Source organism: Eurytemora carolleeae, unplaced genomic scaffold (genome assembly GCF_000591075.1).
Source record: "Eurytemora carolleeae unplaced genomic scaffold, Eaff_2.0 scaffold622, whole genome shotgun sequence".
NCBI lineage: Eukaryota > Metazoa > Arthropoda > Copepoda > Calanoida > Temoridae > Eurytemora > Eurytemora carolleeae.
The window spans coordinates 131,410-196,405 of NW_019396518.1; the positions used below are offsets into that span (position 1 = coordinate 131,410).

General features: G+C 31.7%; 2 protein-coding genes and 1 long non-coding RNA gene across 4 annotated transcripts in view; 1 reads left to right on the forward strand and 2 right to left on the reverse strand.

Annotated features, from left to right (window-relative positions):
- LOC111704755 (uncharacterized) overlaps positions 1-3,328 on the reverse strand; it is an 8,493-nt gene extending 5,165 nt beyond the window's left edge. The window contains exon 1 of the mRNA XM_023477090.1: positions 3,175-3,328. Within this exon, the coding sequence (XP_023332858.1) occupies positions 3,175-3,284 (110 nt within the window). The 5' untranslated portion in view covers positions 3,285-3,328. The remainder of the gene's footprint in view (positions 1-3,174) is intronic.
- A 17,082-nt stretch (positions 3,329-20,410) lies between these two features.
- LOC111704759 (inactive dipeptidyl peptidase 10) lies at positions 20,411-48,041 on the reverse strand. Of its 2 annotated transcripts, none has more exons than XM_023477093.1 (17): positions 47,915-48,041; positions 46,477-46,559; positions 45,251-45,316; positions 43,987-44,084; positions 43,646-43,769; positions 38,765-38,854; positions 35,579-35,659; positions 34,234-34,274; positions 32,280-32,457; positions 31,117-31,250; positions 30,268-30,372; positions 28,724-28,835; positions 27,349-27,422; positions 25,668-25,828; positions 24,231-24,330; positions 22,834-22,945; positions 20,411-21,878 (listed from the first exon to the last, which is right to left on the reverse strand). In XM_023477093.1, exons 6-17 carry the CDS (start codon positions 38,819-38,821, stop codon positions 21,669-21,671), a joined length of 1,365 nt encoding a protein of 454 aa, XP_023332861.1. In that variant the 5' UTR covers positions 38,822-38,854; positions 43,646-43,769; positions 43,987-44,084; positions 45,251-45,316; positions 46,477-46,559; positions 47,915-48,041; the 3' UTR covers positions 20,411-21,668. The 2 variants fall into 2 exon arrangements, with proteins under 2 accessions (XP_023332861.1, XP_023332862.1); XM_023477094.1 differs by lacking the exon at positions 20,411-21,878 and adding an exon at positions 21,903-22,147.
- On the forward strand, positions 36,820-39,530 carry LOC111704760 (uncharacterized). Its single transcript, XR_002765876.1, has 2 exons — positions 36,820-37,491; positions 39,256-39,530. It is a non-coding gene; the product is annotated as an uncharacterized LOC111704760 (long non-coding RNA).
- Positions 48,042-64,996: the final 16,955 nt, after the last annotated feature.

The window sequence follows — 64,996 nt, forward strand, 5'->3', positions numbered from 1 at the left end:
GGAAACCAGTTTTATCAAAACAATAATATGAAAAAGGTAAACAAAGGTTGGAAACCAGTTTTATCAAAACAATAATATGAAAAAGGTAAACAAAGGTTGGAAACCAGTTTTATCAAAACAATAATATGAAAAAGGTAAACAAAGTGATCTTACTCACTTAGATATTTGGTATGATTTCATTAAAAATAATTAGTTCAGATTTTTCTTTTGCAAATCCAACTTTTAGCATAGTTTCCAATTTAAATGCATTAAAGAAGGTATTTCTAAAACACTTAAAGGAATCCTATATTATCTCTGTTTAAACTGTATCGACTAGAAGCATTTATATTTCCGCTCTGGGGGGATTATAAGCTGAAACTTGGAAAGAGCTTAAAGTGTACAATTCATGTTGTAGATAAAAATGTATCTTTCCTTGCTTAGGGTAGGTTTATTTAGAACAGGAGTAGGGTTTTATTTAGTGCATAAGTAGGTTTTATTTAGAAGAGGAGTTGGGTTTATTTAAAAAAGGAGTAGGTTTTATTTAAAAAAGCGTAGGATTTAGTCATGATTATCTTAAACTGATCTTGTTTAATGATTATCTTGAACTGGATAATCTTGAACTGATCTTGTTTAATGATTATCTTGAACTGATCTTGTCTAATGATTATCTTGAACTGATCTTGTTTAATGATTATCTTGAACTGTTCTTGTTTAATGATTATCTTGAACTGATCCTGTTTAATGATTATCTTGAACTGATCTTGTTTATTGATAATCTTGAACTGATCTTGTTTATTGAGTATCGAATAATTGGATCCAAGAACTGAATAATTTATCTTGCAGAGTAATCAGATGATAAACAGTTGTATTAGGATTATCTCCGAGTAGAAACCAATAGGAAGTATCCGGGATATCCGGAGAATATATATCCACAAAATATCTAAGCTTTAGAAAACCATTGGATATCAATAGTTTCCTGGGGATACACTACACCAAGGTACTAATGCAAGGAAAGTTATTTCAGAGGTGTACGCATTTTGTGTACTGCAGTGTAGACTGTCTTTGGGCGGAAAAGTAAACACAAGAAGGATGTCACTGCCTGACACGGAATCAATTTTCACAAAAATAACTTATGAAATATTCTGGTCAAACGAAACTATTATGTGAATTATCAAAATTATCAAAATTTAATGCTTTTAACCTCCTCGGATACTAAACTAACACTAATGCATCTATTCTTGTTTACAAATTCCGCCCAGAGAGAACTGGTTTCAATATGTACGCAGAGTATACGCGACCACAATCAACTTTCCTTGCATTAGTACCTTTCACTACACGGTAAACTAGATGTCCTGGTTAAAATTCTATAATCCAGTCTCAACATTTTAACCCATTTTCACCCATTTAATGTAGATTTTTAGTATTAGCTATTTTATACTTTGGCTTTGTATTCGAATTATTCAAGTACGGTGGTAGGTGTTTATATCAATATAATGAGGACGAATTTCGATTTAAATTTTGATGTTTATCAAAACAGCATGGATTCACATAAACATTGAAACATAGCGAAGCTGTCAAATAAAGAAGCTTCTCTTTAAATATTTGTAAACTTTAAATTTGAAAAAAGCTTGATAACAATTAAAATTTAAATACAAAAGTCGTCTTCATTACATTGAAATAATCGCCTACTACCGAAGATAATGTCTCTAACGCTAATTTTGATGGATTTTGAATGAGAGATGCAAATTATGGCTGAAAATATTCTGATATAGACAGGAGGGTTAGTTTTACGTGACTTAAGACTATTGCTTACACATACACATACATAAATTCATCTAATGATATCCAGTATTGAAGGATATCCAGAATTAAAGGATATCCAAAATTAAAGGATATCCAGTATTAAAGGATATCCAGCATTAAAAGATATAGAATATTAAAGGATATCCAGTTTTAAAGGATATCCAGTATTAAAGGATATCCAGTACTGAAAGATATCCAGTTTTGAAGGATATCCAGTATTGAAAGATATCCAGTTTTGAACGATATCCAGTATTAAAGGATATCCAGTATTTAAGGATATTCAGTATTAAAGGATATCCAGTATTCAAGGATATCCAGTATTAAAGAATATCCAGTATTAAAGTCTATCCAGTATTAAATGATATCCAGTATTAAAGGATATCCCGTATTTAAGGATATTCAGTATTAAAGGATATTCAGTATTAAAGGATATCCAGTATTAAAGGAAATCCAGTATTAAAGGATATCCAGTATTTAAGGATATTCAGTATTAAAGGATATCCAGTATTCAAGGATATCCAGTATTAAAGAATATCCAGTATTAATGGCTATCCAGTATTCAAGGATATCCAGTATTAAAGGATATCCAGTATTAAAGGATATCCAGTATTAAAGGATATCCAGATGTGAATTGTTTAAGAATGTCTGTATCCACTTATCCTGATATTTATCCATATTATCCATGGATATCAGGGAGGGCATATTTGAGAAGGGGAGAGAAGGGGGGGAGTTGGCTTTTCGGGCTGAGCACCCTGGAAAGAAAAGAAAGATAAAACTCAATAAAAATCTGGAGAAATATGTGAGAATATAAAAAGTAAAAACAAAATAAAAACTGTCAAACAACTTTTTTTATTTAAAAATAGTAATTCTGATCTCTGTAGGAAGAAAAAATGAGAAGATTAAAATGTTGTAAAAAATTGAATAATTGAAACCATGCATCAAAGTGACTGTCAAGGATATTTTAAGTGACATTCCCGATCCAGAGAAACAATAATAAAGTTATGCTTGGTTTACTATCTGAAAATTGATAAGTGCCACTTGTGGTTTTACTGGAAAAGTGGCATGCGGATTTATGCAACAGAGAAAAGGAAGGAAATCGTCTTAATTCAACACTTCCAGATTGAAAACCGGCAACATCTTCCTCAATGTTTATCAACTAAAGGTTAGAGGGTAAGATTCCGTATTGGGTTTGGAACTTTTTATATGTTGGGTCACGAGAATAATCCCTTTAAAGAATTCATTAAACTTTCTAAAGCTTGACAGTCTGCATTGTGTTGCTCAGTAATTTGCACTGTGCACTGTATAGTGTATAGTGTATAATAAAACCGCAATGATGGAACCTAAAATTAAGATTATTGTATTGTACTGCCTGCAGTACAGTTTCTTGTTTACCTGTAATGTTTGTAAACATCAACCTGCTTCTCCTTGAGCAGGGTGGAGGAGGAGGACCAGGAGAAGAGAAGGTTGGAGCAGAGGTACAGGAGGACAACCTCAACCTTCATATTGAGGTCGGAGATCACATGACTTGTTCACTGCTCAGAGGATTTCGAGCTACTAGCCTCGGCTTTTACAAAATCAGCCTCTTCACGGGGGGATGCAAAGGTTTTGTAGATTGGGGATTAAAAAAGCTTCAAATCATGAATAAAATGTAAAATATTTAAAATATAATTGTTTTTGAGAAAGAAAATTAAAATAATAATACATTTCCCTTCCCCTCTCGTGTGGAATAGCTTCATTTTAGATATTTCGTTTCATTTCATCTCTCATTATCTTAGATACAACCATCAAACAGATTAAAAACTTCATAAACAGAGAGATTAGACGATCTTCATGTTACATCTTGCAAAACATGGTTACTTATATTCTTTATGATTAAAAATAGCATTGTGTAGAAATTGGGTTAATAAAAAAAAATAACGGATAAAATATTTTCATACTCATTTTGTCTACAAAACACATCTCCTATATAAAAAAGGTTCCCGGGGAGTAACAAGGAATAAAATAATTTCGGCATTTTTTAAAAATAATTTTTTTTTAAATCAATTTTTTTTTCAAAAATCAAAATTTTATTTTTCTTTAAAATTCATCTTTTTCTCATTAATACGTCCTCATCAGTTCTTCATCATTAATGTGTCCTCATCAGTTCTTCATAATAAATGCGTCCTCATCAGTTCTTCATTATTGAATAAAATCCAGACCATGTTTCTCAAGTCTGTGTTTCTGTGACTTTGTGACTTTTTTATTTTTCAATCATTTTTGAATTTTTTTCAGTCCGATCTGATTTATATTTGCACTGCGCAGAGACGCAGATTTATTCCCCATTGAAAAAAATCCAGACCGTGTGTCTCATGTCTGTGTTTCTCCGACTTTGGGACTTTTTTAATTTTCAAGTATTTTTGAAATTTTTTCAGTCCAATTGGATATATTTCTACGCAGCGCAGAGGCGCAGACTTAACCTTTTTTTGTCCACACAGCATTTCTTTTCTTTTTATATCAATCCTATACTGCAACTACTGAGCTGGTTGTTTTAGAAGCTACATTACAAATTAAAATGTTTGAGTGGGAAACATTAAAACAATCGGTTTCGACTTCCGTGAGGAATTTGATTTAGAACACGCACCTCTGCTTCTTTAGTAAAAGTATATTCAGCTTATATGAAGCATAAAGTCTGACTGCGTCAACCTTGTTGCACCGACTAGTCCTGTCCATAGAGCTAAGTACAGTACAAACTGGGACTGGAAAGGTTGACCCGGCTCGGAAATTTAAATGTACTGCGGCTGCACGTGAGAAATGTTCATAAATTGATTGTGCTTATTACACCAAAAAAAAAACTTAAACAAATATGATTATATTTTTAAACACAAACATCGATATCTAGTTCATACAAGATCAGACAAAGCTTTCATGAGTACTGTTTTGAATCAGACATTCCACTCTGATGATTCCATTAATATTAAATATCATAATTCCTTCAAATAACTTGAACAGGGTGTACATACGAATAATCAAATTGAGAATTAGTTTTGATCAAATTTGGAGTTATTTATTTACAGTAATCCAAAATACACTATAAAAGTTATGGCTTTCTTAATATTCATTTTAACAAAATTTTCCAAACTTAGCTTTATCTTGCTCTATCTATCTCTTTCTAGTATACCATATTTTGCAAGGAGGCTGGTTTAAGATCTATATTGAAAAAAGGTTTTAAGAATAGTGCAAAGTATTGAGACATGGCGATCCTTATAAACCTTCAATTTGCACTGTGCGAAAATTTGCATGCCTACATATACTGATCTAAACATTCAACACCAAAGATATATTTAGCATATATTTAATGAAATAAAATATGTTGATCAGCAATATAATTTAGGAAAATTAAATTTACATGCTGACGCAAATTGTAAACTTTTTTGCCTCAAAATCTCAGATGGGGGGGGGTGCAAAGTACCACTGCCCCCCCCCTGTGGCAACCCTTTCCTTGTGGAGTAACAATAAGAAGGAATGATAATTGCCTTCATACATTTAAAATAATAAATATGGCTAAGGAACTATATTTTTGCAACAAACTTAATTTGTATAATCCCTATATCTTTGCAACCTGATGGTGTAAACCTTTGTATGTCAAACATAGACTATTGGATCACAGAATTCCTAGTTTGAAATAGCAAAGGTCTACGTAATCGGGTTGCAAAGACAAAGGTGTTCAAAAAACGTTGCTTCTTCTTTTCCTATTCTCCTCTAAAAATAAATTTTTTTAACAATTTTTCCCTATTTAGAGTTTTCAATGTTTCTATTTCTGGTTTATATTGATTTGAATGTTATTTTATCGTTTAAACTGAAGAAGGTTAAACGAGAAAAAGATATATTGGGATTGGACAAACATCAAAACCTATTCTGGAGTTTGATCTAAAACTTAATTTTCTAAAGGAGAGAATAGAAAGAGCAATAAAATAAGACATATCAAGCGAATAGAATGAGAAAGGAAACTAGGACGGATTAAGAAAATAGAATGAGAAAGGAAACTAGGACGGATTAAGATAATAGAATGAGAAAAGAAACTAGGACGGATTAAGATAATAGAAGGAGAAAAGTAACTAGGACGGATTAAGATAATAGAATGAGAAAAGAAACTAGGACAGATTATCATAATAGAATGAGAAAAGAAACTAGGACGGATTATCATAATAGAATGAGAAAAGTAACTAGGACGGATTAAGATAATAGAATGAGAAAAGAAACTAGGACGGATTAAGATAATAGAATGAGAAAAGAAACTAGGACGGATTAAGATAATAGAATGAGAAAAGAAACTAGGACGGATTAAGATAATAGAAGGAGAAAAGAAACTAGGACGGATTAAGATAATAGAAGGAGAAAAGAAACTAGGACGGACTCAGGGATTTGATGGAAAACAGAGGAGAGATGAAGAAGCACTTCTAAGACAGATTAAAATGGTATGAAGAGGAAAACTAAACTAGAATGGTTTTGGAAAATATGAGGAGAACCAAATATGAGTAGAAGCAAAACTGTAATGGATTACGAGGAAAGATGGAGAAAATTAACTGGGATGTCCTAAGAAGTGAAAATTGAAGTGAAAATAGTTGTTTCTTCATTTGAAATCCTTACATTGAGGTAAGATTTCAGATTAGGTATATAATAAATATGAAAAGTGAGAAGCTTCTCTGATTATTGCTTTATAGTATATGTATATCTAAATATAATAAAGCTGGAATCTCTGTTTGTCTGTCTATTGGTATGTCCGATCCTAACTCATGAACTCATTGACCATTTTGCCTCAAATTTTGTTTGGGGAACTTTGGAGAACCACTGAAATGTTTTTAGCTTAGTTTTAAGATTCTAGATTCACTTTTATTGCAAAAATTGTAATTTACGACCAAGCGCGAGTAAACGGCGGGAGATACTATGAGTACTCTGGGTTCCCAAGCTAGTATAATATATAATTATCTGTTTCTGAGATAGGATTCACTCACTCTGATCCTTTACAGGGCAAATTGGTCTTTATAATCATTTCTACAAAAAATCCATGAATTTTTATCTGAACCGGATTTGTGATTAATCAATAATCACGAGAGGATTATTTAGGAAAAATTCTTAAAGATTAAAAAAGTCAAAAAGTCGCAGAAACACAGACATGATACTCATGGTTTGGATTTTTTTTTCAATGTGGTTCAAGTCTTCGCCTCTGCACGGTGCAGATACAAATCAAATAGTATTAATTTCAAAAATTCTTGAAAATTAAAAATGTCAAAAGTTGCAGAAACACAGACTTGAGACACATGGCCTGGATTTTTTTTAATGTGGTTTAAGTCTGCGCCTCTGCGCGGTGTATATATAAATCAAATTTGATTGAAAAAAAATTTCAAAAATTCTTTAAAATTAAAAAAACAAAGACGCAGAAACAAAGACTGGAGACACATGGTCTGGATTTTTTTCCCAATGGGGTTCAAGTCTGCGCCTCTGCTCGGTACAGATATAAATCAAATTGGATTAAAAAAAATTTCAAAAATTCTTGAAAATTTGAAAAGTCAAAAAGTTGCAGAAACACAGATTTGAGACACATGGTCTGGATTTTTTTCCCAATGTGGTTAAAGTCTGCGCCTTTGTGCGGCGCAGATATTCATAAAAAGATCGTTGCTAACATCTGCAAAAAGGGCTGAAAGAAATTGATTCTTTATGAATTCTGTTAGGTAAAATAATTCCCTTTAATCCCTATACTTTGAAATATCAAAATATAGGGATTAAAAACTTGAGTTTATGACAAAGACTCAATGATTTAATTGTGTTTTTATTGCAAGATTTTAAATAAATTCAGCAGATTAATGAATATTTAAATCTAAAAACAATACTGTAAGAATTGAATAACAAAGTTTCTCACATAAAGTATCGAATTGACTTAAAAGGAACTGATGATTTGTTTATAAGTTTATGATCCCATTATCTTTAAAACCAGATTAAGTGAATTTTTGTTATTTAAAAATTTGAATAATTCATCCATACAGAATTGGAATTATAAAAATTTTACATCACCAGAAATTGGAACAATTGTGTTGAATGCTTGATCTTTATATCTAATGTAGGCACTTTTGAATTTGAGGATCAATGCTTGATCCCTCATTCAAAGTTATCCCTAAATGGTATGACGACTATAACATAAAGTCAAAGATTCATAGATCTGCGTGAGATGGAGATCAATGCTTGATCCGGAGCTTCACGACCACCAAAGTTTTGAATACATGTTGCAAAGATATAAGGATTTAAAAATTAGAGTTTGAGGCAGGTTTTTTATTCCTTTGTAGGAAAATAATAACACAAGTAGATTATTTTCCCTTGATAGCAAAAATGGTTAAATTTGTTACATCTATTAGCACAGTTTGAAGTGACCCTCCATGCAAAGAGGGCATTACCTGATTTCCAACGGAACCTTTGACTGATCATCGTACAGTGTGAAGTTGTGAACTGAACACAGCTGACGTTAATTTATATTCCTTTCAAATCCAAAATATGCTTCGTTCAGCGCGGTTTTCAAAAATTTGAAAGTAGATATTTATATTCTGTGATTTTAAAAAGATTATTAATATTGCTGAAGTATAAAACAGTTGGCAAAAAAAGTCTTTAAGTGTTTCCAAAGACTTTGCTATAATTAGCAAAGTCTTTGAGTGTTTCTGATAAATAAGAATAAGTCCGTCATCAATATCAGACAAAAAGTGAGATGGTACTATTATGAATTGTGTACGCCACTTTACATAAATGGAGGGTCACTTGAAATTACGCCTATTATATGGTGTCTTTCTATACTTCGATTTGTTTGTGCGCCATCATAATTTCCTCAATTTCTATTGCATCCGTTTACAAGGAGACATTTGGGGCTGGATAATGTAATTAATTAAAGGAATTGAGTTTTTGCCACAAACTCAAATATTCTTATCCCTATATCTTGGCCACCCAATGTCGTAGACCTTAGATATTTCAAACTATTAATTCTGTAAGATCAAATAACCTAAGTTTGAAATATCAAAGGTTTATACCCGCTGGTTGCGTAGATTTAGAAATTATAAAATTTGAGGTTGTGGCAAAAACTCAATTCCTTTGATGTATTTCATAAATTTAATAAATCTATTGAAATGATAAATGATGAAAATGAAGATAAATTGAATGGATTTGAAAGAGCAGAAAACCCAACCATTAAACTTCTCTTCTCCTTGGTTTAATTGCCACATTAATTTACGCTTCTTGGCTGCCAGCAAATAATGTGATAAAATCTCATCAGTGGTAATCTTGAATATCTATACCAACCCCTCATTTCTTCCATACAAATTTACTAGAACCTTTTTTAAAATCAGTTCCTGAGAAAGATTTATTTGAATTTATTTCATTTAAAACACTTCATTCGGCATTTCTTCTCTTTATTCTAACATTTCCTCTAACATTTTTATGTTTCCTAAAGTAAAATGTAAGCCTATACCCCCTTTATTTTTTCGTGAGCACTCCCTTAAAACTACACTATTTAAAAATGTATGTATACCTTTGTGTGTGTGAATACATCTTTATAATATAATAATATTCTTGCAGCATAGTTTGAAATATCAAAGGAGTATAACAATATACAGGGATTATAATATCAGAGTTTGTAGCGAAGACTCAATTTCTTTCTGGAAGAAAATGTCGCACAAAAATATCTTGGGAATTGTGGTAAAAGGTACTAACCATGAATAATTATTAAGCTCTGATTCTTTTTTTAATATGAAGAGCCTAAAAGTCGTCTTTAATTGTATCAGTTTTCCCGAAAATATAGATTGTTAGGAAGGTGGTTGGACTTGTTGGACTTTAGTGAATGATGTTTTTCTATTGAAAATTTTTTAATAATAAAGAAAAGAAAAACGCTGGAATTTGGAGATTTTAGTGAAAGTATATATTTCCGTTTTTAATCCTTTTTTATTACTTCATGCACTGCACAACCGTTTTGTGATTTTTATTTATTAAAAGTGTGTTCATATCATTCTTTAACTTATTTCTTTTTTTACTTCATGCACTGCTTCAGCACTTTTCATATTTCATATTTTTCATATTTATATTCAACTGCAAAGCACGAGATATTACAAATAAATTTAATTGGTTGGCCCACTATAAATTGCAGATAAAAACAATGTACATTGTACATTTTAAACATAAGAATGATAATAAATCAGGAAAAATGTAAGGAGGGGGTGAGGGAGTATAAGGGAAAGGGAGGATACTCAGTGTAAAGGTTGGAACAGAGGGTTACATTTGTTATTGAAATCATGTTTATGAACTACAGGGTGAAGAAGATAGTAAAGACTAAGTTTATCCACATGATACAAATGCCCTATAGGATAGACAATACTTTCAATTATTTCCTTCAGTAGCTTGGTAGAAATATGTCCTTACCTGAACTGTTTTTTGGTTTAAGTTTACTCACTGTTTCAAGAATAATTTCTGGTGTAATATTTGCAAACACAAAATTTTCTTCGGATGGCTCCTTCAGATATGTTTCAAAATTGACATTAGAATCCGGAATATAACTAGACAATCTGGGTCCAACGCTCACAAAAAAGACCCTCTGCTATTTCAGCAGATCCCACAAAACTTTTTTATCATCAGTGAAAATTTCAGGAACTGAATGACTTTTTTTCTTAGAAGATATAATAGAGTTTAGTAAAGATCAGGTCTTTTTGATGTCTTTTGAGTATTCTGTAAATTTTGAAGAAAAATAACTAATCTTGTGATCTTTATTTATTAAAAGTGTGTTCATATAATTCTTTATCTTATTTCTTTTATTACTTCATGCACTGCACACCCGTTTTGTAATCTCTATTTATTAAAATTGTGTTAATATGATTCTTTATCCAATTTCTTTTACTACAATGCACTGCCACAGCAGTTTTGTAATTTTTATTTATGTTTGATATTAATACATTCTTTTTTATTTCAAAGTTTAAGCTAAGATATTCATTTTAAAAATGTCTTATACCATCTCTATAGTATAAAAATAATACTTAATAAAGCAATTAAGTCTTTGCCACAAAATCAAATATTCAACTACATATATCTTTGCAACCTGATGGTGTGAATTTTTGAAATTTCAAACTTAGATTTTTTATCTCACAGAATTCATAGTCATATCTAAGGTCAACAACATTGGGATGTTCAGAATTCAAATATAGGGATTAATAATCAAAGCTTGTGCCAAAGACTCAATTCCTTTGAAAATTGGGAGGGGGAATTTAATGGCACTTGCAACGCAAGGTAATGGGACCTTAATGTGTCCTTAAAGTATTTTAAAATTAATAAGAAATACATCCTGTTTAATCTAATGGTTACTAAGGTTAGAAGTGTTTTTGATTTTTTAAATTTAGTTCCTATTTTATGTTTTCCAATGGTGATTTTATATTTAAAACATATTTCCTTTTCTTTTAGAAATCTGTTGTGCACAGTTGGGTTGTTAAAAAAATTTATTTTCATTTTAGTTTTTTTTCTATTTTCTATATCTTCTGAGCTGAAAACTTTAGAATGGTGGATATTGAGATTAATGCTTACTCCTCTCTTTTTCTTAATTTCGAGACTAACCTAATCTTGTACTTGTATCCTGAAAAGTGTATAAAATTCAACCAATCAGAGTCGCATGAAGCCGATTAATTTGAAATTTTGCGCGCCATTTAAGATTATGTACAGAAACGGGAGAAACTCCCTAAATTAAGAAAATCGTTTTTTTTTTTTTTTCTCTACTATATACAAGAAAGAACAGTTGAAGAAGAAAATCAAAAGTGTGTCCATTGGATACTCATATTAAGTAATTGGGATATAGGATATTTCATTCTTAAAGGGAGTGACCGTCTATGTAAGGTAGTTGAACTGAGTATGCAGTGTTGCGGAAAACTTCTTTCGAATTCATTTGAGACATATTAAACTTTTAAAAGATCTGTAAATCCTGAGTTTGAGTGCAAATTCGACGTTCAAAACTCCTACTTTGGGGGTGGATACTTTTTCAGAATTAGTTTTTTTTAAATTTTTAAATAATGACAACGAAAAATAAAGTAAAAATTATACGGTAATCTAATTAGATGGGATGGGAACATATATCTGATAAGACGTTTGTCAATAAATCAATGCTAAAATCGATTATTCCGTTTTCATTATTATATTGAATTTCTTATTTTCTTTGAATTTATTCGCAGATTTCTTCAAATTCTTCAAATGCCTTCTTTTCAATAATAATTCTAGAAAATCTGCAGAAAATCTTTGTGAATAATGAGAAACAATGAGAAACCAGAATAATGAGAAATTATAAACTAATAATTGAACAAAATTACTAATTTTCGATGATAAGATTAATTTTTATTTTCTCAACATGTTCCTATACATGACGTCTGTGTAGTTTATTGTAGAACTTTTTTTACATTTTATGTCGTCGTTATTTAATAATTAAAAAAACTAATTCTAAAAACGTATCCACCCCCAAAGTGAAGTTTTAAACATCGAATTTGCGCTCAAACTCAGGATTTACAGATCTTTAAAAAGTTTAACATGTCTCAAATGAATCCGAAAGAAGTTTTCCACAACACTGCATACTCAGTTCAACTACCTTACTCAATAGTTCAGACCTCTGGAAACTTTTTCTTGCTTAAAGTATTTTAAAGTTCGATCATGATTAACATTTGGAAAGTATCAAAATTCACAATGAAATGCAACTGACAAAATTAAAACCATGTTTTGACCAAAATTATAATCCAAAAATATAACCATTAACCAGCTAAATATATTATTTACCATAAATTAACTTTTTTTAAACAAAAATAAAACAATTTATTTGAACAAACATCTATCTGAAGATTTTCTTTTATCTTTTACTAAAACTAGGTTATTATTAATTCTTTTTTGTTACAAGATTAGATCTTTGGTGATAATTACAATGTATCATCCCAAAATATCCATTATAGAATAAATAAGTTCAGTAAACAAGCATATGTAATTACTCTCAATTGCAACAGTACTTATTTATCTTTTCTAATGAAAAGAATAATTATTTTTTCAAATTTTGATTTTATGAAGAAAAAAATTACAAAGTTGGTTCATGGAGTGAGAGAAGTTTTATGCAACATTGCAGGTACGGTTTTGTAACCTCGTTGCTCGTCTAGTATTGATTTTATGCACAAGTAAGAGAATAACAAATTTTATGGTTAAAAATGGAAAACAATTTTTTTTCTTTTCAACACAATGATGATCACATTCTTCGCCTCTCGGAGAGGGGGTAAACATTTCGAATGGGCAAAAAATGTTACATTTTCAGTTTTAAAAATGTTATATTTTTGGTCGAACGTGGTTTCGTCTTCAAATTAGAATGTTTTATTTTTATTTAAAAGAATAGGTTATATTTTCTGTCAAAAAAAAGTTTTTTACAAGAAAACGGTGGCAAACAGAATTGTATTTTTGATTAAAAATTGATTTTTTGATTAAAAATTGACTTTATGTTTGATAAAAATTGGCTTTATTTTTGATAAAAATTGGTTATATTTCTGGTAATAATGTAACCATTTTTGTCAATTATATTTTAGTCAGTTATATTTTTGGTCGAAATATGTATTTTTGGTCGTTATAATTATTTTTCATCGTTATTTGTAATTTTGATTGTTATAAGTATTTTTTGTCGTTATTTGTAATTTTGATCGTGTTCAGTATTTTTGGTCGTTATATGTATTTTTGGTCGCTTTAAGTATTTTTGGTCGTTTAAAATTTTTCGTCGTTATTTGTAATTTTGATCGTTACAAGTATTTTTGGTCCCTACATAGTATTTTTGGTCGTTATATGTATTTTTGGTCTTTATATTTGTGGTAGTTATATCATTATTTTAATATTTCCTTCTTATATTCTCATCCTTTGTTGGTAACCCTGTACTTTACTTTACTGCATGAAAACTGTGATTTCGAGAATTGTTTTTCTGTATTTTCTGCAACACTGCAATGTCTGACCAATGTTCTAAAATATTGATCAAATACCAATAACAGTCTCAATTCAACCTGAAACTTATATCTTAAGTTTGCTGCAGTTTTTAAAATTATAAAATAAAAAATTTGAAAAAAAAGGAATTGAGTCTTTGCCGGCCACGCCCACAAACTCTGATTTTCTAATCCATGTATCTTAATTAGATATTTCAAACTTTCTGTCAGATCAAAAGATCAAATAGTAGAAGTTTGAAATATAAAAGATTTCCAATATTAGGTTGCAAAGACATAGAGATTAGAAAATTTGAGTTTGTGTCAAAGACTTAATTTCTTTTCGAATTTAACTCAAAGAAAAATGGCAAAAGTTAAGATCTTACAAAAATTCATCTTAGTTTTAAAAACAAGGATGGCGTTTAAAAAAAGAATTACATCAACATAAACGTATGTATAATCTGCAATATTTCATGGTTAAGTCTTTTTTGCAGAAACAGAGATTTAAATTTAACAAAAATCTTCATTTTCATCGTATTCACTAAATACTTCGATATTACTTTGATTAGAATATATCTATAATCATCTTTTTATGATTTTATTAATCTTATTACTTCTAAGAAATTCTAACTAAGAAAAGAAGTTCCTGCTAAAAGTTGCTCTATATAATTTCTATCTCTAATATCTGACGTAGCAATTTCTTTGATGATAAAAACTACTTAATATTTGATTAGAAATCCCATTAAATATAACAAGAATTAAAACTTTTCTTTTCAAATATCTAATTTCTAAACAAAATATTTTGTTAGAAGGAATAAAAAACTTTTCCAATTTGCGCAATTTTTCTAAAAAGAATGTGCATTTTTCACAGCAGGGGAAGAAACTTTCCGACAGCAGGATTGTCCGTACACAGTACTGCACTAGTACTCAACACATAGATCAATAACAATACAGATAGAACAATAGATGTCGTCTTTTCAAGATTTAGGGTTTTTACGTTCACAATAACCCCGCAACTGCAAGAGAAAATTCATGCGGTTTCTTTAAACTCTTGTTTCTTATATTAAAATTCACGCAAATGTTTAGACCCGAAAAAAGAAACTCGGGAGTTTGGTTAAATAATACTCTTAAATTTCCGGCTCAGGTTCCTTAAATTCCAAGCGCATTGTACAGGTATTGGGACTTCTTTTACAAAAATAATGAATAAATAAATAAATGTCGAATAAATGTCTAGAGTGTAGAATTTGATACATCCATTGGAAAAGAGCCAGGATCGTGCCTCGGTTAATTATATTAAATATTATAAAAGAATATAAGAATATAAGAATTCTGAGTGGTTTTTAGGAATTGTTAATTTACTCAACTGATTTTTCTTTAGTGATGTTCTAAATATCGGCTCATAAAGGGAAGTAGGTCAACATATTAAACTTTTAATTTCCTTTGGATTGAAATAGCTTTTCCTACATTCCTATATTTGTATTTAAGCACTTCTTTCTCCTAGATGTATATACTGTAGTCTGTACATTGTAAAATAAAAACTAGATGAGTTACGAGGTCGCAAAGTCATACCACTCGTTTGTTTTTTCTTATCCCTACATCTGCTTCACCCTTTAGATCCATTCTTTTCACTTCATCTTCGTCATTCTCATTTCATCTTCGTCATCCTTACTTCAGCTCCGTCCTTATCACTTCAGCTCCGTCCTTCTTACTTCATCTCCGTCCTTCTCACTTCATCTTTGTCCTTCTCACTTCATCTATGTCCTTCTCACTTCATCTCCGTCCTTCTTACTTCATTTCCATCCTTCTTACTTCATTTCCATCCTTCTCACTTCATCTCTGTCCTTTTCACATAATCTCCGTCATCCTTACTTCTTCTTCATCCCCCTTAATTACTTCATCTCCGTCCTTGTCACTTCATCTCCGTCCTTCTTACTTCATTTCCATCCTTCTCACTTTATTTCCGTCCTTCTCATTTCATCTCCGTCCTTCTCGCTTTATCTCTGTCCTTCTCACTTCATCTCTGTCCTTTTTACTTCACCTTCATCATTCTTACTTTATTTCATTCCTTCCCATTTCATCCGTCCTTCTCACTTCATCTCCGTCCTTCTCACTTCATCTCCGTCTTTCAAACTTCATCTACATCCTTCTTTTTTCGTCTCCATCCGTCTCATTTCTTCTATGTCCTTCTCACTTCATTCTTCTAGTTCTCCAATATATCACCAACCTTCGTGGATCCCTTCTAGTTCTCCAATATATCACCAACCTTCACGGATCCCTTCTAGTTCTCCCATATCCCACCAACCTTCATTGATCCCTTCTAGTTCTCCCATATCCCACCAACCTTCATTGATCCCTTCTAGTTCTCCCATATCCCACCAACCTTCATGGATCCCTTCTAGTTCTCACATATCCTACCAACCTTCATAGATCCCTTCTAGTTCTCCCATATCCCACCAACCATCATGGATCCCTTCTAGTTCTCCCATATCCCACCAACCTTCATGGATCCCATCTAGTTCTCCCTTATCCCACCAACCTTCATGGATCCCTTCTAGTTCTCCCATATCCCACCAACCTTCATGGATCCCTTCTAGTTCTCCCATATCCCATGCATCCAAGATAAATGTATTTATTTAACCTTAAATAAAAGTAAAAGAGTACTTACATTCTAAATTGAAAAAGAAATTTATATGTTTTATCGAATTTAGATTCTTAATGAGATATTTCCAACGAGGTTATAGTGTATAGAGTGATGATGTACGCTAAACAACAAGGTTATAGTGTATAGAGTGATGATGTACGCTAACCAACGAGGTTATAGTGTATAGAGTGATGATGTACGCTAATCCTTTACTAATTTATATACCATGAACTATAACTGCATATTTGTTTATTATAAGGAGATTCTGCCCTAACCTATAGTATATCAATATTAGTAAACAGTTGTAAGTATACAGTACAGCTAACTGAACAAATATTTTTACTCCTTCGGATATTTTTAACCCAGGGCTTTGAATTTTAAATTTGTTTGTAAGGATATTGTTAGGATCAAAGGTTTGGGAAAATTGAAAATTTTTAAGAAGTTTATGGAAACGCTTCTTACTTATTATCCTTCGCCTAAATATATATTTTTAGGATTTATAAATTTAAAACCTTTGATATCATAATCCTAAAACATTTGAAATTAATTATTTTCATCAGTGGTTTCTCTAAAAAAGTGACTTCATGCGCAATTGTAGGAAAACATATCGAAATTATAAAAATTCAGATTAAGGGTATCGTTGTGAATCAGGCTCTGTCATCATTGTATGGAGGATCACCTGAAATTTTGCTTTCAGTACCTTCAACTGTGTTTACTATCAATCGGATGATCGAGAGAAAGTAAAAAATTAATAAAACATCTTTAAGTGTGTAAATGTCAAAATTGAAAAAGTATTGAATTTTTCTAAAACATTTATCAGTTTAAATAAATTAAACTCTTCCATTCCCTGCATGAAACTACAGCACACAACCAAGAGACTATCAACGCCACGGTGATTCAGATGTCAGTGAGCCTTCACGAACGAACCTAATTACCCTTGCTAAAATTAGTTTTTTTTTGTATTTTGAGTGCTGCACATTTGATACTGCCCGCGGACATACTCAGCAGTACATAGTTTTGATACTGACCGCGGACATACTCTGCAGTACATAGTTTTGATACTGTCTGCGGACATACTCAGCAGTACATAGTTTTGAAACTGCAATCGGACATCTCAGCAGTACATAGTTTTGATACTGCCCGTGGACATACTCTGCAGTACATAGTTTTGATACTGCCCGCGGACATACTCAGCAGTACATAGTTTTGATACTGCCCGCGGACATACTCAGCAGTACATGCGTCAGTTAAAAATTAAAGCTTATTATATTCATATTTTGATCATTTTAATCCTTATACCTCAACGAGAGTAGGAGAGTTTTATTGCAAACAATGTTTTGGAAGGTTTTTTGCTCTTATTTTCTCCCAGAGTTAAAATATGCCAAAATGTATGAGAATTAAATGTTTATTTAAAACACATGGTTTTCTTGAATTCTGACAAATATTTTTTTTTTGATAAAAATAATGTAAAGTTTATTAAAAATAAACTTTAATAGAATACCGTGCGTAGTTATATTCTCCTTCTCCAACTACTGATACTCTTCATAGAACAATATGTTGTTCCAACAAAAGTTTTGATTTATAAAGTTTGAATATTCTTCTACATTTATTATTTAATCTGGTTTTATACTTATAACATACTGTAGATACAGGGTGAGTAAAAAAACAGGATTAGCGTTGTTTTACAAAACATTTTGAAAATGTTTTCCGGGGTCGAAAAATATTGAAATGAAATTAACCAATAAGAAAAAAAAATCTTTTGATCTATAGAAGAAAGGTTTACTTTATGTTAATAAAAAGTTTATAAATATCTATTGATTAGAGAAAAAGTCACAAAAACTCAGCTAAAATATTAAAATTAATCCGATTCTGCACCAAATCTTACAAAGATGTCAAAATGGATCAATTTGCTAGTTAAAAATTTAATTCATATAATATGGAAGATTTGGATGATTTGGTAGAGGTAAATACATCTTTTAAGTTTTAAATCTGAAGAATTTCACTAATAATTCTTCTCTTTATTATCTCTTTCATTAATCAAAAAGATTTTCATGAAATTTGAAACACATTTTTGAATTAATTTCCGAAGAAAAAGATAAAAAGTTTCTTGTCTACAAAAATAATATTTTTGCATTTTGATGATTACATTTTGGTATTTTTAAGCCCAAGACTTAAGCACTGCAAAAAGGGGTTTCGTAAAACAATGCTAATTCCGTTTTTAAGAAAACTAACCCTGTGTACTTCCCAGATCTTACAGTGTCACCATAAACATAAACATTAAATTGCTATGCTCATTGTAAAATTATTCCACACAAAACAAATTAATGTTTTTACGATAAAAACCTTGATTCTTTGCCACAAACTCTTGGATTTTATAATCCCTTATATATTAAACTTGAATATTTGATGTGACAGAATCCACAGTTTGAAATATCTAAGGTCTACTTATATATTTAGCTGCAGAGATATAGAGATTTAGAAATCAGAGTTTGTGGCCCGGAAAAGGTTAAATTCCTTTAATTAAAATAAAACGAGTCACGGAAGTTCGTAGTAAGATTTTGACTCCACTGGAGACCACCGGAGGGAATTCTTTTTCACTGGAGGGGTTTGAAAAAATGCTTTTATCCTTCCAAGGGGTTTATAATTCCACTGGAGGGATTCAGATATCCTTCCTGGGGGTTTATAATTCCACTGGAGGGATTCAGTTATCCTTCCTAGGAGTTTAAAATTCCACTGGAGGGATTCAGATATCCTTCCTGGGGGTTTATAATTCTACTGGAGGGATTCAGTTATCCTTCCAAGGGGTTCATAATTCCATTGGAGGGATTCAGTTATCCTTCCTAGGGGTTTATATTTCCACTGGAGGGATTCAGTTATCCTTCCAAGGGGTTTATAATTCCACTGGAGGGATTCAGATATCCTTCCTAGGAGTTTAAAATTCCACTGGAGAGATTCAGATATCTTTCCTGGGGGTTTATAATTCCATTGGAAGGATACAGTTATCCTTCCGAGGGGTTTAAAATTCCACTGGAGGGATTCAGATATCCAGGCTGAACAGGATGAAAAAAATGAGTATAAACTAAAAGGAAAGACGGATGAAAAGTATGGAAGGTTAACAAGAATGATAAACCCCCTGAAAAAGATATATATATCCCTCCAGTGGAATTATACACCCCTAGAAAGGATATCTGAACCCCTCCAGTGGAATTATAAACCCCTAGGAAGGATAACTGAATCCCTCCAGTGGAATAATAAACCCCCAGGAAGAATATCTGAATCCCTCCAGTGGAATTATAAACCCCTAGGAAGGATAACTGAATCCCTCCAGTGGAATTATAACCCCCCAGGAAGGACATCTGAATCCCTCCAGTGGAATGTAAATCATCCTGCATAAAGTTTTTAATTGTAAAAAGCATTTTTTGAAACCCCTCCAGTGAAAATAAAATCCCTCCGGTGGTCTCCAGTAGAATCGAAATCTTACTACGAACTTCTTTGAGTCAAATAAAACCCACATTTCCTTGGATATGAGATACACCACGAGGAAATATTTGGTGTACGTTCAACCGAAAAATAATCGAGCTTTGTAATTTTGCATTTCAGTTTTGCATTACCAGAAAAGTAATTCAATTACAGTGAGAACCAGAAAACTCTGGAATAGGAAGTCGACTTTCAGACTCAAGTTACAACTTTACAACTTTAAATTGTCCAGTGAACATGAGACACCAATTGTGAAGTGTAAGAAGTGATTTAATAACTTACTATTAAGCTTTTTGCTCAGTCAAAACATCAAAAGATGTCGTCTTCCTATTTCATAGTTTTCTTGTTTTCACTTTGACTGTAAATAATTAAACTAAATTTAAATTTAAATAATTGTCACTATAATCATTAATTTACACCTCTAATAAACCTATACAAAAGCAAAATTTACAAAAAAAAAATGAAAAGTTTTGATTGAACAGGACACAGGAATATATTTCTGTAAGTAAAACATAAAATTTCGATTCCTGACAAAATATAAAAAATTGGGACCAATCAGACATTCAAACCTTTTTTGAAGAAATTATGAGAGCGCGGAAATCAAATATATTCGGTAATTTGGAATCTATAATAAGTATTTACATTAAACAAAAAAATTCACACGAATTTTCTAAAATCTAACTTCAATAAGAATTTGTGCAAATACTTGCAGGGTGGTTTTAAATGCAAACTTTTAAAATCAGATGAACCGATTTTACTCGACATAATCTTTAGTTTTCTTATCCCTTTGAAACCTGGAATAACAAATAACCTTGCTTCAGTTGCTTCAATTTGAATTAAATCGCATTTTGGTCTATAATTCAACAATAATAAAACTTTTTTAATGATTTTTTATTGATAACTCGTCCACCAACAAAAAAGCATGATTGAGAAAAAGCGAAAAATGTATATTGAGTTGGTCAAATTGTCATTGAAAGTCTGAGCTCACTGGGAGAAGAACTGTTAAATCTGCGTGAAATATGAATATCAACAGTTAAATTTAGGAAAGAATGCAATAACAAAGGTTTACACGATCAGAATAGAAAAAATTTAGGGTTAGAAAATTCAAGTTTGTCGCGAGTAATCAATTCTTTGTGGTTCAAATTTAATCAGTTGAAGGTCAAAAGTACTTTCTTAACCAATAATTAATTAATTAATTACAGAGATGAAGGTCAACTGCCTTTCACCCATTCATAAGTTTCTTTTTCAAAACTATTAAACTGGATGATTCAACATATTAAACCCTAGTAATAGAAAACAAGTAATGCGCCATAGTTTCAGGTTCTGGTGTGAATCCTTGATGGAACTCTTTTACTGCCTTGATTATATTACTTATATTCAAGTTGACGATATCAAATAGATCACTAAACATATTTGAATTATTACACTAAAGATATGATCAGAAGTGAGAACTGTTGTATTGTGAATCTCGAGATCTACAATGGTAAAATACAACTTTTAGGAAAATATAGATGGTTTAATTTACAACAAAATAATCCTATTTTTTGTTTTTAATAAGCTAGACTAAATTTATTCCGTCCAAACTCAACAGTTCATTAAATTTTCATTTTTTTATATTCTTTTATATTTCTGTGATATCTACAAAAAATACAAGAACTAAAGATTAGGAATTGCGAAAAAATATGGTTGCTTGTTTTTACATACTTGCATCATTCCCCTTACTTCAGAATGAATATCCATTTGATCCGACTTCAGTTTTTAATCCTTACAAACCTATGATTACATTCAAAAAACTTTTTTCAATTTCTTCTTTCCTCATCTTCTGCTTTTCTATTTTTTTCTTCTTTTTCTCTTTTCTCCTCCGTTCTCTTCTTCTCAATATTCTTTCCTCTGTACACCTCCGGGGGTAGTTTTTCAAGTTCTTGAGAAAATTGATTTTGTACAAAATTGTCAATTACAGAGACGAGATGAGGACGGTTTTCTCCAGGATATTTTTCATCAGGATAGATCTAAACAATATAATACAGAGACGAGATAGGGACGGTTTTCTCCAGGATATTTTTCATCAGGATAGATCTAAACAATATAATACAGAGACGAGATGAGGACGGTTTTTTTCCAGGATATTTTTCATCAGGATAGATCTAAACAATATAATACAGAGACGAGATAGGGACGGTTTTCTCCGGAATATTTTTCATCAAGATAGATCTAAACAATATAATACAGAGACGAGAGGGGGACGGTTTTCTCCAGGATATTTTTCATCAGGATAGATCTAAACAATATAATACAGAGACGAGATAGGGACGGTTTTCTCCGGATCAGGATATATCTAGAATGTAATTTGTTAAAATCTTTATTATTACAGAAATAGTTTATACCTTTTTAAGGACTTAAAAGAAATATCATTCTAATTTCTAATCAATTATCTAATTTACGGACATATGCAAAAATGCAAATAGTGCCTTTTAATTCATAATTTGAATTGGGATTTCCTTATACTTTCTTCAATTTATCATGAGTCCTTCCTCTCAGAAAAAATATTTTGGTTTATTATAATTAAGCTTGTTCGTTTACTATACATGGAATGAAGAAATCTGGGAAATGTTTGTTATCCTCTTGTTCAGTAAATATAAGGAACACACAGAGCTACAACTGCACAAGGATAAAGTTTTAAAAAAAATGTAAATAAGATATCTAACATCCTTTGTATTTTTAGTTAGTTGCGTGAACATTGATCAAGGTTTTGAAAAAAACCTCATATAGCCTCCGGCATATTGTTTTTAGTGGAAACATATAGTTGGGTAATCATTGGTCCAGGTTTTGAAAAAACTCAAAAAGCCTCAGGCATATTGTTTTTTTGTTCTCGATATCAATCGTGAAAAATATTTTTTTTTAAACATTCTGGACTGAAAACGGACTGTAAGACCTGAGATGAAGGATAAATAAAATATATCCTACCATCTGCTTGAACATGACTCCCTTGTCAACCAAGAGCTTGGAGAGAGAGAAGGTTTGTTGAACCTGACCAGGTCGATTTGTACTCTCATCAACCACAAGAACAGACACGTGCCTAAACATTTACCAATGAATTAAGGGAGCTTTGCAGCCTGGGTTTTCTCCAAATTGGAGTTCTTTATTCTTCTGCAAATTGATTTCAATCTTTCAACAAAATATATCTCTCCATCTTTATTTTTGGAATATAAAACTAAGGACAAGTTGCTTCAGAGTTTTTAAGCATAAATATTTAATCAATAAGACACTTTTTTTAGGAAAGTGAGCAGCTTATTTGATTAAGTTAATATCTGAGGCTACACAATTTTTTAGGAAAGTGAGCAGCTTATTTAATTAAGTTGATATCTGATGCTACACAATTTTTTTGGAAAGTGAGCAGCTTATTTAATTAAGTTGATATCTGATGCTACACAATTTTTTAGGAAAGTGAGCAGCTTATTTAATTAAGTTGATATCTGATGCTACACAATTTTTTAGGAAAGTGAGCAGCTTATTTAATTAAGTTGATATCTGATGCTATACAATTTTTTAGGAAAGTGAGCAGCTTATTTAATTAAGTTGATATCTGATGCTACACAATTTTTTAGGAAAGTGAGCAGCTTATTTGATTAAGTTGATATCTGAGGCTACACAATTTTTAAAAGTCAGATTTGAACTAATATATTGAAATCTGAATGTTTCTCTAAGAAAGCCTATATAATCAATTGCTATTTAAAATTTAAAAAGATTCCAACAAGAAAAAAATGTAAACTTTTTTTCAAAATAAAGTTTGCGTACGTTTTTCAATCCCAGGCTTTCTTGTCAAAAAATTGGTTACAATTCCGAAACTTTACTGTCTAATTTCGAATGATTAGAAATTGCACATCCATATTTTATTAGGGGAAAAATTGGGACTACACCAAGGTTATACTGCAAGGAAAGTTATTTTAGAGGTGTACGCATCTTTTGTACTGCAGTGTACTGTCTCTGGGCGGTAATGTAAACACAAGACGATTGTCGAAGCCTGACATGGGATCCATCTTTCACAAAAAAATCAATGAAATATTCTGGTCATAGGAAATTATTATATGAATTATCAAAAATTTCCAAATTTAACGATTTTAACCTCCTCGGATACTAAACGAACACTGATGCAGCTATTATTGTTTACAAATTCCGCCCAGAGAGAACTGGTTTCAATATGTACGCAGAGTATACGAAACTGCAATTAACTTTCCTTGAATTATAACCTTGGACTACACTGATTTTTAAGGTTGAAGGTTTATTTAGAGAATGATACTAAAACTAACATTTCTTATTTGAATGAGCAATAATATGACTAATTTGAAGAAGTTGAACCTCACCTCTTTGAGAATCTATTTGCATAGTTAGAAATATCTGCTGAATCATAGTTGAGAAAACCGGTTTCTATTTCTCCAAGATAGCGCTCACTCGTCCAGGTATCTAGAAAAAACCGCCATAATTAAAACGCCGGAGATGTCTGTACATATTGAAAAGAATACTAGTTACATAAAAATCCTCTAGACGCAAAAAATATTGCACTTTTTTAAGAATGGTAAATTATAATTAGAAATTGAAACGAATGGGCCCGAACGTTTTTACCTCAATTTGGCTTGACATTTTTTCACAATAGATGGATTTTTAAAATATTTAAAAAGTTTGTTAAACAAAGAAACCCTAATTAACGAATGATATTAGATACACACAAAAAATCTGCTGTTATATAACTTTTTGTGTTTTTGTTTATTTTTTAATTAATCTGATTTTAAGAATAGAATTTCCAAAGTTTTATGTTAAACTGAATAAAAAACTTTTTCCATTAAAACATCACAAAAGCCTTTTAAGATTTAAACCAAGTTCCAAATAATGCAGTACAATATAAGTTGTTAAACCTTAGGTCTAACTAAATGATACATGGTGGGGGTTGAAAAATGTTTATTGATTAAAACTTGTTACGGAATATATAGGAGCGTTTTTACTTTCTGTGGGGGGATTTAGGGAGCTTCACAACTGCTGGAATTGATGAGTCTTCAGAACACGGAGCAGTCTGGAGCAGAACTGTAGAATGCTGCTTCTGTAGGGAACTGCTTTAAGCTGTAGGTGTAGATGAACCTTTAGAGCTGTCTGAAAATAATTGATTCCAACCATGATCTGACATTCTTTGTTAAAAATATGCACTTTGAACTCCGTTACAAAGTACACTAGTAGACACGCACTTTCTTGTCTTATTTCTCTCTACAAACAACAAACTTTGCTCGGCTAAAAGTCTTTTTATGGTTTTCATGGTTTTCATGGCAAGATTGAAAGTGTTAAAAAAATACTATATTAACCTAAGGTGTCGTTATAATGTAAGATTTGATTTGAATTTGTCTCTAGGGAGATAAAGTTAATAATTTTGAGCAATATTATCTAACTTTTTTCGCAGAAAATCCAATAAAAATGAGATTTTATTATTGCAGCCCAGGGTCATGGAATTCTTAAAGTCAACAATGAGAAAAGCATTTTTTAGAAATAAATCAGCTTTTAATTTGAAAATGGAAGAAGAAGAAACCCCCTCCGGACACCTTCTGAAGAAAAATTCTCAAACTTGAAGCACAATCAGATGTAAAATAAATACGTTGGTAAACATTCACGTCTTAATCTAACCAATAATATCGACTGAAGGTTTATATTTTTTTAGTTCCTTGTTAATTTTTTCTCAGGGGGTCCTCAGAATATAAGTCTTAAATTCTTGAAAGGGATGTTAAGAATGGGATAAACAATCTTTTAGAGAAAACTACCTATTTTATTCCAATGAGAGATAGGGTTGAAGAGAACTGCGCACGAGACAAACCTCTCCGAGTCCTCTGCTAGCACTGCTCCAACCATCCAGGCTCCATAGCTCCGTCCCAGAATACATATATCAGACGGAGAGATATAACTCTGATTCTTTATCAAATGCCTGGAAAATAAATTAAATTAAAGCAGTTTTTTACGAAATACTCAACACAGTTGCGTTTTGATTTTGTTGTGCTACATTTTTGCGAAAAAAATACCACTTTACGCAATCATTCGCAAACTTAATTTCGCGCAAAATTGAGCTATTCTGCTTTTGCGTTATTCTGTTTTGCGCAATTTTGCGGAACATATTCTCATAAAAAGGCTAATCAAAGGTGTAAACTGTATACATTAGTTATCTATAAGATGGCACTTTTTGGCATTTAATTTCAATACTTAATCTTTGCAACCTTGTGCATAATAGCACACTGCAAATCAAGATGTGCACGCTTAAAAGGATTAATGATTTGTGAATTAAAATCAAAGGCCAAGGCGATGAGACAATTCAAAGTTGAGGATGTCTAAAAATAGAAATTTGATAACTCAGGGTTGTCTATATCTCAGTGGACATAACCCTTTGATATTTCAATCATATCCAATTGACTAGAAGTAGTCAACAATTGAATTATCAAAGGTTGCCACCACACAAAGATTCAGACATCTAAAAAATTATGCATTAATTTTCAATTTTCTACTTTCTATTTTATTAATTTTTGTCCTTTAATTTGAAGGTTTTGTAATAAAAGTAATCCATTCAGAGTAGCAAAATCATAATTTTGTTTCTATGTAAATTTTAGAATAAACCTTTAGTTGATTGATTCTGTGCTGAAACTTGACTGAGACTCTCAATTTTGATAAATTTGCTAAGAATATTATTTGTTTGCGGAAAAATCTAGGTTTTGCGCAATACTTCCGGTTTTGCGAAAATCCTACACATAAATGTTCAAAAACGCGCAAAACTTATTGCGCTCAATGAGCAAAAAATACGCAAAAGTTTGCAAAAAAAATAAGGTAATTTCGTGGAAGCACTACACGTGATGAATGGTCTACAAAACATTAGAAGAAAGTAACACTAAAATGAATGATAAAAAAAGGTTTATATAGGTTAGTTAGTTGAGCCACGAGTATGATCCAACTGCATCGAATTGTTCAAGTAAAGGTCTGATCATTTTGTGTTTGTATGTTTGTTTAGTATTCAATAAACGCTAAAACGTAAACGGCTAAACCGATCGGGCCCAGTTTTTTTACTTACGTGACCCCTTGGAAGGTATATGACAAGTCAAGGTTCAAATTTTTACCGGAAAAAAAATCGACATTTATTATTTTTGAAATTGCACCAATTTAAACATTTAAAGTTAAAGGCAAAAGTTAGAAGTTAAAAATGTTTCTAGAAACGGCCGCCTAAAAGCCCTCATTTTAAAATGAGAATAGACAGGTTATATATATTTAAAGATATAAATAAGTTTGAAATTAAAGGCTTACTGACTATCAAATTCAAATATCAAGTTACCTTGAGACGCCATATTTACAAAAAAAGTACTAATCGACACTAAACATCTTCAAATAAAAAATATAGACATGACAGCAGATACTAGATACTAGATACATTAAAAATATAAAATTATTTCTATTTTGTTCGCTCACCTGATAATCTTGAGGATATCTCCTACTTCGGAGAATTTTAAATTTCCTGATTTAATTTTCTTGGTGCGGGAAATCTAAACAAGGTTACTTTTACCTCAAACTTTGGGAAAATTCTTTCTTTCTTCTGTTTACTAAATATTCAATCCGTTCCTTGATTTAGAGCAGGGACATACATTTCTCATAATTATTTCAAATTAAAATGAGTGTGAAGGGGGAGGGGTTAAAAAGTAAAATTTTATGAAGAATGCGATGAGATTAAAATGTTTGCTGATCATTGGCATTTTTTTTATTTAAAAAACAAACAAAAATTTATGGAAGTGAGATTTTTGAAAAAGGTTGAATATATTTTTTGGGTCAACGTCAGCCATTTTTCGTCTTTTTAAACAGGAGCTAAACACTAAACACTTGTAATCCCTATATATCTATGTTGTTGTTGACCTTTAAAACTTCAAACTATGAATTCTGTCAAATAATCCAAAGTTGCAAAGAAATAAGGATTTCCAAATTAGATAAATTTAACCTCTGGTAAACATTTATCCCTTTATCCAAGATGATATTATTTGTTTAAACCAAACTTTGTTTTGTTTTGTTCAAGTTATACATGGGAAACAAAAACAATCTCTTTATTGGGAAACTTTGCCTCATTTATTCAGATTCTCTTTAACTTTTCTTTTCTGATTTTACATATTCGTTTTTTTAATTGGATTCTCAATCTTTATTTCTAATGCAAGCTGTGCTAACCTCCGTATTTTGTTTTCAAGTAGTTTTTTTATTTCGACTTAGTTCAGGATAAATTTTGTAATAAGAACTACAGGGTTACCCACAAAGGATGAGACTGTAAAACCGATCTGAACTGTTAAAATATGACGATTTCACGGTTAATAAAAGTGTCTTTTAATGGCTTACTTCATGATTTGGCAAAGAAAGGAATTAGTTGTTAGTTGCTGAGTATCATGGATATAAAGAGAACAGTGTCCGAATTCAATTTAAATTGAGCCGCGACTTAAATCTGCCAAAAACCGGTTTCAATTGAGCGCCGGCTAAAATCTTGAAAAATTAAATACAATTTTAAGTGGCATCAACCTTATTTGAGCCGCGGCTAAAATTCTTAAAATTCGACCTCTGACAGTATAAATTTCTTACAATCGTCTCTACAGTCTCATCCTTTGTGGGTAACCTTGTATATTTAACTTATAATTTGTATACTTTAGACTTATTAAAAGCATTTGGCTTTATGGAAGTATGAATGGAGGCTAAAGATTGGAGGATAAAGGTTGGAGGATAGAGGATGAAAGATAAAGGATAAAAATTAAAGAAAAAGAGTGAGGGTTAAAGGATGAATAATCAGAGTTAAACCAAGAATAATAAGATTTACCTGTTGTTTTCTATGATAAACCCGTCCTACAATATATTCTTTCTCAGATGCTAGATAATCCTCCCAACTCAACCCGTTCTTAGGTCTGGAGTAACCTTCCATCTCGTCCTGCCTTAACAAAAAGATACACTGAAACTGTCCGAAACCAATAATATAATTTTTGGAGATTCATCAAATAATTTTCTTTTGAAAAATTTAATACTATTTTAGTCTCGTTTTTAACCCCCCCCCCCCCACACACACACACACACTCCCTGAGCTGAGTAAACTTTAATATTCTTATTATTAAACCTAAATACCTTGACCCATTATGAGCGAAAACGTCGATTTCGAGGTCTAGCTTTTAATTAAGAGATTCTATAATTAATTCTACAAAATTCAGTCGTATAAACTTCTCCAATTATAAAATGAACTTATAAACGATTCACCGACAAAGGGTCAAACGACCCAGGGTCAAACGACACTGGGTCAAACGACAAAGGGTCAAAAGTGCGACAAAGGGTCAAACGACAAAAGGTCAAAATGATAAAAATATTTTTTGATTTGAATCATAGGAAACTCGCAATTTTAATCACAAAAATCCGCCAAACTTTTTTGAAGATTTAAACTTTAGTCTGATTCTGGCTTCCATAATGGTCGGGTTGGCAATATAATTGACCATGTTGCCGCAGCGTTCGGCCCCCTAGCCTGTCCTAGCAGCAGCGCTCGGCCCAGAAATTGTCTTAACTAACCTAACCCGTGGCCGCAGCGCTCGGCCCCCTAGCCTGTCCTAGTCGCAGCGCTCGGCCCAGAAAGTGTCTTAACCTAACCTAACCCTAAATAATAATAAATAAATGGATATAATTGACCATGTGGCCATAGCGCTCGGCCAAGAATGTACCTAACCTAACCTTAAATAATAATAAAAAAAATACTAACCGTCAAAATTTAAACGAACTTTGATCTAACAGATTTCAAATTTGAAATTGCAAAGGTCTAATTGCACTAATCAGTTCAGTTTATGGCATTTTTCAAACTCTATTTTTATTAATTCTATATCTTTGCAACGTAAACGACACCATAGACTTTTGTTATTTCAAAATATCCATTCTATGATCTAATCTGCTCAAAACCAGCCTCAAATAAAATATATCAACAACTTCGCTCAGGTCAAAGTACTAATGCAAGGAAAGTTATTTCAGAAGTTTACGCAACTTTTGTACTGCAGTGTACTGTCTCTGGGCGGTAATGTAAACACAAGACGGATGTCAAAGCCTGACATGGGATCCATCTTTCACATAAAAAATCAATGAGATATTCTGGTCATAGGAAAGTTTTATGTGACCTATAAAAATTTTTAAAATTCAATGCTTCTATCCTCCTCGGATACTAAACAAACACTGATGCATCTATTCTTGTTTACAAATTCCGCCCAGAGAGAACTGGTTTCAATGTGTACGCTGAGTATACGCAACTGCAATTAACTTTCCTTGCATTATAACCTTGGCTCAGGTTAAAAAATCAATTAAATGTAAACCTGTAACAAGACAATAATTAAAACTTACAGGATGAGGAAAAGTGGAAACTGTATCTCCAGGTTGGATCTCCAGGTGGGGGGGAGAGTCAGCTCAAGATCAATCCTCTCTTTACTAAACTCTATAAATCTTCTCCTAAGAGTTCATTAAACATTAATTAAGGAGAAAAGTAAGAAAATAAGTTTTCTTTATAAAATATATAATTTATATATAAGAGTACACAATACATCCTCAGTTTTATTAAAGGGATGGTTCACATATCTTGCTAATGTGAAAGCTGTCAAAAATTGGTGAGTGAATTCTGCTGATTATTTCTTACGTTTTAGAGATACTTTCAAGCTGAAAAATGTCTGAGCAAAATAAGGTTGCAAGAAGAGACAGCAGACATCTTTAATTTTGAATTTAAAAAATAGAAATTTTTCCGGCGGATCCACTCAATCCATCAAAATTACCAAATTCCCTGTTAAAAAATTCCAGGAGGGGCGGAGTGGGGAAACTTTTGACAGGGGAGGATAAAAAATTTCACCATCCCCCCCCCCCTCATGAAAATATCTTAAGCTGTCTCTGCTTATCAAGCTTAGCCATTTTTTCGGTTAATGTAATATATATGTTTCTCTCTAAAACGTAATAAATGGAATCAGGAGAATCACTCGCCAATTTTTTACACCTTCCTCATTATCAAATTATATATAAATAATCACATTAAAGGGAAGGCTTCATTGTTTTCACTTTTTAAAAAATAGAACAGAGAAAAGAACAACATAAATTTCCGATGGTATAATCTTGACATGAATCCCCAGTTAATCCCAGTTAAGTTGGACCGATTGTTTATAAAAAAGTAATGAACCATTTTATAAAATTAGCATGGATTTGTCCTACCTAGGGAGGGAGAGGAGAGAGATCTGATGTTTGAGATCATGGTTTAGATCTAGGGTAGATAATATTTCTCCAGTGTTGAGAGAAACTAGTCTTGTCTCCGATACAAGGACGGAACTCACATTCACCATCTCCTCCTGAACAATACATTTACAGTAAGCACCTGTAATACACTGCAAGCAAAGATATGCACGTGCAAAAATCGCGCAAAAATCTGCAATATTTTGCTTAATACTTCTTTTAAACAAGCGCTACAAAACAGTATAAATAAGTTTGTGAGTTTAAACCAAAGGATAAGGTGTTGTGACACTTTAAAGTCGAGGCTATCTAAAAATTTGATGCCTAACTTTCAGAGCTTTCCATATCTCAGTAAATATGAAGTTCTTCACTACATTAATCCATATAGTACTTTAGTATTTCAAGACTATTTGATCTATTTCGAGGAAGCACTTTAAAGAAGAAAATGCGCCAAAGGAATGGAGTCTTTGCCACAAACTCTAATTTTCTAATTCCTATATCTTAGATATTTTAAACTGTACATTCTGTAAAATTAAATAATTTAAGTTTTAAATGGTGAACATCAGTTTGCAAAGATGTAGGGATTAGAAAATTTGAGTTTGCGGCAAGGACTCATATTCCTTTGTTTTAAATGTAGAACAATGACATTTTTTATAGAAAATTTTTAATCAGCTGCACCATTCTTATACAAAGGAATTTCTACCCCCTCCCCCCATCACCCCCTCGTATCTACCCGTCCCCCCATCACCCCCTCGTATTTTTGAAAATATTCCAGTTTCTTAAGATAGAAAAATACACTGGTTAAAGAGAGGTTTGCGTGATAGTTAATACGATTTATTATTTCTTTTAACTTATTAATATATATTCTCAAATATATGATTTATGCTTTTAGCTAGTAATAGACGACCTGAAAGGGGGGGGGGTAAGACCCCCCCCCCTTCAAACACTAACATGTCCAGTGCATTCTCGGTCTTACAAATAAGTTTTAAGATGTTATTTTATATTTGTAATCATCATGCAGGAGTCATTTCCAAAATAAAGATAAAACTTTTTGAAAAAAGATTAAATTCGAAAAACATCCAAATTTTCTTGTTTAAAAACAGAATTTTTTATTTGTTGAGAAATATTTGCGTAAAAAATAATTTGACCTGCAAATAAAATTTGAAGTTTGGAGAAACTCTGAATGACTTGACGGAGAGAGAGGATGATGATGATGATGATGAAGACGAGGAGCAGGATAAACATGAACTGGAAATAGCTCCGCCTGCTCCAAGTTCAGCTCTGTACAGGTTTTCATCTCCTCTTCCTCGAGATCCAATGTAATATCTATATTAAATATTTCAAATAAATGAAGTTATCAAAATTCTACTATTTTTGTAATAAGTAATTTAATAATCGTTTATCTTTTTTCTATCTATTTTGTGTTCAAAAGTAGTCTATGTACAATGTTCATGAATATGTATACTATTGCATTTAAACTTTCAAAATATATCGTAAATTAATCATATATCAATGATAAACATAAATTACAGAAAATTGAAAAATGTTATGAAATTTCCCCAAAATTACTAATGTTTATTTTATACACGGTGACATTATGATCTTCGTTAAAATAAATACCATTTTAATGAGAACTATTTAACTCCTGCATATATAGGATTAAACAATGTGTATTTGAGAAAACTATTTTACTCCTGCATATATAGGATTAAACAATGTGTATTTGAGAAAACTATTTTACATAAAGGATTGAACAATGTGTATTTGTGTTTGCTGTTTAATGAAAATAAGTTCTCTTCTTACAACGTGAAGTTGTTTCAGAGTAAAAGTTTTAATTTTATAAAAAGACCTCTTTTCCTCGTGTTCTCGAAGGTTTACTTTTTCTCAGAACAAGTTTCATTTTTTCTCCGTCCTTGAATTCTATTAAACAGATTCTGGAAGGAAGGATGGTAAAAATGTAAAAGCTTGTTTTTTTTACTAAAATATAGGCTTAGATGATTTATTTGAAATAGACTGCAAACATAGGCAGGTATTCTTACAGTTTTCATTCCTTCTGGGGAATTTCCAATGCAACGTTAACTTTAAGATAAAAATAGCAATTTCAAATATCGCAGATTTTTTGTTTTCGTTTAGCGGATTTTCAAAATTATTTTTGTCTCGAAATTTTGCTATTTTCTGGTAGAACCAGTCAAAATATTAAATTCAGTCAGAAGATAAAACTAGAAAATACTTGAAGAGTTATAATTTATTCACGACTATAGATTATCCTATAATCCATGGGATCTCAATCTTCATAAAATAGTATTCTTTACCACCATGGATAAAATATACTATAGATATACTTGAATACTAAATACTGACCTATATTTATTCTTTATTTACCTTCATGCATTTATATATATTTACGACTTTAAAAATTACTATTTTTCATTGTACTTAATACTTACTTTTGCATACTTATTTTTACCTAATCACTTTTACTGACTATTATTTGTACTTCCCAGAACAATTTAAATAATTTATTTTGGAAGTTTTTGCCTATTTCTTCTTTCACAGTCATAATTTAGCAGAGTATAATAAATGCAAATGTTCTCCACATTAAACAATTGCTTTTCTTACACGCAAATCTGAGCCTTTAGTAAAAGTAAATTCAGCATATTCAGTCTAACCGCGTCAACCTTGTTGCACCGGCTAGTCCTGTCTATAGAGCTAGGTAAGTACAAACTGAGACCGGAAAGGTTGACCCGGCTCGGAAATTCAAATGTACTACGGCTGCCCGTGCTTACACTACATAAGTCAAATTTTGACCATGACAGAAGATATAAGCAAATACCGACCCAAAACAGATCCAAACACCATGCAAAAACAATCATATTGTAACGGTCGTTTTAGGATCGTTTTATATTTTTTACTTTTTTTTAACGATCAAAAAGGATAACAACACTACCTGAAGGAATAAATAAATGAAGGGATCAAGCTTTGATCCTCAATTTAAAAGTGCCAACTTTGGATATCGAGATCAAGCGTTCAAGGTTAAAAATACTCAAAAGTTCCAATCTCTGGTCAATCCTTTTTCAAATTTTATTATTGATGAAAACTTACATATTTCCAGATTTTTGTTCCCAGCCCACCAAACTCCGAACCTAGAACATAAACTTTAACTCTTTCTCCTTCCTCCTAGTTCTCTTAAACTTTCCTCATTTTCCAGACTAATGATTTTGAGTCAACAAATACGCATGGAAGAAGTTGTAAAGTTGTAATCTTGGTTTTATATTAAATATTTATATATATTACTCTCAGAAACTCACAATATCAACCGAGATTCTTTCATTCGAATAAAAACAAAATGTTGTTCAAAATTTTCAGATTTTTACAATTTATCTATTTATTTATTTTCGTGAACGTACACAATTTAAATAGTTTGTTCATGCAAACAGAAAAATAATTATATTAGTAAATATCAAAATGAATACAAATACAAGAAACAATCATCCAATAATTAGGTCGTGTATACAAAATAAATAATATCGTCAAGCTCAGCGTTGTCAATTCCATCGAAAACAATCTTTTCATTTTTTTTGCTGAAATTAGTTCATTAAAAAATGGAATCCTACACTCTTCTTCCACCGGAAACTATTATTGAATATGTTATTGAATCATATATGATTTTACTATTAATTTCTTAAACCTACTTTTAATGTCTTAAATCTACAAATTAATCTTCTGAACCAAATAATAATCTTTTGAACCTATTATTAATCTCTTGAAACTACTATTAATCTCCTAAATCTACTATTAATATCCTGAACCTTCTATTAATCTCTTGAACCTATTATTAATCTCCTGAACCTTCAATTAATCTCCTAAATCTACTATTAATATCCTGAACCTACTATTGATCTTCTGAACCTTCTATTAATCTCTTGAACCTACACTCTTTCTCCTAAATCTACTTTTCATCTCCTGAAGCTGCTATTAACCTACTGAAGCTTCTATTAATTTCCTGAAGCTACTATAAATATCCTAAAGCTGCTATTAATCTCCTGAAGCTACAATTATTCTCCTGAACCTCTATTCATCTCCTGAAGCTGCTATTAAACTCATAAAGCTGCTACTAATCTCGTGAAGCTACTATTAATATCCTGAAGTACTATTAATCTCCTGAAGCTATTATTAACCTCCTGAAGCTATTATTAATCTCCTGAAGCTACTATTCATCTCCTGACGCTGCTATTAAACTCCTATAGTGCTATAAATCTCCTGAGGCTACTATTAATATCCTGAAGCTGCTATTCAACTCCTATAGTGCTATAAATCTCCTGAGGCTACTATTAATCCTGAAACTGCTATTACTCTCCTGAAGCTACTTTTAATCTCCTGAAGCTACTTTTAATCTCCTGAAGCTACTTTTAATCTCCTGAAGCTACTATTTATCTTCTAAAGCTACCTGCTGAAGACCTCCTGCTGTAAGAGCAATCTCCTGACCTCCTAGTGTCGTAATATCCTTCAGAATCAGCTCAGATCTACCCTAAAAACAATATATCTGTGTCAGCACATTAGACTGTAGGGCTGTAGACGTAATTTCAAATGACATTCCAATTTAAGACTGGAGTGTCCGATTCACAACGGTACCCTTAAAAGCTTTGTCTGATCAATTGTGTCTCTTTTTTTGAAACTGATGATTCAGAATAATACACTTTTGAAGCTAGAAATACGACTATATCTTCCATATTTTTGATTGAATGAAGTTCTTCAGGGTACCATTTACCAGGGTACCATTTACCAGGGTACCATTTTAAATCCGACATGCTTCTCTTCTCTACTTAGATTCACAACGGCACTCCCTTTCGACGATTCCTTTTAGCAATCAAGGAAAATTCAGAGTCTAATAATTCTTTATATTTTTTTATATGAAACTTGGTTCACATTTTTTTCAATTGTTTAACTGTATTTAAGCATCTAGACTCAATAGTAGTCCCTTAGTTTTGGAAACCCGCATCCAACATTTTATCCTTAATCCGTCCTTGTATTCAAGATGCTGAATACACATTCTTCAAAAATAAGAAAATCTCAGTAAAATGATTTTAAAAGTTTAAACCAACCCTGAGCTGTTTGTATTTACAAATCTGTTGTATCCAGAAAACCTCTCTCAACCTTCCTCCTTCCCCCCTAACGTAAAAATTAATTTGTAAAATAAAAACCTAAAAAGTTAAAAATTACTCGGCATGAAATCTACGAAAATGTAAGTATTTTTAGGTTAATATCAAACTTTTAGACTCTAAACAAATACAGTAAAGAAAAAACCAAAAAAATACGTAAAAATATGTAAGAAACCCCCTAAAAACTTTGAAAAATATTTTGGTATGAAATTTACAAAAACATACATATTTTTAGGTTTGCATCAAGTTTAAAATGCTAGTTTTGAAGAAAAGAAAAAAACGAGAAATACGTAAAAAACGTAAAATAAAAACCAAAAAACTTTTTTTTAAATACTTGGTAAATAGTATTCGTAAAAATACGTTTCTGGAAAACTTCAGCACTTTTAAAAAACCCGCTTGGTATGATAAATACGTAAAAATAGGTAAATATACGCAAGTTCTTTACCAAAATGTTGAGCACACACATTTTTTACGTAAATATACTATATTTTTTACGTATATATAATACGTATACCTGTATAGAGGCTTTAGTATTTTTAGGTTTCGGGTTAGTAGGGATCTGCTATCAAATTACTAAATCTTAGAAAGAAGAAACAAAATTAGTGCGTTTGAACAAATATTTTTAGTATTCCAGATCAATTGCACTTATGATCATTTGTAATTCCTGGCTGGAGGTTAAAATTTTAGTTCAATTGAACACAGTAAAGCTGGATTTGTGTTCATTTGCACTAATTTTCAATCGTCATAAAAACCTGTTTCTGATCAACTGACTTTAGTGGTTAGTTCAATCGGACATTAGTGCAAACAATATAGCATCAAATAATATGCATTCCACGTTTTCCCTGTACTGCAGTTGATCAATATGTTTATTGTATGTATAATGTAGTGTGTGTAAATCCTCAAAGTTAAATTTAACGGAATTTTACTTCAAATAATTCTTTTTTCAGAATGGGATTGGAACTTTCTAAATTGCATTCCTGGAATCGAACTTGGAAACAACTTGAACTAATAAGCTTCACTGTTTTACAAAATGAATTCCGAGCATGTTTTATTTTCTTTCTCACAACTTGATATTAGATTTAACTCTGAGAAGAGGGTACTCCAGTCCCAGTTGGATACATTGCACTATGAGTTCATTAGGTTTAACCCTCACTGAGAGAGTATCCAATAATGAGAAACATGTGGAGAAAATGAGTAACATGTAAGATTTTAGGATTAAGAACAGAAAACACAAAAGGCCCAATATCTCTTTAGGAAAATGCCAACTTTTAGAAGCTAAGAACACAATTAAAAACATAATCTTGTAATAACTTATTTAACTAAGCTTTAGCAAAGAAGATTAAGTTTACAATTGCAGGGAATCATGAATATAAGGAAACAGGCAGTATTAATTCCATTAAGTAATCTCTACAGTCTCATTCTTTGTGGGTAACTTTGTAACATATTTCAAAATTGTATTCTATAATTTAAGTTTGCGTTAAATGTGTAGTTAACACCTACTCGATAACAAGTTCCCGAAACGTATCAATCCAGGTCCAACCCGTCCACTATCAAAGTTAACCACACGGTTACAATCCCGCGAACTATCAACGCTACTACCACTGGGCACGATCTTTGTAGCTATCAAACCAAGCTATTAATCCAGGGTCTAAATGCCATACTGGGACACATAAGGGTAACTATCCAAGAAGCTATTAATCCAGGCTCTAAATGCCATATAGGGACACAAGCGTGATATCCAACAAGCTATAAATTCAGTGCTATAAATGCCACACAGGGACACAAGCCTAGCTATCAAACAAGCTATATATATCGATCCCAAATGATGGGGACATTCCGCTCAAAATGCCACACAGAGACACAAGGCTAGCTATCAAACAAGCTATATATATCGATTCCAAATGATGGGGACAATCCAACGCTCTAAATGCCACACAGGGACACAAGCCTAGCTATCAAACAAGCTATATATATCGATCCCAAATGATGGGGACATTCCGCTCTAAATGCCACACAGGGACACAAGCCTAGCAATCAACAATTGCTATATATCGATCCCAAATGATGGGGACATTCCGCTCTAAATGCCACACAGGGACACAAGCCTAGCAATCAACAATTGCTATATATCGATCCCAAATGATGGGGAACACAGGGACACAAGCCGACACAAGTTAATAACTTGTAACTTTTTAAAAATTTTATATTCGACTTATATTCCCTGACAGCATACAGGGGTAAGCCATGAAGGACATGAAGCAATGGCCCCCGGAAAATATCTCCACCCTTAAAGCATTTGGGGAAGCTACGGAAAATTCTGAGTTGACTCACCCTTAGTAAATTCTTGTACCCTGCAGTGTATGTATAAACACCCTGTTTATTGAAGAGGCCTTCAAAATTGAAAACAAATAATAGAATCAAACTCGAAATGTTAAAAAAATCACATAAAAGATATGCCTTATCTTTATACCTACCCCTATAGTTCCAATATATAGAAGTTTTGAACCATCTTCAGATATTCGAGAATACATCAGATCTTGTCCACGGTCCTCTGCTACATGTACCTGTAGTACACATGCATTATTCAAGGGTTTGATCTTAGAAATAATTTGCGGCGTGATTCTTGAAAAAATAGTAAAAAAAACTTACTTTAAAAATGTGGTTTACCTTACTTTTGCTTTCAATATTAACACAATTTATTTCAAAGATCAAATACAACTTTAAATCATCTCTGGACAGTCATGTTTCGAGGGACACCCTGTATTTTAAAGAATTACTACCCCTTCCCCCCTCCTGTCCATGTAAGAGCGTAATGATTTTCAAAAATGGATTTTCTAATCCCTATCTCTTTGAAACCTTATGGGTAAACCTTAAATATTTTAAACTTAGATTAGCTGACCTATACAAAATTCATAGTTTTTGCCATTATTTTGCCATTCTACATAATAACAAAACTATTAATCAGGCTTCAAAGATTATGGATTATGCTGTGGAAGACGACTATCGGCCTCCTTAGCCGATCTTCACAACAAGAGAGGATTAGCTTCCCGGCATGGCACTTTCTAGAATGATCTCGAACCAGCCTTCCCGGCATGGCACTTTCTAGAATGATCTCGAACCAGCCTTCGTGGCTGGCACTTTCTAGAATGATCTCGAACCTGCCTTGTGATTTATATATATTTGAGTTGTAGTTAGTAGTTGTAGTTATAAAGTAGACCTAAATATATACTGGTACAGTTATTCGTGTTTCAAAAGAGTCCGTCCTTCCGACCTCTATAATGCAGTGATTTTCGTTAAATTCCGATAAACAAATTAAGGTTACGGTTGCAAATGTTATAGCCCCTTTTAAAGCAGGTTAACAGTAAACAAAATTTACACAATGCAGCTTTGGGGTTCATTATTTATTAAATCGAAAAGTAAAGTAACTTTAATGTTTATATGTAAACGTCAGTTATACATAATATATCTAGATGGAGTTTGCTTGTATTATAAAACTAACCAATGAGAAATGAGAAAATGTTTTAAACTCATTTGAACCGAATTAGATTATTTCCAATAATTGAGAGATGGATTGTTTGAATTGATTGTTCGAGATTAACGGGGACCTGTTATCGGTCAAAAATTTAGCTGTTTGACTAAAATGAGAGTTCAGCAAAGGATCAAATTCCTATATCTTTGCAACCTGATTTACGGAAACTTTTAATTTTTCAAAGTAAAACTATTAAATGCAACAGAATTTACATTTAGAAATATCAAAAGGTATATGACATCGAGTTGCAAAGATATAGCAAAAAGAAACTCGAAGTTTGTGACAAAAACTCAGTTCCTTTGCTTTCTACTATGAAGATCTATAAATTTCAGTTTTCATATAAAATTATGGCCAACGAGCTTAGCAACAACTAATTTAAATGTTCCAAGCTCAGAAAATGTTAAAGTCACCGTCCGGGAACTTTATAGTGTTATCAGATCTACATTTATTTGTAAAATTTCAAAATGAATTCAAAATTCATATTTTAAATTCCAAAGAGTTTGTTATTAAAAATTCATGAATTTAGAAAATGCAAACGCATTCTGAACCACAACGCTTTGTGTTGGATAAAAGAATTTTTCCGTTATTTGAGCTGATTAAAAGTACAAATCAGTTGATATTTCATCTCCAAGTGTTGGTTCTTGAACCCTAATGTTTTGACTGTTTGATTTAGCAGAACTAAATTTAAAGTTTGAAATAACAGAGGTCTATACAATATCAGGCTGGAATAAAAGATACAGGATTAGAAACTAAGAGTACGAGAAGAGTAATCACACGGTAAACTAGATATCCTGATTGAAAGTCCAGTGAGTTTTAACTTTAGAACCCCATTTTTAACCATTAAATCTAGATTTTTTTTCTGTGCTATTTTTTATTTTTCTTTTGGGCTTTCTTTTATAAATAATAAATTAAAAAATGGAAACTTGAGATGTTTTTGACGGAACATAAATAAGTGATCAAAATATTTAGTTTTAACTCCTTTTAATTATATGAACTATATTTATTTCTAAAATTGTACATGAGTAAGAAAGGAGTTGGGTTTTTGCCACAAACTAACATTTTCTAATCCCATATCTTTGCGACCTTATGGTGTAAACCTTGAATATTTCAAACTTAAATCATTTGATTTAACAGAATTCTTAGTTTGAAATATCTAAAGTTTACGACATTCGCACGCAAAGATATAGACAGTAGAAAAACAGAGGTTGTGGCAAAGACATTTCTCATTTTTGTAATTGCAATAATTGCTGTCTACCATGCCTTCCTAAAATATGGGAACAACACCTATAAACGAGAAATCCTCTGTTTTATCAATCTCATGAAGGCTTAGTTTTTCTAATGTTTACGTTTCCTAATCCAAGAATAAAAAGTTTTAAAAAATTCAAATAAATTTTCAATTTTGACAGAATCTCATTTCGAGGTTTAAAGGCCTCTTTCCTTGCATTTGCTTCTTTCTTAATTTCAAAAAAAAAATCTATTTTTGAATAAGTTTCGGAAAATGACTAGGGAACTAATTCAAAAAACATTGTTCCCAATCGAAAAGTTTTTATGAAAATTCTCTTTTCAATATATAAAATGAGTTCTTTCCCCAAACTCTATATCTTAGCAACCCGATGAGTTTTCATGAAATTTTGGAAAACAAACGAAAAATTTGTTTTAAAACAATTTTTTCGAAAAAATGTTTAATTTTTTTTTAAAGAAAATTGGTTTCGCGGATTTTTTTTTAAAGCTCCAAAAATATTTTTGAATTGTTTTATTACATTTTATTTTTTTATGCCTAAAATCCGAAAAAAATAAAATTTTTGTCCACAACATCGATAATCCCGGTTTATTTTTGACTCACCCTGTACTTGCTCTAGATCTCTAGTAAGCTTCATATTTGTAAAAGAATTAGACTTAAATTAGACAACACTTGTTCATCCAAAAAAAACGAATTCAAAAGTAAATATTTTTTTTTTGGCTTTTTGAAAGAAAATATAAATGTTACTAAAATATAAAATAGCTTGCATAAAAATGGTTAAACAAATACAACCATATTTATCCTGGGATGAGTTGAGTGTTTTATTTTAAAGAATTTATTAACTTTGCCTAAATCTAAAATTTACTTTGTCTAATGGAAGTTTTAAACTTATCCAAACTAAAAAATCTGCATTTCATTAAACATTATAATTACACAAATTGTTTAACTGTTTAAAAATCTTCACCCCTCCCCCCCCTCGGTGATATATTTTATGAAACATAAACCCTTTCCCATTCCATACCAATAAAATAAATGCTAACAAAAAAAGATAACATGAATATAGAGTTAAAAATTACTTTTTAATCAGAAATAAAAATAAAACATATATGTGAATAAAATTATTTGTAGGGATGAAATCTTTTTAGTCAACACGGAGGCCCCATACCCTGGATATTTGGTAGGACATCCCACCCTGGAAATTTGGTAGGACATCCCAACCTGGAAATTTGGTAGGACATCCCACCCTGGAAATTTGGTAGGACATCCCGCCCTGGAAATTTGGTAGGACATCCCATCCTGAAAAATTGGTAGGACATCCCAACCAGGAAAATTGGTAGGAAGTCTCACCCTGGAAAATTGATAGGACGTCCCATCCTGGAAAATTAGTAGGAAGTCTCACCGTGGAAAATTGGTAGGACGTCCTAACCTTGAAAATTGGTAGGACGTAACAACCTGGAAAATTGGTAGGGCGTCCCAACCCGGAAAATTGGAAAGACGTCCCAATCTGGAAAATTGTTAGAAGTCCCACCCTGGAAAATTGGTAGGACGTACCAATCTGGAAAATTGGTAAAAATTCCCACCCTAGAAAATTGGGCAGGGGTGGATACAAGGGGGGCGGCAGGACCGTTGCACCCCCCCTGAAATTTCAAAAAACCTAGTGCAAAACAGAAAAAATATCTATCTTGAACTACAGGATATTTAGAGTACAAAATATACAGTGCCTCTAGTACATACCAGAGTATATATAGGTTATACAATGCCTCTAGTATCTACCAGAGTACAGGATATACAATGCCTCTAGTACCTACTAGAGTTCAATATGTCAATATTCCAGAAAGTATATACATGCCTCTTTTTCCTAACCAGAGGACAGGATATTCAGTTCCCCTAGGACCTACCTAAGTACAGGATATACAGTACCTCTAGTACCTACCAGCTTACAGAATATACAGAACCTTTAGTAACTACCAGAATATAGGATATACAGTGTCTCTAGTATCTACCAGAGTACAGGGTATACAATGCCTCTAGTATCTACCAGAGTACAGGATATACAATGCCTCTAGTATCTACCAGAGTACAGGATATACAATGCCTCTAGTATCTACAGAGTAAAGGATATACAATGCCTCTAGTATCTACCAGAGTACAGGGTATACAATGCCTCTAGTATCTACCAGAGTACAGGATATACAATGCCTCTAGTATCTACCAGAGTATAGGATATACAGTGCCTCTAGTATCTACCAGAGTACAGGATATACAATGTCTCAAGTATCTACCAGAGTACAGGGTATACAATGCCTCTAGTATCTACCAGAGTACAGGATATACAATGCCTCTAGTGCCTACTAGAGTTCAATGTGTCAATATTCCAGAAAGCTGTGACTTTCGATCGCACTTTGTCCTATTAAACAAACATTTTTAGCCTTTTTTCCTTAAATACTTTTTTGCCCGCATAAACGTTTTGAATGAAAAGTATTAAACAAACAAATCCGTAAGTTTAAAGATTGTTTAATTATAAACCAAAACGCGTATTTTTTTAAATAGAAGAAACCGAACTCTGGATAGGCCGGGGTGACCTACCAGAGTACAGGATAGTGTTAGAGTATTGCAGTGGATGAAGTTGATGAACTCCTGGTTCCTGGAGAGGAAGGTCAGGGAGAGGGTGATGTTTGTAATCCACTTGATAGGTCCTAGGTATCCAGACCTAGACAATAGGAATTCAATATCAGATAAGGAAAAACTCCAGGAAAACATTTAAATTAATATTGAATAACTTTCCCATTGGTCATTAGCTTAGACCCCGGGGTCGCCAGACAAATATTTTATCTGCAAAGCCGTTGTTTGTTGTATCTTATTGTAAGGAATAATTGGGAATATCTTTAATATAATTTGGTTCAGGAATAACAAAATAAAAGCAATACCTGGATTTAATTTGCACTGGAAGGTTGAGTATTCTAGGATCCGCCGCTAGAACCAAATTAACGACATAAACTGTCACAATAGGTAGAGGACCTCCTGTCTGAAAAACCAGAGCTGGGAACTTTTGAACGGACTGATTTGAATCAAAATTCTAAAGTTTGAAACCAATTCATTTAAAAGTTTCCAGGTCTGTGTAGGCTAGTTTCACTTCAATTATGTTGTGATTAATTTTGTATCTAAAGAATAGTTCTGAGGAAGGCTCGAAAAAATATCAGGATAGAACAAATTTTCAAGATTAAATAAGGAGCGGCAGGGGCTCTCAGGCAGCCCCAACCTAAAAAACCACTAAAAATATTTATATTATGTTAACAACAGATTTAAAAGAGATCCGTTGTTTCCTAGCATTACGGAGATAACGCAAACAAGCCCGAACCCAGAAGATCCGGGAACAACCCCGGAAACGAAACTGCTATGAGAGATTTTTTTGACCTGCTAAAAAATTTCCCCTGAACATGGGCAAATTTATTTTTTTCCCTCTTCCACAGATTACATCGATATATAACGAGTATGAAGCTCATCCGAGCCATGTATCACAGCTGAAACGAAAAAATGTTTCATACTCTTTAAACGTATGATAGAACCTTTAAATTAAAGATCCAAAAATTTGAAGGAAACGCTACATTCTGAGCTCTTTTTCCTCAATTTAAAATTGGAACTTCACGAAATTATTACATTAGTATATAATCTGATAAAAATGTGCAAAATCACATATCTTATAATCATACTTAGTTAGCATCGTAACTTTATCTATTAAAGTTAAAATTATTGTAAATTCTGAAGACCGTGTTCCGTAAACCACGTTTCTTCTCATACTTTAAACATGATTGAAAAAATATTTGAGACATGTAACATCAATGAAATTACTATATTGTAACATTCTTTACTGAATACAAAGGAAGAACTTAACCTGTCTAAAACGAAAAAATATTTTATATAAAAAAAATTATGTCATCTCAGTAATTTTTAAGGTTTTAAGAAATAGTTTGAAATAGTTTATGTTCAGAAAGTACAAACTCAGTTTACTATTTCAATAATTTACATTTCAAAATTCCAGAATTAGCTTAAACTTCTGTTTAATTGTATTTTTCAAATCTATGTAATTTAGTACTTGCCAAACTATCATAAACGTTTAAACTAGACATTGAAAAAATATCATTAGTTTTAAAGAGCAAGTTTGCAATAGAAGAACTCAACCTTTCAGCTTACCGTAGGGAAAGGAAGTGAAGGGTGCAGGGTTGAAACACTAAGACGAGACCCTTTAATCTTTCCGACCTAAAACATAAAATTTACTCAACTGACGTCATTTTTTGTATGTAATGATTTTCAATATATTAGGAATTAGAATGAATATAATGAATAAACATCGATCATCAAACAATAAGCATATATTAACATTAATTTGATTTTTCACTTGAGTTTGATAAATATGAATAGTGGAGGGTTTCCTCCAAAAGATGTGACTTTAATGGCAACCTTAAAATCATTGAAGAGACTGTTGTAATTTTATTGTCCCTACATTTAAAGCATGTCCTATTTACAACAGTACCAATTAACAAGTTTATCTGATTGATAATGTGGAAGATTTTGTCGTACATTCCTGGTTTGAAAAGTGTGTAATTGGAGTAAACTCCACAAAAGGAATTGAGTCTTTGCAACAAACTCTGATTTTCTAATCCCTATATCTTTTGATTCCAACGTTGTAAACCTTTGAAATTTCAAACTATGACTTTTGTTAGATCAAAAATATAGGTTTGAAATATCAAACATTGGGTTCCAAAGATATTGAACATCAGAGTTTGTCGCAAAGAGTCAATTCCTTTCTGAGGTAGAAATGCACAAGTCACTTTTGTAGAGAAACCACACTTGAAAATATTCAGTTTTTTTTAAAAAGACAAATAAATCTATTTCATTTGATCCTGCTTTCAGAGCACTGTTGTAAATCGGACATTTCACTTTTAAAATGGAATGTTCCTTGTAATTTTTGACAAATTAATTCTTTGTTTTTGCTGCATAAAATCTGCAAGCCCCTTTAAATAAGAATCCACAATTAAAAGTTATCAATTTCTAAATAGAAAAACGAGTGTATTTTCAAATAGTTTAATGGAATTTCATTTAAAATTACGTCCCTTAGAGATGGTTTTTAGTTGAAAATAAAAATCAAAGTAAAAGTCAGGAAGTGTCTGCTTTTAATGTAAAAAGGGACATTTTAAAATTGTAAGAATTCGAATCCGATTACATTGTTTTCGTATTGTACAAATGATATACAGTTTATTGAAATGAAGTGTTTAAGTACAGGGAATAAATCGGCACTATTTATTGGTTTAATTTACTAAAGGAATTAAATTATATTAAAGAAAGTGAACATTTAACATTTAGAACAATTTATGTTTTCCAAATGTCGTCTTTTATCATCATTACCCTAGCTCACGTACCTCTGTATTATTTATAGAGAAGAAAGCAAGAGATTGTCCATCTGGGGAGAACCAGGAGCTCTCCGGGCTGCAGAGAATACGTTCTAAAAATATCAAATTATTATCTAATCTTCCTTCTCAAGGAATCCCTTCATATTTTTATTATTATTAAAGGTTTATATTTCACAAACAGAGTATGGTAATTTCGTTTTGCCCCCCCCCCCCTTCCTCATTTCAATTCTGTACATCCATTTCATAAGTAACATATTAGGACATGTGGCCACAGAGCTCCTTGTCTGTCCTAGCTTTAGGTTTTGGCCCAGAAATTAGCTTAACCTAACCTAACCCCGATATTATTCAAGAGAAATATTACTAATTTTGTTGAAAAAAAGATGAAATGTCATGTACAAAATGTATAGGAGGGAGGGGGGTGCAGGGGGCCAAACAACGGTCCAAAAAACGTTCAATAGGACAGACCTTAGTGTAATAGTTTATATAAAATGATATAATTATGTACTTATAAAATCTCAGGATCAAGCATTGATCCCCATCATATGCAAACCTGCGGATTAGGGGATTAAGAAGCATTTATCCTCAAATTTAAAAGTGCCCCAATTTTATATCGAGATCAAGCGTTCAAAGGTATTCTCCTCTGGTCAAATAACATAATCATTTACATACACTTTTGCTACCAGAGCCTCAACTTTCCAATTTGAACATGGTTAAATTACTAGGGGGATGAACTATCGCAGGAGATTAATATCGTCTACTATATATCGCAGGAGATTAATATCGTCTCCTATATATCGCAGGAGATTAATATCGTCTCCTATATATCGCAGGAGATTAATATCGTCTCCTATATATCGCAGGAGATTAATATCGTCTCCTATATATCGCAGGAGATTAATATCGTCTCCTATATATCGCAGGAGANTGATCCTGAATACTCCCCTACAGATTGTCAGATCAAAGTTGAAATTGAGATTCCCAGTTTTGAAAGTTATGAATTATGACAAATCAATGAAGATAAATTTGTGCTTTGTGAAAAAACATTTTTTTCATCGCCCCTTTTTAACTTCTGTGCAAAATTACCATTTCAAATTAATTTTATTGAAATTTCAAATTTCCCTTTATTATTATGTTTTACAAGAGAGATGCTAAAATTTAAAATTAACGTTTACATGCTCGCATAAACTACAATATTACTTTATATTCATATTTCCCTTAAATTAAAATTTGGTTTTAATGATTTTCATAATAGCTAGAAATTTAGTGCTATTTCGAAATAATAAAGAACATGTTAATTTCATTTTTACAACATTAAATTCAGTTTTTTTTTGTACTTTTAAATTTAAATTTTAAATGTCAATCAAATAGAAAACAAGGCCACAGCAGGTCCCACACAAAAATTGTGCCATTTTGATGGTTTTAAGCTCTATTTCGAGGGCTTACATACCTTATACTATCATTTTTTTCTAGATCAATTGAAAACATCACCAATGAGAGTTTGAGACAATTTATCAGAGGCCGAATTGGAAGAATTTGAGCCGCGGCTTAAATTTGAGAGGCGGCTCAAATATGGTCGATTCCACTTAAAATTGTATACCATGTTTCAAGATTTGAGACGTACGCAGCTTAAATTCATTAAATTTGGACTCAGAGCTGAAAACTTTAGAATGGTGGATATCGGGATTAATGCTTGATCCTCTCTTTTGGATAATCTCAAGATTAACATAATCGTGCAAGATTATCTTAAAAGTGTATGAAAAACGATAAAATTCAAATTAATATTTAATCATCTGAGAAACTGTAGCAGCCAATCAGAAAAAAGCGGGCAACCAATGAGAGAACAGAAATATTCTCATTGGAGAAAACAATTTACGGATATCCAAGGAGAGAGAAAAAGAGTGGATTAAGGACTAAAATGAAAAGTTTCCACAGTGGATATTCGGATCAAGAAGTCAGTTTATCCATTCTAAAGTTCCCAGCTCAGTTCAGATGTTGAAGTTGAACTCAAGTTCTCTTATTGATTAGGTATGAAGTATTAGAAGCAAACAAACAAATAAACTACTCTGCAAGTTCATAAAACAATTATTGTATTTCGACAAACATCAAACAATGATCAGAAATAATTTTTAAGAATACTGATTTATCAGTATTTCGGTGCACAGAAAGAATTTTTAGAAACGCTTAATAAAAAGCATACTTTCCATGTACCATGATACCAAAGTACCATTTGCATATGTCGCTAAAAAGACAGGGGATGATTTGAAAAAAAACACCAAAATGTTACAAAAATACTGTTCAGATTTGAAAAATAATATTTATCCCTGATCAGTAGTGATGACCGAAAAAATATAATTGGTGAATCTAAAAAGTATAGAGAAAACAATTAGATAAAATTTAAAAAAAAACATTTCGGTAAAATACTGAAATTTTACGTTTTTCGTTTGTTTAAAAATAGTTTAGTTATATCCTTCATGGTAAGACATTTTACATAAGTAACCTCTAAAAATGGTCAGCATATAACTACCAAGAAGGATCAGATCAGATTAAAAAAAGGAGAAGATATCCAGCTTTCACTCGGGACAGGTCTCATTCAATGTGTTTTTAATCAAACTTTTTTAGAATGTGTACGTCTCTACGTGTGGTACTGTATACGCACATTTTGCGTAATTTATATTGAGGATCCTTTGTGAATCTTGCTCATTGTATTGATTCATGAATATAATCCTCTCGTCTAATTAATTCTCAGTTCTTTGTATTCTATTTGAAAAATGTTTCCATTTATGCTTAATTTAGAACAAGATTTAAATTATCATTATGTTTTATATTTTATATATTATGAAGCAGTAATATAGGATATTATTACTTGCAGGGCTAAGAACCCCGATCAGAAGTTCCTTGAATTAAAAATGAGGATTTCTTACTACGAATCCAAATGCACCAGGTTTTCTTATTGTTGATAACAAATTAGAAGTAACAGTAAGAATATCGAATTTCCTAATTAAGCACACTAGTTGATATATAAGTTTATCCCAAAAGTTGATTGATATATGCATGAATAACTTTTATAGGAGAAATAATACAAGAAGGATTTGAAGTTCTGTTTTCTATTTAAATTGTAAATGAATGAATAATGAAGTATTTTTTGTTGTTAAAAATAGATCAAAACTAATTCTAAAAATGTTATTCTTTTGTAGGCAAGTTTAGTATTTCTCACCAAAAAATACAAAGTATTATAAAAATCTTAAAAATAGCTGTTTTTAGTGGAAAGAATTAAAGAAAGTTGGTAAAAAGACAGTTTGTATTCAATAAATATGCAAAAATTTTATCATTTTACCATGATTTAACCAATTATTCCTTCAAAACTGAAAAGAACTTACCTGGTGACGCTTCCTGACGTCAGAGAAGGATTATGAAAGTTCAAAATAAAACAAAAAAACTTGTCTGGATAAAAATGCCGACTTTTATTTTCATGATTTTAATTTAGAAAGAAAAATCCGCGAAATTGAATTGATGAAACATGGCGACTAGAAGAACTAGAAACGGGTCGCAAAGCGCTCTAAAAAGCCTATTTTTTCTAAATTTCTTGACTGAAACAAAAATTAATCATAATTTTGTTAACTTCATGCTTTTGGTTTTGCTGTCAAGGTGATAAGATCTAGTTGATTAATATCCCCTAAATTCTGATTAAACAACATCAAATATATTTGTAATATTGTTTAATTCTATGTTAAAATATACCAATACATCACTTTCAGCTTTTTATATTAAAAATTTTAGGTTGGAAATGTTGCTTATAAACTTTTTGACTATAACGGAAATGAGTCAAAAATAACGCCACAAACTCATCGATGGTTTTCCAAAAAAAATGCCACAGCCGCTTTGACGTTTATTAGATACAAACAAACAAACAAGCCAAAATATGTATATAAATCTTTAACTGGGAATGTACGAAGCATATTCTGAGTAAATTTTTTAATATGGAATAGGATGGATAGGATGGATAGGATGGATAGGATGGATAGGATGGATAGGATGGATAGGATGGATAGGATGGATAGGATGGTTAGGATGAATTGATAAGGAAATCTAGGATGGATGGGATAGATAGAATAGATAGGATGGTCAAGATGATCAGAACGGAGATGAATTCCTGTATATGTTAATCTCCTGCTAGGACTCGACGGGGAAGTCCAGTAGTAGATATCATGTTGGAAAACTCCAACTAGTCCTGAACCTACTGGAGACCAGGATACTGCTTCTAGAGGTTGGGAAGAAAAGAAGGGAGTATGCCACCTGAAATTTGTTAATAAATAAAGGAATTAAGTCTTTGCCACAAACTCAAATTTTCTAATTCCTATATCTTTGTAACCTGATTTTGTAAACCTTTGATATTTTGAACGGAGATTACTTTAACTTACAGAATTCATAGTTTGAAATATCTAAGGTTTACACCATCAGGCTAAAAAGATATAAGGATTAGAAAATTTGAGCTTGTGGCCAAAAAATCATTACGATACATAAAGTTTTGATAAAATAGCTTTTATCTTCCTTGAAAACAATGTAAAGAAATTGAGACTTTGCAACAAACTCTGATGGTATAATCTATATTTCAAGCTGTGATTTCTGTTATATCAAATAGTCTAGATTTAAATTATCAAAGGTTTACACCATCAGGTTTCAAAGATAAATTTTGAATCTGTGACGAAGCCTCAATTCCTTTGTAACTATGAGTATAAATATGTTCTTATACTAATAATGAATATACTCTAGCAAATATATCAAATAACTGAATTTCTTGTATTGGAGAAGAACTGTAAAATCTCAAAATATTCATTTGGTCTTAAAATACTTGAGTGATGTTCAGAAACTTTAAATGTGTATGTATACATATGTATATCTAGGCGCGTTCTATTTTAACCCTATTCAGGCTCACGTCTGGTTTACCCAAATTTCAAATTTATTGCAGTGTTTAAGCAACAAATGTGCAAAGGTAAAATAAGGCATTCAGGCAGTATGCCCGAGGACTCAGGCAGAAGGTATAAAGTCTGAAGTGAGGGACATGTGTTAGTTAGAAAAATAATAAAATTTGAGCAGCCTCAGAAGAAAACTTTTTGAGTTATCTCCAAAAGACGTCAGGGGGTTCCAAGGACCNGATCGTCACAAAATCAATTAATTCCAAACAAATCATTCAGCCCCGAATAGGGTTAGTTTAAGAACTGTACCAAAAAGTATATCTCTAAAAAGTTTATCCGAAATCGACGTTTCACATCCTTCTATCAAACCGAACTGTTCATTACTCCAATTTTATAATCTCTCTTCGCAGCCTGTTGGTGTGTTCCATGAACCAAGAACATCTGATAGCAAAGATATGGAGATTTTATCAGAATGTTGATACTTTCAAAACATAGGGTTCCATGAAAACGATATATTGACTAAAGACCTTGTCAGTGCCTGTAACAACCATTCAGTTACACTGACAAAAGACCTTTAAAAATATCATTCAAAGGTTAAATGAAAAATGGACCCTTGTGAAACGGAAATACCCTTGAAATTACGTGTCATTCCATTTACTACACATTAAAAACTAAATTAAATCATTTAATTACAAATTAGAAAGAAAAATGTCTTTATATTGTTCTAAGTTTTGTTTGGTTTTGTTTATCATGTTCAGCGAGGCTCACTAAACAAATGTATTATCTGAGAAAAAACAAATCAGTAATAAAGGTCTTGGAAGTATCTGGATTATTTTCAATAATATATCCTGGTAATTAAAGGGGCTGTTCACTTTGTCAAAAAAGTGGAAATCCTCAAAAAAAAAAAGATTTTGCCAAAAAACTTTTCACTTCTCTGTGTTAGTTTTAAAAAAAAGGATGTTTAAACGCCTTTTTATTCATCCTTTTAAAGTTTTCAATATTAGTGGTAATTGTCCCTTTATGAAAAAAAAACAATTTGTTTGAATTTGATACAACGGATTATTCTAAAATTAATAATTATGAAAGTACAAAAAGAAGTAATCCATTTCACGTTTTGTAAAGTGATCAGAGGAAACATTGGTACATTAAAGGGAGTGTTCACGAAAAATTAAAGGGGGTATAGGCTTAAGTCGAAAACTTATCGATGGTGATCGCTATTAATCTAACTTCTATCTGTTGCGTCCTATAAAGAAAAAACTGTTAAAAAACAACTCATACAGAACGTAACGTCCACACAAAATCAATTAATTCCAAACAAATCATTCAGTTATTACAACCTATAATCATCGATAATTTTTCGACGCATTCGTATAAAGTTAATACTTCATAAAAAGTTTTACTTGTTTCATATAAAATAAACTTTAAAGGACGTTTATTTGGCCGCTAGGTGTCTCTGGAGTTCCACGTGGAATAGACTCCAATGATACCTAGCGACAAAAAATCGTCGTTTTAAGTACATCAAATATGAAAAAAGTAACAAACATTTTGAAAAATTATCGATGATTATAGGTTGTAATATCTGATTGATTTGTTTAAAATTAAAATGATTTTTTTACGATCCGAGTCGATTATTGCACTCTCTGAATTTGTATGGACGCTACGTTCTTCGGTATGAGTCGTTTTTAACAATTTTCTACTTAAAGATGAGAAAGATAGAAGTAAGATTAGTAGCGATCACCATCGATGATTTTTCGGCGTAAGCCTATAACCCCTTTCATTTTTCGCGAACACTCCCTTATATAAAACATAAACTCTTCCATTTCAGGGGCATATACTGGAATTTGACCCTTGATTTTACTGATTCATGGAGGGGCTAAGTCCAAATAGCCCCCCCCCCCTGTATACACCTCTTGCTCCAGGGAGGGGCTGAGTCCCAATAGCCCCCCCCCCCTGTATTTAACTCTGCTCCATTTCTCCATTCTTTAGAATCTTTTCAAATAATTTTTCCATATTTATTTGCGTCTCTGCTGCACCTCAACCCAATTATTCGATATGGAAAACAAGTATCATGCAATCTTACAATTATTTGATCCAATCCAGCTTTCAACTCAATTTTACAGAATTAACTTATTTATAATAAAAAACCTTGAACCTTAAATACAGAATTTTTTTTACCGCCATAAAATCGAGTTAAACACACAAATTCAAACTTTTAAATTAACAGATTTGTCACTATTTTAGATTGGACAATTTCTTTACTTACTTTGATGTTGTGTTGTATATAGAATATATCCAGGTCGGAGTAAAGTCTAGATTCAGGTTTGCTCTGCTCCAGTCCCTGTGGTTAGAGCAGGTTCCCTCTCCAAGTCCCAGAATATCTTCGTCAAATATCTCAGCTTTCTCGAAACCTTGAGTAAAGATCATTGATCCGACGGATTAGGTTAGTTTCTTTTTGATATCTACAAAGCAGGGGCGTTCAAGGAAATTTGGTCTCTAGGGGGGGGGGGCTCAACCCCAATATACACTCCTGAACATCATTCAGAAACCACAAAAAGACATTTTGCACATGAGAAAAATGTAAACATTATGATAATCCAAAGGCCCCCCCCTAGAATTAATGATTTTTTTCTCTTTTTTATATGTTTTATTTTCTTAGATTCGAAACAAACTTCAGATTTGTTTTGTCAACTTTAGAAAAAGAACTTTTTTATTAAACTTTCTATAAAAGTTTACTTCTCGGAGTAACGATTAATGTTGATTGTTGACAGCTTCATAAAATATTTACGAATCGGGTCAAAATAAAATTATTACATCCATGTTATTGTCATGTGTGTTTGTCCGTACCAAAAGAGTGTGCGTCTGTTAAGACGGTTCTGTAGGTGTATACAAGGCAGAAGAATCTCGGTATTTGTACAGTCTAGGAGACTACATTTGTTTAATTGTTAATTATCTAATTAAAAATAAGTTTAATATGTATATTTATTCAAATATTTAAGTCAGTGAAACTTGCATGCGAAGTATATAATTGATTTAAATTCATAATAAACTATTTGTGATTCGAGCTTAAAGGGAGTGTTTGCGAAAAATAAAAGGGGGTAAAGGCTTACGTCGAAAAATAATAGTTTTTGATCGCTACTAATTTTACTTCTATCTGTTGCGTCTACAAGGTGAAAATTGTTAAAAACGACTTATACTGAAGTACGTAGCGTCCATACAAATTCAGAAAGTTGCAATATACCACTCGTTCGTAAACTAATCAATTTAATTTCAAACAAATCATTCAGATATCTCAAACTAAAGGTATCGATTATTTTTCGACGCATATGTATATAGTTAATATTTCATAATATTTGTTATTTGTTTAATATACAATGCGCCAAATAAGGAACCCGTCTGCAAAGTATAGAGTGGTTTGTCCGATTTACATCAGTATCCTTTAAACATTTTTCTGATCAAGAATAAACGGAACCTTTTTTACTATCTTAAAAATTTAGGAATTCATTTTTCTAAAGTAACCAGAGATGGAATTTAAAGAATTTGAGCTGCGGTTTAAATCCGCCAAAATCCGCCAAACCCCGGTTTAAATTTAGCGCCGGCTTAAATCTTGAAACATTTGATACAATTTTAAGTGGAACCAACTATATTTAAGCCGCGGCTTAAATTTAAACCGCCGATCAAATTCTTTAAATTAGGCCACAGATTTTTTTGATGAAATTAGAAAGAAAACTGTGCTATAAACCTTGTTTTCTAATCTGGTTGATGGTTTCAAGTTTTATGCAAGAATTTCACAGAATTATGCCTAATGTAGAGTCAAACAAAACCTCAAATGAACAAAAATGTTTAGATAAAATCTTGTATGTAATAAAACCGTGGCAGATTCCATAGTTACCCATAGATAAACTACGTTGTACATTGTCTGTAAACCGTGGCAGATTCCATAGTTACCCATAGATAAACTACGTTGTACATTGTCTGTAAATCTAAATGTGCTTATAATTAATTTCGCAAATCTTGTATTGCGCTTAACCTAACCCAGCTACATTTACGTAAATAACTATGTCAAACCTGTATTGTGATTAGCCTTACTACTTTGATATATATATAACGACGTAAAACTTGCAATTGCATCTGTTAAACTTAATCTGTAACCTAGAAACCAAAATAGATTTAGTTGGAATAGACTCTGTTTTGATTAGGGTGAGGAAGTAATTGTTCCTCGCTTAACGAGCGAGAAACGCCCTAAAATTCACTTCTTGAAAGATAGACATAGATCGGGCATTGCTTAGATAAATCATGTCATTGATAGTTTATGGTTTAAAGATCATGTCCGGATTGACATTGATAGTTCAAGGTTTAGAGATTGTGTTAAGATTGACATTGATAGTTTATAGTTTAGAGATCGTGTCTGTATAGACATTGATAGTTTATGGTTCAGAGATTGTGTCTGGATTGACATTGATAGTGAAGTGTTGTTGAACTGATTAGCTCTTATGCCTCGTAGACCAACGAGAGCAATTGAGTTGTACCTGGATTGATACAGGTCAGAGAGACAACTATGGAGTAGGGCATTTACTACATGTATACCCTTAAAATTGTGCGGAGTATAATAGCTTGTTTTATCAAGATATGACGTAGTTATAAATGCATTTAGTCTATTTTAAAGTGTAAGAATACGTAAGAAACACACAAAACAAAATCATAGATAGGACATTTCATAGACAGGACATTTCATCATAGAAAAAGAAATTCATAGATAGCACATTTCACAGACAGGACATTTTATAGACAGAGCAGATTTTTCATATAGGTAATTTCATAAACAATTTAGGTTTTAAAAACTGTTTAGAAAATGTGATCAGTTTCAGATACATATGTTTTGATAATATGCATAGAAATATATTGTTCTGCGATGTGTGCGTCTCAACTAACAAAAATACCATCAACAAGATATATTTTATAATTTTAAAGCGAAAGTATGAATAGTATGTTTAGTAAAAGTCGATTGTAGGAATAACAGGTTATGCATGATTTATCGAATAAAATTACTTGAAAGAAGAAAAAAATGTACCTTATCTTTAAAATATATTCGCTGTCATGAAATGTCCTGTCTGTAAGATGTTTTTCTATGGAATGTCTTATCTTTAAAATGTCTTTCTATGAAACTAGACTTTGAGGACGCTTCGCGGCCATCTCCTTTTTCAATTGTGAACATTTTCTCTTTGTATACATTGTAATACAAAAAAAAAGTTCCCGGATTTTCAAAATTTACTAAAAATCGAGTTTTTATTACCCCTGATATTCAATACTTCTCCGCCCTCCCCTGATCCTGAATACTCCTTCCCCCCTCCCCTGATCATCAATACTTTTCCGCCCTCCCCTAATAATAAAACTTCTACACCGTCCTCCATTTGATCCTCAATACTACTTCCCCCTTCACCTGATCATCAATACTATTTCCCTCCAACCCTGATCATCAAACTTCTCCGCCATCCCCTGATCTTCGATGTTCCGTCCCCCTCCCTGAAACTTTAAGTTTACCTCTTCTCTGTATTAGAATAAAGTTCCTATCCGGAGATATTCGAACCGAACCTGGGAGCAAGGATCTCTAAAAATAAACTTGTATTGGTTCAGAATAAAGGTGTGGATAAATAAAGGTAGACAGATAAATATATAGAATTAGATAAAAGTATAGATAATTAAATAATTATTATAAATTCAGATAATAAATACATAGGAATTGATACATACTTGCATAAACGTTCGTGTACTGTTAATTAAACCTGTAGTTTCGGATATTTTTAACGTTTGTTTAAATAATATATATAAGAGCGTAGCAGATCAAAAAATCTAATATGTTTGGATATTTGCAGACGCGATAAGCATTCCAGGAATCTCCTAGGTTGGGGAAATCCATGAAGCTGCGAAATCTTTTTTGAAACAAAAAACAAGTTTTGTAATTGAATTAGCTCCGAAATCCTATTGGGATTCATAGTTACAAAACAATTCTTAATAAAGTTAAATTTGGTATCTTTGAAGTTTAAGTTAATTTGCACAAAGAAGTTTAAGTCAATTTTGCACAAAGGAATTTCATTTTTTTACTTTTCAATCGGAGTGAACATTCAAAATGTACAATTCAGGATAAATCCTAAATTATGTCAAGTTTTAACATTTTGATTTGATTGAAAAAAATGCAACTCACTTTATCAGAGGCCGAATTTGAAGAATTTGAGCCGCGGCTCAAATAAGGTTGGTTCCATTTAAAATTTTATTCAATTTTTCAAGATTTAAGCTGGCGCTCAATTAAAACCGGTTTTTGGAGGAATGGTGACGCGGCTTAAATTCATTAAATTCGAACAAGGGGTTATCCAATTCATCTAATGCTTAATCCTGAGATTCCTAACACAAATGTTTTGACTTCTGAGTCCGAATTTAATGAATTAGAGCCGAGTCTCAAATCCGCAAAAGAATGGTTTCAATTGGGCGTCGGCTTAAATCTTGAAACATTGAATACAATTTTACGTGGAACCAACCATATTTGAGCCGCAACTCAAATTCTTTGAATTCGGCCTCTGGATGAGTTATATCAAGATATAATTGACTAGATAAAAATGTATTAAAATCATTAGATCGAGAATAAAAAATTTCCGTCTCAATTCTTCAGAAAAATCTTTAAATAAAAAACACTTTTGTACGTATAAATATAAACAGATATGTATAACATTGAACAGATATATGTACATGCATGTATACAGATATATGTACATGCATGTATACAGATATATGTACATGCATGTATACAGATAGTTACAAATATTTACAGACATGTACAGGCGAATATGATTAATAATTCAGTTAGAAATCTTGTGTTTAATTTCATGAGTGTTATAGAATTTTTATTTTAATATAAATAATTTTTATCAAAACTGAAACACCCGGCTATATACAACATTTTTTACCCCCCCACCCTTTACATGATCTCTAGAAAAACGGTGTACCATGAAAGTCAACCAAAAGTTTTATTAAATTCAAAGTTTTCTTAAGGATTTTATTCGGGATTAGCAAAATAATTCTTGGAAAAGTTGAGGTCCGAGATAAGATCTTAAATTTTAGAAAAGTAAAATGATTTTCTATTTTAATGAAAATTAGTCACAGGTTATTTTACACTGTCAGCCAAAACAGCTTGTTAACGTGATACAGGATTTCCTCTAAATCTTGACAATTTATAAACGTTTATATCATGTATCTCAGCGTAGTTTTTTTAAATTCTTTTCTGTTCATATCTATATAATAAAACAAGACATTCGTATATATATATATATATGTTGCGTATAGCCGGCCAACGGCTGGACCGATTAGGCTGAAATTTTGTTGTGGACACTCATGGGTGGACGGGGGTTATTTTAGGCTAAAATAAATTTGAAATTATTTAAGAACATTTTTTCAATTTTTTCTTCGGGCAACGTCAGGCCCTTCACCTAGTAACTAATATACTTTATAATCTAGCAATAAAATCCGCGAATTTTAATGTCAAGAATGTGCAAATCCAAATTTTTCATTTAAGGTTATCGATCAATCTTGTCAAATCCAAGCTTATATCGGAACTATCCAAACCATGACGGATTAAAAAGAACACATAATAAGCTTGAATTTGCGCATTTTTGGCATGAATATTTGCAGATTTAATTTGTTAAGTCCACAAGTGAAAATATGTTTAAATAATCAAATCTTTAAAAAAAAAATAATTACGCAGACAATCAAGAATCAACCATGCTTTTAAATCCCCCTTTCCCCACCATCTTCTCCTTCTCACATTTATTAGAAAACAATTGTAAATTGCACTAATTGCAGGTAGATATCTATTAGCCCCCTGCCCTTCCCCCTCACATTTGATATTTTAAATGGTGAATCCCCAAAATATTTTCAGATTTTAAATAAAGATAAATTACATAAATAAACGGAGGTAGGATCTGCCAAGTTTTCAAGGATTCAGCGTGGAACACGTTCAATCCGTTCTCAGGAGATAAATATACAAACTCAACACCTAGAAATATAAAATACATGCTGATAACGAAACTGAAACACCTAGAAATATAAAATACAGGCTGAAAACGAAACTGAAACACCTAGAAATATAAAATACAGGCTGATAACGAAACTGAAACGGCGCGTTTTTTTCATTACATTATGGTCTAACCCAATCTATTTTAGATCAGAAAATTCTTATACCTTTGCAACCTAAGGCCCAATTAAAAGAATTTGAGCCGCGGCTTAAATTTGAGACGCGGCTAAAATAATATGGTTGGTTCCACTTGGTGTATTCAATGTTTCAAGATTTATGCCGGCGCTCAATTGAAACCAGTTTTTAACGGATTTGAGACGCGGCTTAAATTCATTAAATTCGGACTCTAATTTCGTAATTTCAAACTATGAATACAGCTAAATCAAATAGTCAAAGTTTGAAATAGCAAAGGTTTGCACCATTCACATTATACTGCTGGGAAGGAGATGATAAATCTATAGTCTGTGTGTATGTGTACATAGCGGCAGCAAAGTTGCTACAGTATTTCAAATGAACCGGAGTTTTCAGTGAATCAGGGTCCGAATTTAATGAATTTAAGGCGCGTCTTAAATCAGCCAAAAACCGGTTTCAATTGAGCGCCGGCTTAAATCTTGAAATATTAAATACAATCTTAAGTGCAGAACCAACCATATTTGAGCCGCGGCTCAATTCTTTAAATTCGGCCTCTGATTGCAAGGATATTAAAAGTTTAGATTTTAGTCATCAGTTTCTTTTCAGACCAAGCACCCATTTGATATGCATTTATAAAGTGAATTAGAAATTGTTTTAAAGGGAGTGTACTGATATCCATGTAGAGATTATAAATCCCACCTGATATCCATAAAGAGATTATAAATCCCACCTGATATTCATGTAGAGATTATAAATCCCACCTGATACCCATAAAAAGATTATAAATCCCACCTGATATCCATGCAGAAATTATAAATCCCACCTGATATCCATGTAGAGTTTAAGGTTCTTGATTTAAATCTCATTTGATAGATTTCTTCTTTAAGAATCCTACACTTAACCAACTCAAGATCAGATTAAATCACATTTCTTAAATTCTTCCTTTATTTTCCGACATTTTTAGATTGAATTAAGATGTCTTATTAAAATGGGAACCTAATTCGTCGATTTCATGTTGAGAGTGCGAAATATAGAAAACCATGAATTAAGAATGAATAATATTGTCTGTTTAGTTTTAATACTTGTTGATTCTTTGAATAAAAAGTTAATATTGAATTGAAAAATAACTAAAACTTAAATTACTCATCTTTTTTTTCTTTCCCGATGATCAAGTTTTTTTCAATCTCATGGGTTAGAGGAAAAGTAAAACTATATTTATTAGGAAATAGCTTTATTCAATTTTGAGTTTGGAAACAGTTAACATGTTTGTGTTTATGAAGTTACCGGAGACAAAAACTTTAGGTAGAATTCGACCAAAAGAAAAAATAAGTCAAAGAATGAGCAGACTGCGTCCGATGACTTTAATTAAACAACAAGGGAAGGGGGAACCGACTAAGTCTGTTTTGATTTAATATACACAAGTTTTGACCTCTGTATGGAGTAGGAAGATTCTTTAAAGGGAGTGTTCACGAAAAATGAGAGGGGGTATAGGCTTACGGCGAAATATTATCGATGGTGATTGCTACTAATCTTACTTCTATCTGAATTGCGTCTATAAGGAGCAAACGAATCATACCGAATAACGTAGCGTCCATACAAATTCAGAAAGTTGCAACATACGACTCGGATTGTTAAAATATCAATTTAATTTCAAAAAATCATTCAGATATTACAAGCTTTAAAAATTGATAATTTTTTGACGCATTCGCATATAATTGATATTTAAAAATATTTTTTATTTGTTTTATTTACAATGCCCTTTAAACGACGATTTTTTCAGCCAGGTGTCCCTGCCAAGTGGAATCATACAGAGCATCGAGAACAGAGACACCTAACGGCCAACTTATATCGACGTTTTAAGTGCAATGGATATAAAACAAATAAAAAATATTATGAAACATCATTTTTATACGAATGCGTCGAAAAAATATCGATGATTGTAGGTGTAATATCTGAAAAGTTTTGACCTCTGTATGTGGAACTTAGATAGATTCTTTCAGGTTAAATAAATAAAGCTAACGTTTTCAGAAAAGTTATGGAGGTAATTGAAGAGGGTATACATTACATAGCACTCCCAGGGGTAAAATAGAACCATATTTTCCTAACTGTTCTCTGAATGTATAAACTATAGATATTTATATTCATATGTAACAAACAAATATGTCTGCAAGCTTATGGTAACTTCAAGAGGCAAAATTTTCTAGAGGAACTGTTTTCCAAAAAAAAATATTTCGTTAAGATTTTTCTAGTTTAGGTAAAGCCTAGCTTTATTTAATCTCAATTAAACTAGTACAATATAAAATACTTCATTGGAACCCGGCTTTGGCTGGAACTTAAATTTAGCTGTAAAAGTCAAATTACTCAATGAGTTAATGATTTCCTAAGTTATGCTCGAACATACAAACAAACAGACAAACAGAGATTACCTCTACAATATATTGATGATGTCTAGAGTGAATGACCAATACCGCAACTGACGAATATAGTATATGTAAATGTGTTAATTGTTAATAATACGTCAAATACTTCGGGATGAATTTCTCTGAAATGTTTTTGCAAAAACGTTGGGGTGGATATTTTGAACTATTGGGTTGTGAGCAGTAAACCTTGAAGAGACTATATACGTAATTATAAGTGACCCTCCATTCATAAAAGTGTTGAATTGTGATAATTCCAGTTCATTACTATCTCTCCATCCGGTAGCAACTTTTACAGTAAAACCACAATTGAAAATACTCCATTTTTTAAAATAAAATAAAAAATAGGATATTGCATTAATCTTGACCATACAAAGTTTTAAAGGGCACGGTTGTGAATCAAACATTCCTCTTGAAAAAATAAGGTTTTTGAAATTACGTCTTTAGGTCGTTGAATTTGATTAATCGGTTTATTCCAGATTATCTCTACGTAGACTAAGGTTTAAGTACAAAGTATCTAGTTTTTATCTCTACGTAGACTAAGGTTTAAGTACAAAGTATCTAGTTTGAATTTGATTAATCGGTTTATTCTAGATTATATCTGTAGACTAAGGTTTAAGTACGAAGTATCTAGTTTGAATTTGATTAATCAGTTTATTCCAGATTATATCTGCGTAGACTAAGGTTTAAGTACAAAGTATCTATAGTTTAAATTTGATTAATCGGTTTATTCTAGATTATATCTGCGTAGGCTAAGGTTTAAGTACAAAGTATCTAGTTTGAATTTGATTAATCAGTTTATTCCAGATTATATCTGCATAGACTAAGGTTTAAGTACAAAGTATCTAGTTTGAATTTGATTAATCAGTTTATTCAGATTATATCAGCGTAGACTAAGGTTTAAGTACAAAGTATCTAGTTTGAATTTGATAAAACGGTTTATTCAAGAATATATCTGCGTAGAAAAAGGTTTAAGTACAAAGTATCTAGTTTGAATTTGATAAATCGGTTTATTCTAGGTTATATCTGCGTAGGCTAAGGTTTAAGTACTAAGTATCTATAGTTTGAATTTGATTAATCGGTTTATTCAAGAATATATCTGCGTAGACAAAGGTTTAAGTACAAAGTATCTAGTTTGAATTTGATAAATCGGTTTATTCAAGAATATATCTGCGTAGACAAAGGTTTAAGTACAAAGTATCTAGTTTGAATTTGATTAATCGGTTTATTCAAGAATATATCTGCGTAGACTAAGGTTTAAGTACAAACAAAGTATCTTGCATGAAACAATAGTTTTCAAGTAAATATCTATTCTTTAGCTTTTTATTTAACACTTTCCAACCTCTTCTTCACAATCTATCAAAAATATAATCTTTAAGTTGATAAAAAAAAACATGACACTAAGGAATAGGATTAGTCTATACAACCTCGTTTAAAAATTTGTTAAGTTTATTTTATTGTTATTTTTAACATTTCTTATTCTTAATTTTTGTGACGAAGAAACATAAGCGATTTATTCGCCCCAACCCCCTATCATGTGTTTAGGTATAAACACTTACCCACTTTATTTTTTCGTGACCACTGCATTTAAACCCACGAAATATTCTCTGGTCATGTTTGTTTAACCCCCCCCCCCTTGGAAATCTTTTGTTGCGCCAATATACAATTATATACTACAGGATTACCAATAAAGACCACCTAAATCTTAAAGTTTTAAATAGCGTATTTAATGATTTGGTAAAGAAAAAAACAAGTTTAAATTAGCAGAGATCATCAATATAAGGAAACAGACAGTATAATTCTGTACAGTCTTCTCTGAGCCCGAATTTTAAAAGAGTATCATTGAAGGAAACTTCTGAGTTTCCTTTTTGGGGTCTAACATTTGTGTAGATTTTGATTTAAGAGATTCGAAAAAAATGGAGAATATGAATAAACTAAATAAAATAATATTTCATAAAGTAAATATTGATATCCACAAAACTGCCTAACCTCATTCGTAAAACCCGGGTTCTAAAACTGGTTTTCACAGCGATACCCTGTCTTAAGTTTTGGGCTCTGAAGTCTAATCCACAAAGGATAACCCTGTATATTAATGCAGGCTTGATATCATTAGTGCACATAATATTTGAAGTGGTCATGAAGGATCTTTCTATTTTTACAAAAGGTTAATATTTGGACGTCATTATTTTCTTAGTTAAATCTATCTTTATATACTTTTGTAAATCCACAAAAAAAATTACAAATCCCAAAAAAATCTATTATTGTTTCATTGAAGAGAATATGCTAAAAGATTGATCAACAGTTAAAAGGAAATAGAAGTTGGGCGCCAAGCGGCCGAATAGCCTTCACAACGGTGATAACCAGAAAACTATGGTATAGAAAGATGAACACAATATTTGAGAGTAATTTATGTTGTACGACGCAAATTGTTAATCTATAGTGGCTTAAATAGATTGTTAAGTACAATAGTTGGCAACTTGGCAACGTAGTATTTGTACACTCTCAGTACAGCTGCACACAAGTGTCAACTCAGTATTGTGTCCGACAAAATTATTCATAATAGTGATAATTTTAGAATAAAGAGCTTATCTTACAGTGAAAAAGGTGCAATTTTATGTCTTATTTATTTTCTGATTATGCACTTTTTATTTAATCTTGAAAAACATGTCAAATAATGTGAGAAAATTTCGTTTTCCTTGTTATATTTTACACTTGTGACGTCGTGTATAATTGGTCCATTTCTCTGTTGCTGCACCTATTGTACTTGATAATTTATTTGAAGTGGCTTAAAAATCAAAGATTTTAAAATGCTTTGTGCAGACTGCTAAATTGCTTTGTCTCATGTTCATTAGGCTATTTTAAACATAATAATTTGAATCTAAAAGTCGTCTTCATATTCCAGAGTTTTCTGGTTCTCAATGTTTACGCATGTATATATACTGAAAAATGTTTAGTAGAATAATCAATTTTCATGTATTTATGTATCTTTGTATATATATATATATATA

Coding starts and splice junctions, on each gene's coding strand:
- LOC111704759 (XM_023477093.1), bottom strand. CDS start 38,821: ATGTATTCTCGAATATCTGAAGATGGTTCAAAACTTCTATATATTGGA. Junction 30,373..31,116: donor TCTCTCCTCTCCCTCCCTAG/GTAGGACAAATC, acceptor ATGAACTCTTAG/GAGAAGATTTATAGAGTTTA. Junction 25,829..27,348: donor GATATCCTCAAGATTATCAG/GTGAGCGAACAA, acceptor TTTATTTTCCAG/GCATTTGATAAAGAATCAGA.